The sequence below is a fragment of the Chelonia mydas genome, chromosome 2 (genome assembly GCF_015237465.2).
Source record: "Chelonia mydas isolate rCheMyd1 chromosome 2, rCheMyd1.pri.v2, whole genome shotgun sequence".
In the NCBI taxonomy this organism is placed as follows: Eukaryota; Metazoa; Chordata; order Testudines; family Cheloniidae; genus Chelonia; species Chelonia mydas.
Genome location: NC_057850.1, coordinates 130,369,986 through 130,442,074, shown reverse-complemented (window position 1 = coordinate 130,442,074; position 72,089 = coordinate 130,369,986). Strand labels below are relative to the sequence as shown.

The following is a 72,089-nucleotide window of genomic DNA, read 5'->3' as shown; positions in this document are numbered from 1 at the left end:
CACTAACACATCAGTAGATGTTAGTTATTGTTTTTTTTGTGTTGATAGTTATAAAGTTTGCTTCTTGGAATACTTTTTCGAACATTCTAATTGATTAAAATATTACTTTAGAATATATGGTTCTTGTGAAAGCCAGAGTGTTTGAATCCTGGGGACTTGTGAATGCCAGACTGACAGCTATGGGGGCTTCAAATCTTCTGTTTTATCCCCTCCACAGATCAAGCATGGGTGTGTTAACCCTGTAAATTTTACTAGATTGCCCCAGCTACCAGGGGATTAAGCTGAACTATGGTGTGGAAGAACCAACTGCAGCAGAGTAGTTCATTCTGTGTTTGCGCAAGCCCTTGCTCAGTAAGGTAATTGTACATATGCATATTTTTAAGCATGTGAGTAGTGCCAATGAAGTCAGTGAGACCACTCATGCTCCAAAAGGTATGAGAATACGTGTTTTTTCTTAAATCATTAAAAGAACCACTTATGATCTTAAATTGTATCCATTTTAGTTTGCTCCCCAAGCATTTTTTACTCTGAGGGATAACACAAGAAGTTGTTAGTCCACACCAAGGTCAAGTTTTATAAAAGCTCAATATTTACCACCTGGAATAACTGTTCTTATTCCAGCACCTAAAATTGCTTTTCTGAAATCTGCCAACAAATTCAGATACAACACAGCTAAATGAGTTCAGAGTATTTGAGAAGATATGAGTTTGGGTGTTAAACAGGGGAAAAAAGAATTTGAAGTCTCCCAAATGCTAATTTTTTTTCCTTTCAAAATGAAAAAAGAAGCCTAAACTCTAAAGATCAGATTAAATGAAAGGAGGGAAAGGTTTTTTTTCACCTTCAAAACTTCTTTTATTAACATGTAGGGTCATGAAAGGACTGATCTCTTTTGCCTGATGCTTGGCTACTTTTTACTGTCTTCCCAATGTTCTTGACTGAGGAGAGTAGGCTGGATGCTCTAAGAATTAAAGTAATTTTTATGTCTTTATGCCATTACCTTTTCCAATGGGAAAAAATGAAGCTCTGTAAAATTTCCAATTTTCTAAATATATAGTACTTTAAAGACTAATTCCCCCATAATCTCCAGTTAATGGCATTGGGAATGATCCACGTAAGCCAGTCTGAGCCGATTTGTTTACAGTAAGGGTAAGGAAGGGTTGGGTGTGAACTGAAACTACCCTACCCAGTTCTCCCAAACCTACCCTGACTATTGTGAGCTCAGTATGATATACACTGAATTGCAGTGCAACCACAATATCATCATTCTGCTATAGCTCCAACCCAGAAGAGCCTTGCTCTCCACAAACATATACCTGGAGCCTGCTAGAAGTTGGGTTCTGAGAAAGGCTTGCTAAACTAAGGGTTTACTTTACTTGAACTTTAAAGCAGCTTAAGGTAGCGCATGAATTTAAAGTGCAATAGTTGCTCCTGACCACCTCCACATGTGGACATTCTTACTTTGGAACAAGATTGTCTTGTTCCTGTTTAGCTTAACTTCTGGATAAAGCACTGTTGATTAAGAAAAAGAATGTCCACACATGAAGTTGGTTAGGAACAACGATGTATAGACAAGCCCTAAGAGTTAACTCTGACCTTCCAAAATTTGATATATAAAGCCTAAGTCTTGAATCTGTCAAACAGGGACAGAAATTTCTTACTTAACTCCAAATGCATTTGGCATTTATATGCATTTTAGAAGTGTTGCAAGAACAGCCTGTGGGGTACTTTGGCATTCCCACGTATAGTGCAGGCCAGAAAAACTGTAAAAATACCCTTGTGAAGTCATGATACGGGGAACAAGATAGGCTTTCCTACCCCTCCCAGCTATTCCCTTTATAATCAGCTGTGCTCTAATGTAATGAGCCCCACTTGTATTTAGTCCTTAGTCACTTAACCCTTCTTACCTTCCATACTCCTACATGATTATTCTTTGTTGACCTTTGTTCTTCCAGGGTAACAATAGCTAAGTTGTCCTGATGCATTCTGGGAGCCATTTATTGACGTTTATTTTTCCCCATTCAGAACTGGAAGTGAAAAGCTATAACAAAAGTGAAAAAAAAAACCACTTTAAAAGTTTGAGCTTAGTCCTCAAAATTAAAAATTTGGAGTTGGGAGTTATTTTATTCATGCCAGTTCACTCATTCTTAATGTTAGATTTTTTTCCCCCCATAAAAGGAGATTCTGCATCTTTGATGGAGACAGGATCTTAATTTCCATCCTTACTTTCCCCCTCCCCCAACACTTTCCTTAAGCTTTCAAATCAATGTCAAAATTATCTTGAAAGCTAGCCTCCAAGCCTCGTAAGTGAGACATTTCCAGCTGAAAGTTCTCACTTCATTGTTAAGTGATCCCATTGTGCCTAGATATTGAAGCAGTCTGTATGCCTTCCATAAGATCATTCATTTTCTCTGACCTTATGGTTCCTCAGGCCATCAAGATGAGGTAAGTATTTAGTGAGAGATCCTAAATTAAAGATATTTTTATCTTGGGGTTCTTTTCCCTCAGCCTTCGGTTAACCCTAGGCTTCTGGTTCATTTCTAATGGCTATATGAAATAACCTTCAACTAGTGAGAAAAAGTTGATGCAGAAGAAAAATAGTATTTTATCACTCCATTTCCCGGGCACTTGTGTTCAATCTATGTTATTCTGCTTTGAGCTGCATTAAAGTGGGACAGGCTTAAATGAATCCTTCAAACAACTCCAGCAGAGATATTTGTGACAATGCATCATGTCACCATCTTCAGTGAAACACTTTGGATGCAAATTTTTTTCTATGATGTATCTTGTAATTGCATATAATGTATCTGTAAATGAACATGATTCTTTCTGACACAATGCATTATATGAATATGCATTATGAAGCTTTTAACAGTGGATGTTTAACAAATCATTATGTTGACTCTTTTGAGCTTTCCTGTTATAACAGTGTGAACTAGGAAGTCCTTAGTGTTTTTTCCTCCTTAAATTATACCATAAATACTCTTGAATTCCATACAAAAAGGGTAAATTGAAATGCCATTTAAATGCAATGGTCCCCATGAAACACATACATCAGATATATGATGTAATTCAAGAGATAGTTTACTGTACATTAAAAATAAAAACAAGATGTCTTAGAAAATTTCATATATTATTGAAATCTATGGAAGATAACAATAGTGTATGTCTTTGCAATTAGAACCATAATACACGAGAAATGTACTGCAAATGCTCACTGTCTCTCTAAGAGTATTTCTCAGTGTGGCATGTTATTCTAAACCAATTAAGACACTGAAAAGAGTCTGAGTTGCAATATTTAGTATTTTTGTTGATGCTCCTGCTTCTAGAGCCATGCAGTTACATGAGATTTCATCATTCACTTAAAAAAAAAAAAAAAACCTCCCAGCCCTCACACCTGCAGAGAAGGCTGGCAAATGTGAACTTTGAAGGCTCAAATAACTAAAGGGAAATAAAAGACCCAAAATGTGCACAAACAGACACACACACACACACACACATATATAGATATAGTTCGCATGACTTGGTGGGCCTCATTCATGACTTTTGAACACTTCAGGGTCAATACTGGGTTTGTCATTCTTGGTTCTCGCCGAAAGAAGCTCTGGTAACATGGGGCAAGTAATGACAAGTAGGCTGTGTCTCCTCTTCCCACTCGCCTCAATTCTGAGATTACACAATTGCATGGAAGAGGAGGAGTTCTCAGAGTTAGCTTATGTCTAGCCAATTGAAGATCAAGGTCTTAAAATTAATCTGTTATTTGACAGGGAGCCAGTGCAGTGATCATGATACCAGGATGATGTGCTCATGATAATCTGTGTTACTTCTGCAGCAGCCAGAGGTTCCTGTGTTTGTGTCACAAATATCAGCATGTGTTTGAGAAATATCATCTCTGCCATGTTTTATTGACAGTCCTGATCTAGCTAAACCAGAATTTAAGCAGTGTAGTTCTAGGTTTGTGCCCCTAGTTTTTCACCATTCTCTTTTCTAAGAACAGCAACTGTGATCTGGTTTGGGGCTAAAGCCTGCAATCTGAACAGTACTGATAATGCTCCTAACCCCAAATTAAAATTCTCAGAATGGGCCCTAAATCTGGAAGTAATTACCTTGTTGGTGAATGTACTAAACCTACAAGACAAATTGTTAAAATTGGACAGGTTTCTTGAAGCTAATCTTGCATGGTATGTTTCCTCTTCTGCAATGCAGAGATATGTTCCTGGGCAGTGTCGTTCAGAAGGAAAGGTGGTAGAACTGTTAACCAAACAAGACTCAGACCAGATTGATTCTCCATTTTGAGAAGCGAGTGACTTGCTGAATCTTAAGAAAGGAACTTTTAGTGAGGGGGACAAAATGTCCTCTCCGTTACACTGAGGTAGCACCACTGAAATCTGAATTTACATTGTTACAAATGAAAACTGTATTTGCCCATACAGTTTTACAGATTATGTTTAATCAACAATTTTAGATATGCAAGATTCCCAATACTTTGCATGGATTTATGTCATGTAATTTGAGCCTTATTTGTATATTTTCCCATTGTGTAAATGATGTAATAAATAGCTATTAAACGGTGAAGTTACTGCCATGACTAGCATTTGAGGACTACTGGCTGTCAGTGTCTGGGAAAAGTCTCTTGATTTCTTTCCTGAGACAGAGAAATGAGTGACAACCCAATAGACTGATTTCATATGAGAAACTGGGACTACCAGTCCAGTTTCAGTGGTGCCAGCAGAGGTCTGTTAAAGCAGATACAGTACATTAGGCAAAAGACAATAACGTAAAATATGACAGACTAACGTTAAGTCTGACTAATTTCTGGTAGCTCTTCAGGTGAGTGTCAAAGTGTAGTTCTATATTGAAAAGCAACTATAAAAATAATCTTCTCATTATTCAGTAGTCTTTTTAGGAGTGGAGGTCCAATCAGATACCCTACTGACTAAAATGTGTTCACTGCATTTTAGACTTCTTGGCACTGTGGCTCAGAGAAAACCGATTTAAACTGTGCACCATTAACAGAATATGTTACTATATTTTGCTTGCAGAATCTTGCCTGTTATGCATGGAGAGTTTTTATTTGGGCTCAGGCATTATCAATACTATTCAGAATAGGACTGAAGTATTTAGCCCCAAAACAATCCCAGATGCTACTCTTAGAAAAGAGAATGGTGAGAAACTAGGGCCATAAACCTAGCACTAAAATGCTTAAATGCTGGTTTAGCTAGATCAAGATTGTCACTTAAAACCTGGCAGTTCAAGAAGATACATCTCAAAGAAAGAGCCTAATGTTGTTTTGAGATTCAAGATGAGCTTGGAGAGTTGTCAAAAACAAAACAAAACCAAACCACCCCCACCACTTCATAAATAGAGCAGATTTGATCTGAAAGTCAGTGAGACAACATGGAACCCAAAAAAGCCATTTTACAATTTTCAGAGTAGAAATGCACTTTAAAAGTGATTTTGTATTTTTCAGAAAGTCAGGACAAACCCTGATATCAATTCAACAATAAAATAAGCAGCAGTGTTCAAAGTTCTGTTTTGAGCTATTGTATTGGCTGCTACATTTTCCTATGCAGTCACTTAATTACGAATACCTACCTCATGTGATTTGTAAAGTGTTTGGGGATTTCTTGAGGATAAAGGGTATTAAAATCAAATCTAGTGCTTGTCTGTTAGATTTTAGAAACTATTCTTTCATAGCTTAAACGTGTTTCAGAGAAGAATCAATTATTCCATTGATGTGTATCCCAGTGATATATTTAAGGGCACAGTTTTACACGGCCATTTTCATTATGTACTTTGTCATTGTTTTTTTTTTAATATATTTTATGCAGATTACAGTCAGAGCTTTATCATCAGATTCCCCTAAAAGATCTCATGCTGTTTTGTTGTCATGCTGTGATTAAGTTTTGTTTGAAATGTGCCTTTTTGTAGTTCACAATATTTCAGGGTGGTCCCAATGATCCTACAAAGGTCAACTACAAAGTTTTTGCTTAACATTGGAAACTTGTTTGTAAAAATACTTGAAAAGGAAAAAGTGCAGTGTTTGTTGACTAAAATATAATTGGTGTTGCACATTAATTTGAGAAACCCTTCATAAGAATGAGACATCTGAGCAGCTGAAATACTGATTTCTTTGCTACAATTAATAAAGCCACTCTTTATAGTCTTGTTTTTTTAGGCTCTCATACCTCAGAAGTAATCCTTTGGGTTGGAAATTACCATGCTTGGTCACAACCAAGACAACTTTAGAAAATAAAATCACTTGAACCATTTCTGAGCTATGCATTTGCTGCTGAACAGAACATTTTTTGTGTGAGGTAGTTTGTTTCAGTGGACAAACAATTATATTTCTAGGATAAACATCGCAATGTAGCCTTTTTCAACTGGAAGATATTCTAGGTACCCAGAAGGATTTGGTTATTTCAGATTCAATCTACATTTAACATTATATTTTTTTAGCTCTGTTTAGAAGAATGTAATTCAGATAAACTAAAATTTTGAGAGAGGTGGGTGAAGTTCAGCATTTTATTGAATCATTTCATTAGAACTTGGGCTCCAATCCTGGGAAAAGAACCAAATAGGCAGATTCCTTGCCCTTTCATGAAACTCAGCCATCTTTGAACATTCGAGAGCAGCAATACTGCCATAGGGGTGTTGCCACATAGGTTTAGGTTCAGGCTTCTCTCATGGCTATGCTAAAGAATTGTAAAGCAAGGCTCACCAAGAAGCTTTGTAAAGTTAGACTAAGAGAAAAAGAATGGTTATCAAGCAGATTTTATACTCTTATAGAACAGAAAATATATCAAGGGGTTACAGCCTGTTTCTTGAAGCTGTTTAAAATTGTTTTGTGCTTTATGATTGGCTGTGCCTTGCAAAAAACATGTTTGTGCTTAACTCTGATTATAACCGAAATGACAAAAAAGGAGTGTATGGGAAATGTAGCTCATCTCACAAGTGTGTAGGAATTATTGATTATAAAGGTAACCAATGTTTAATTGATTAAAACTCTTGTTTTAAATGCATGCTAAGTTCTGGGGTTACACACAAGTTACTTTTATGCTGGAAATTTAGAGCAAATGGAACATATCAGCCATTTCTAATAAGATTGGTACCATTCCTTCACTGATAAATGACAATCATGTCAATAGCCACAAATTATAATATGGGGATAAACATCATGTCTACAAAAGTCCATTGAAACTATTATAATGCGGACCAGTGCGGGAAGGCAGGCCTAGTATCCCAGAATTAGTGATATAACATTTTATGTTTGTGCTGTTTGTTTTTAGATGCCTAGGGTTTGATTAATAGAAACCAAACTTGAGCTTGACCAGTTGATGTCTCAATCAATAAATAATCAAAAGAACCCATTAACTATCCATGTTGTCTTTTCAGGATCAAGTCTTATGCTCAAGTGCTTTCTGCATCATCACTCAGCATGAATAACTCAGGTGATCACTGGGAAATCCGTAGAAAGACTCCATTAAAAGAACATTTTAGAGGAACAAATACCATAAAACAAGTGGTAGAATGGATTGCAGTTTTAAATAAAGATGTTAAAAATGTCTTGAACAAGTTGCCTCAGGAAGTACACAGGGCTGGTTAAGTATATCCTCACTGGAAACACTCTTGTAAGAAATTAAATTGAAATACTGTAGTTAGATTTCAGAAGGTATAAATGAGAAATTGAATGAGGAGCAGGCTTGATAGAACCATGGAGGAAGGTTAAGAATGCCGAAAGGAAATAAGAAGCTTATCGATTGAATATATTCAAACCTTTGTTCATGTTATTATGGGAAAAGTTAAAGACAGCTTCGATGAAATATAATGGGCACATGAGATGTGTGTTCAACACCTAAACTTGACCACAAACAAATTTTCAAAAATTATAGCCATGATAAGAATATATAAATGAGAGGTTTTGTAATCTCAGATGGTTTGAAGCATCGTCCCAAAAAAGACAATCCATTTTGTCTTACTGCCGAGTTGGCCTTAATGTTGTGTCTAAGCTATGAGACAATAAAAAGATCAATTGGTTTTACTGTTTTCCAGTAGAGAAAGATGTCTTACCAAGACAGGGGGTTAATCTTCCCAGGCCACACAGAACAAATCTGTTACAAAACTAGTTTCTGGCTCTCAGAGTTCTGTTCTATTCCCCCATGTCTTTAAATCAAATTAAGTTTCACTTTAATTTTGGTTTTAAGGTAAGAAAATAGTAATAATCATTTTTGTCATTCAAAAACTATAGTTTCTAGGATCACAGACAAATATCCTCAAACTTTGGCCATTGGAACTGGCTATGTGGTTGCAAGCTGTATACCTGCATCACATCTATCTTCTAAAACAACTATAGGTTTCTGTATAGTCAAAAAGGACACATGACTAAGGCTGTGAGTTTGTCACAGATGTCACGGAAGTCATGGATGCTGGGACTTTCCAGGACCTCCATGACTTCTGGAGTGGCTGGTCTGGTTGGACCAGGGGCAGCCTGAGCAGCTCAGGCAGCCCCTGGGTCAGCTACATTGGCCGCTGCTGGGGGCACTCTCGGGCCACCGCCTCCCCCATCCCCCAGCAGCAGGAGGAGTTTAGGTGTGGGAGGGGGCTTAGGGCTGGGGGTTGGGGCACAGGAGGGAGTGAGGGCTCTGGGCTGCTCTTACCTTGGGGGGCTCCTCGGAAGCAGTGACATGTCTTTCCCTCAGCTTCTAGGTGGAGGTACAGCCAGATGGCTCCATGCGCTGCCTCTGCCTGCAGGCACTGCCCCTGCAGCTCCCATTGGCTGTGGTTCCTGGCCAATGGGCACTGTGGAACCAGTGCTCAGGGCAGAGGCAGCACACACAGCTGCCTGGCCATGCCTCTGCCTAGGGGCTGAGGGAGGGACATGTCACCACTTCTGGGGAGCCGCACAGAGCCAGTTAGGGAGCCTGCTAGCCCCACCAACCCCTATCCCCCAACACCAGCGAGCTTTACACATGACCAAGAATGCTTATTAGTTGCTGGAAGAGGGCGCCATGTAGCCAATCTATTCCTTTAGCACACAGTAATTTAGTGCTCCTGTATAAAGCCTAACCTACAGTGTAATGTTGGAAAGTTAGAAGAAATTATTTAGAAATGATGGTTGTGCAAAACTTGTTCAAACTTAGGCTTTGTCTACACTACACAGTTAGGTCAACATAAGCTGCCTTGTGTTAACCTAGCTATGTAAGTATCTTCACTTAAATCTGGTTCTCACCGACATAAGTGCCTCTCTCTACATCTGTTTAGTAACACCACCTCCCTGGGTGGTATAGAGTCACAGTTAACATAATTGCTTTCAGGAGCAGTCCTACAATCCCCACACTGACAGTACAATTGATACAAGTGCTCCTGGCAAGGACACGCACCGCCGACACAAGGAGCCAAGTGTGCGCATGCACTAGTGATTTAATAACTGTGGTGGCAGTATGCCACTTTAAGTTAAGTCAACATCATTTTGTAGTGTAGGCATGGCCTTAGGCTACAGAATCCGCCACTACACAAATGCAAGTGCTGTGGATGCTAAGCCAGCCAGTGCCTTCCGCTACTGAGTTCTGTATGAACGATATACATCTCTGTGTGTTAGTTAATATAAAGAGTCCTTTCTACTGACAGAATATGAAGTACTGATCATAAGGTTATAGGTTCAATACAATTACATATTGTGAATAAAATAAAGCAGCTTTAATTGCCCTCAACTGTTTTGTGTTCTCCGTGTGCAAATTGACAGCTTCTACATCAGGTCTTTGCAACTGACTTTACTATCACTGACCGATTGACAGTGCAGGAGGGAAAGAGAGAGGGGCACGAGCTACAATCTCTATATCCGAACTCCCCAGAATACTTGAATCCTGCAGTACCGTAGTTTATATTCTCCTCCTCTCCCTCCCCTCAACATAAGCAGTTTGATAGTGCCAATACTTCATCAAGTAGGGGAACCCTCCCTCCCTCCTCCCCCACAGTTGTGGAGGATCCCAGGTGCAGCAGGGCAGGAGTTCAGGTGATACAGGCATGGCATACTCTGCATATGGCACCACTACATGCAGCAGCATTCTGGAGATAGAAAAGGGGGGCAGGACTTTTGTTGCTGCTACAGATCCATCCCCGCTGAACAGAATTGCAAGGGCCACAAAAACTACTCCAACCTAGAGGATGAAGTAGCAGCCATGTTGCTGCCATTGGCAGGGTAGAGAAGGATTCTCCCCCAGTTACTCAGCTGGGTGCTGTAAAGAAGATTTAGCAAATAAAAAAAAAGATTTCCACTCAACAGCACTGTAAACCAATTCACCACCAACCATTTTGCTAAGCATCTGCATCATGGCTCCTTTTTGCATCTGTCTTTCTGCATGCTAGAATGTAAGACAGGCTTTACTGTGGCAATAAAAAATATGGGCTCCAATTATTCCAATCCCTAGTTTGTCTGAGGAGCCAGTAGTGTTACACAACTAGGATGAAATTCATCCTAGTTATGTATCTGCTAGCGGTATGGCTAAATAGAGGAACTGAGATGTATCTAATTTAACTGTAGTTGCCGGCAATTTATACCCCACATATAGCGAGTGATATGTTGCTAATGTCTTGTCTACACTTAAAATGCTGCAAGCAGCACAAATGCACCACTGCAGCTGGGCTCCTACAGCTCTTCAGTGTAAACACTACCTATGCCAATGGAAAGGGTTCTCCCATAAGAATAAGTAATCCAGCTGCTCAAGAAATAATAGCTATAGCAAGAGGAGAAGGCTCCCATTGACCTAGCACTGTCGATACTGGGGGCTAGGTCGGTTTAACTGCATCACATAGCTATGTGGATTTTTCACCCCTCTGAGTGACATAGTTATGCTGACCTAATTTCCTGTGTGGACGAGGCCTATGAAGCACAGCCATGAAGCAGCTAAACTAATATCAAACACAGTACAAGCTTTGTTGGGAGGGAGGAGTGGCAAGTTGCATCTTTAGTAGTGTCCTGATGTATTTGGCATGTCACTTTTGGAATACCAGTGCTCCAGTCAAATTTTGAAAGAACATTGTTTCAGTCCAAACTGTAGTAGATAGTAATTAGTAGTTTTGGGGAGAAGTGTATGCCTCTTGCGATGCACACACGTTTCAGAGTAGGAGTAAAAGCAGATGCTGGTAATCTCATGCAATGAGAAGCCTTTGCAAATGGAAGAGGTAAGTGTCAATGCACATTTCATTACTAGTAAGGGTATAAGTAACACTTGCATACAGTTTGCATTTAAGGTAGAATTCCAAATTATAGACATTCCAGTACAACATGTGTACATGCTACACTACCATAAACAACTTACAGTTCAGTATGCTAAAAAACAAGGAAAACTCCCACAATCTACTTCTGAATCTATGTAACAATATTGTACTTAATCTGATGCTAACACATCCTGATGTTGCAACTGGACCAGTAAGAATCTGAGAGATATTGACATGTTTTGAATTTAAGATGTTTGAGCGATGCCTGGTGTTTACACAAAGATAGATACATGAAACAGGCAGACTTCATCAATTTCAATAGTAATCTGATATGGTAAAATTGCTGTACACGAGCAGGATTATTCTCCAACGTATATCATTCTCTTTTTTTCAAAGTGCAATTAATAATTTAGCTATAAGGAACTGGCGATCTCTGTTACTTTTATGTTGCAAGTTGTTTGACTGTCAAAATGTAGTTTACATGTGTCAAGACTGATTCCCCACTCTGGCACTTTGAGTGCAGAAGGTGGGGGCCCACAAGAATTTAAAAAATTAATACTTGCCACTCCAGGCTTGTATTAAACTCCCAAGGTTACAGCTTTTCTCTGACCTTGGTAAACGCTGTCACCACCCAAATGCAAAACCCCTTTTGGAACCCAGGAAGACGCACTTGGGAATTACTTTCTGTGGGGGTACCCTCAAGCCCTTTCACCCCACCCGGGGAAGAGCTGAGAAAGAAAACAAAGACAATTAGCTGTTGCCACCAGCTAATTAAACAACATATACACGAACCTCTTAGGACACCAAAAATCCAATCCTGTTCTTAAAAAAAGGTAAATTTTATTAAAAACAAAAAAGAAAGAAAATACATCTGGAACTTAGGCTTTTGCTAGATTTTAAAAGAGCAATTCCAAAAATTAAGCACCCAAAATAGCTTTCTTGGGGGTTCAGCTTAAAGGTTACAAAACATAAGCATCTGGGGTTAGCACAGGGAAGTCCACTAGCCATAAGAAATAAACAGAAATAAATCTAATTGCATCTTTCTAAACATTCCCAATCTACTTACACATTTGGGAGTTCCAAATAAGTAGTTCTAGGTATGATCTGATGATTTATGATCATACCTGGATTAAAGCACCTCATAGCATAACTGCTCCCTGTTCCCCTCTTTCCGGGAGAAAGAACAACAGAGACAAAGGGGAAGTTTTTTCCCCATTTTAAAAAATTCTAGCCTTCCCATTGGCTCTTTTGGTCAGGTGCCCACTCCCTTTCCTTTACTTGCGGGACTTCAGTAACCCTTTACAGGTAAAGCAAGCAGCCAACAGCCATCAAGAGGGACTAACTGGCTGGCTAGGTGTCCATAAAAGGGAGCTAACTCCTACCCCCCTTCATTTATCACAACATTTTTCTTTATTTATTAAACTCACATACATTTACAATAGACCACTTGCTGGCAAGATGAGTGAGTAATATCTTTCATTGGACCAACTTCTGTGGTGAGAGAGAGAGAGAAACAAGCTTTTGAGCTTACACAGCTCTCTTTGTCAGCTCTGGGAAACTTACTCAGCGTCATAGCTAACTACAAGGTAGAACAGATTGTTTAGCATAAGTAGCTAACACAAATTGCAAGGGGCCGTTCAAGGTGATGTCGCCTATTACCATCCCTCTTGTCACAGTGGGCAAAGTGGAGGTGGTGGGGCGGGGAAGGTAGCTTCAAGGGTGGTTTTAGTGTGTTATAGATTGACGTAATAGGTCATAAATCCAGGGTCTCTATTCATTCATGATTTTTAGTGTTGAGCTAAGTTATGAATTCAAGCTCTAGGGTTATCATTTGAAGGTTTTGTGTGGGTTTCCTTTGAGGATGAGGCCTGATAGGTCAGATATAGTGTTTGTGAAAAATGCTCGCTCACAGCTGATATTTTTTTTGTCTTTTATCATTTTCCTGTGTGAGTTTATTTGAGTGTGTAGTGATTGTCTGGTTTCACACACATAGTTACTGCTAGGGCATTCAGTGCTCTGGGTGAGGTACACCACGTGTCGTGATAGGGATGTATGGGATCCATGGATCTTGAAATGTGTCTTGTGAGGGGTGTTGTTGATCATTGTAGCTGTGGAGATACATCTGCAGATTTTGCATCTGTTCCAGCAGGGTCTGGTGCTGCTTTGAGGTGGTGTGTCTTGGTCTGGGGAACGGGGCTTCATTCTAATTATGAGCTTGGAGATGTTAGGGCATTGTCTGAAGGCCAAAATAACATCCCTTTATCCATCTGCTGTCTCATACTTAGATTTTAAGCACTACAGCAATATCAATAATATTGTATAGGACTATGACTACGTATTAGTTTTTAAAGTGGGAAGCTTTGCAGGATACAGCTGGGAAAGATTTCAGAGAGAAACTCTACCATTAAGCAAAGAGCAAGAGTGGGAATAGGGAGAGTATTGTAATCTTTATTCATATAAGTGTTGATATTTACTGTTAGAACCAACTCTGTTCTGATCCTTAAACAGTCACATGTTCCCAGACAGTATTCTTATGTATACCTATTTTAAGAACCATTCAGAACAGTTCCCTAATTATGTTCCAATAGCTTTAAGTTAAAGCAGCACTCAGACATCACTATATCCATATTTAGCTACTTACCTATTGCTAGGTATTCTAGGTACCCTTAATGCTGCCTTGAGCAATTCATGTATGTTCCTGTTTGAGACAATATATTTAAAGCTGGGGGGAAATTTTCAGACAAAACAAAATTTGTCCAAAAATGTAGATTCAGGTGAACTGAAATATTTTGCAAATTTCTGTCAAATTCACCATTTTTTTCTTTTTGGCAGATCAAAGTAAATCAGAATACTTTTGATTTTTCCATTCAAAATGACTTTTTAAATTTGTTTCAATTTTCTTTACAAAGCCATTAACACAAACAAAACATCTTGCTTTGCTAGAAACAAAATCTGTCTGACCTTTCCCCCAGCTTGCCAAAAAAATTCAACATCTTTTGTTTTGGGTAAACCCCAACAAATTTATTTGACTTTTCAGATCTGCCAGCAAGCAAAACACAATCAAGTTATTCACACAGTGCCAAACATAAATAATAGAAATTGAATAGCTAAAGAGAAAGAAATTAGTAAGCAGTAATTAGCTACACAATGGCTTTGATCTTACTTTACACACTAAGAACGTAGAAATAACCCTTTTCCCCCTCCACCAAAGCACCTTTCAGAACTGTGTCACAGATATTGACTTTCCTTAGAGGAGGAAGGCCTTCTTATAGGATTTTTTCCACCCACCATGAATTTCTAAGGGCTGAACCTGTAAATCTGGCAGAGACACACAGCTACAACCCTAAAATGGCTACTTTGAAGCTATCTGTTGCAGAGTCTTCTCTCCTAGTTAGTAAGTACTAGGTGTTCTTTTACAGACAGGTAAACATAGAAATGTTATCAAGTTGAATGTAGGGCCTTGCTTTGCTCAGCCAATAACTTGTCAGAGTTTGCTGTAAATGTATAAGTTTGAGTGCTTTCCCCATTTTAGATAATATTTAATATACAATCCATGTTACTCAATGTATTTCCCATGAAAAGTTCGGTTTATGGTATGTTCTTTTAATAGCTACAGAGGCCTCCTAATTGAGAAAATAGTTTTAAGGGCGCTTTGCTTGTTATTTATTTTTGCCCTGTGAGTAACAAACATTTTGGCACACCGTTTTATGAACTGAGACATTTTTCTTTCAGATGTCTTCAAAAATATAAAATGCTCAGTGGCTGTTCTTGTTCTCTAACCTTCAGACTAAAATAATTTAAATTTACAAAAGTAAAAAAAAAAGCCTGAACTCAGCCATTGCTTATAATTGCTTTTAATGGAGCTAGGGCACTATATCATAAAGTTTGTGACATGCTTTCCATTTTAAGCCTGATGCAGACACCCTTCAAAACCAAAATGCTTTTATTAAAAATGCCTTTCACCTGGAATTATACACCTTTGGTTGCCTGCCAGAGGAAAATATTTGATGCAAGGTTGGAAGTTAAATGAGCAAGATGTTTTCTGTGATATGGCATTTGTGAAAATTGAAGTATTTTCACCTTCTGCTGAAGCCTTGAAATGTTGTTTTGTAAAGCCATATCTCAGCAATAGCTTGGCTAGTACAATGTTGGCCCTGTTCCAGCAATGAACTGCAAGTAGATAGAGACACTGTGAACATCTTCTGAGCTCATTGCAGGACTCAGGTCACAGTTTTGATACACTTATTTGTGCGGTCTAAAAATCAAATCTCCAAAAATATATTTTTTAAACAATTAAGTTTCTTTTTAAGGCAAAAAAGAACTGATAGTATGTAAAGCAGCATTTTTTATGTCAATAGTAGTTGAAAATTGTTATTTAATCAAGTTTAAATAGAGCTTTTAGAATGTGCCTGCAATCTAATTGCAGATAATAGAATGTAATTGTATGTTTGTATAGCTTATTATACTGTTGCTTCCATCACACTGAAATAGGAAAAATGAATTATTATATATTGTACCTGATGGATATGGCTATCATGCTGTACTTGATAGAGAGGAAGAACGAAAAAATTCATATAACTGATAACTTCAAATCTATGGGAATTGTACAGAAAAGGCAGAAGGATGTTTCATTGTAATAATAGCCGCCATACGATAAAAGGTAGTATACAACTAACTTCTTGAAATAGGAATCTGAAGAGTTTCCAAAGAGATGTTTCTTCATCATTCTCTTTCCAAAAATATTTTAATTTTTTTTTAAAGTACATCTAGGTTAAATGTTGAGGCTATTTCTCTGGAAAGGGAATTTCCAGATTTTGCTGCTGGCAGTGTGTAAAGTGGCACTGCTTGATTCTAAGCTGAAATATATGCCAAAATGTACTTTAATGCCCCCTGTTCTCTTATCATTATATGATACCCTGTGCATGTCTAACATATCTCCTTTGCTATGTTGCTCAGCTCCTCCCACTCCCCAGCACACCTTTCAAGAGAAATGCGTCTTAACCCATGCCTATTGCAACATGTGGAGTACCTCATCCAGTGCACTAAATCAATGGCTCTCAACTTTTCAGGATTCTGATTTGTCTTGTGTACTCCCAAATTTCACCTCACTTAAAAGCTGCTTGCTTACAAAATCAGACATAAAAATGCAAAAGTGTCACAGCACGTTATTACTGAAAAATTGCTTACTTTCTCCTTTTTACCATAAAATAAATCAACTGGAATATAAAGATTATACTTACAGTTCAGTGTATAGTATACAGAGTAGTATAAAGGAGTTGTCTGTATGAAATTTTAGCTTGTACCGACTACGCTAGTGCTTTTTATGTTGCCTGTTAGAAAACAAGGAAAATATTTAGATGAGTTGATATACCCCCTGGAAGACTTCTGTGTACCCCCAGGGGTATGTGCACCCCTGGTTGAGAATCACTGTACAAAATGCCCCAATAACAATTATGTGGTCGAAATGAGCTATCACTATGCTCTCAATGAACTCTCACAGAAAAATTATAAAAGACAAAAACACCATATCCCTGTGAGTGAGCACTTTTCACAAAGTGATCACCATATCTGACCTCTCAGTCCTCACCCTCAATGGAAACCTGCGTAACATCTTCAAAATACAAGCCTGGGAGCTTAAATTCATAACTTTGCTAGACACTAAAAATCATGGACTGAATAGAGACACTGGATTTATGACATATTACAACAATCATTAACTCCCATCCACAGCTTTTTTTCCATCCTTTCCTCCTCTCTGTCTGTTGGAGGTGTTAACTGGCCACTTAACCTTGAATGGACACTTGAAATATGTGTTAGCTACTTATGCTGAACAATCTGTTCCACCTTGTATTTAGCTGTCTCTCTCTGAGTATATTTTCCAGCACTGAAGAAGAACTGTGTGTAAGCTAAAAGCTTGCCTCTCTCTCACCGATAGAAGTTGGTCCAATAAGAGATATCACCTCACCCGCCTTGTCTCTCTAATATTCTGGGACCAACATGGCTATAACACTGCATACATGTCAGCTTTTGGCATGATTCAGATAAGAGAAGATAACCTTCTACCATGGAAATAACTTGAAATAAATTAGCACAATAAATAGATACACATGTCGTCATGCTCGGCTATTCAAAATACTCTCTGGATCTTTGTTCGCATTTAATATGGTTGTAGGGAGTGCTCATGCTGCTGGGACAGAGAAGACAGCAAACAAAAATTCATAGATAGCTCTAACTCAGCAAATTCTATGCACATTTTCCATGTATAAAGTACAAAAATATCAAAAATCAAGGAATGTAAGTTTCAGTTATTCAATTTAGGAAGAAACTTAACTGTGAGCTCTATTCACCTTCTTGTGTCAGGAAAGATTAAACTATAAAAAAAACAACAACAAATCATTAACTAATAAATGTACAGTGGTCACCATTAAAAAGTTAACATTTACCAGCAGTTGACACAAAGTAGTAAGTGAAATACCTCCAATTATTTCCTATTTTAAACATTAAAGTTGTATAATTAAAATAGTAATAATCAGCTCCTACTATCTCTACCTACCGTTTTAGTCATTCTATAATATATTGCCAACTAGTGGAACACGCTTAAACTTCTAGAACTTGAAAGCAATTTTATGTTTCTGCATGAACAGTACATTCCAAAACATAGTGCATGCTAAAACTGTCGGCACAAGTAACTCTCCCCCCCAAAAAGGGGGAGATAGACATGGTCAGCCAGGCTGCAGTAATCAATAGGTGCCAGAAGGAATTTGCTGTGTTAGAAGAAGCCAGCCAGCAGGCCTTCAAGAAAGAGTTCAGTTAATCAGTGATGTCAGAAGGTGAACTAAAGATACTGTGGGCAGAGAGGCAAACTGTCTGAAGTCAAAGGATCTGGTGGATATGAAGAATTTTCCTCATGATTGGCAAGGTTGTGGGGTAGAGGAGGGCTGGAGGAGGTCTGTCAAAGTGTGAATGGTCTTTAAGGGGAGATTCCAGGTAGGGAGCCTAGTTTGGGAGATATATATATAAGAGAGAGAGTGTAGAAAGAGATTCACGGGGGACTTACTTAGGCATCCTTCACAAAAACATTGGGGATGGTGGTTCCCCCATCCCACACTCTTGTGTTTACCACATTCACATTGGATGCGGAAAACCCAGGTTCAAATCCCCACACTGCCTGATTCAAAGTAGGGATTTGAACATGGGATTTCTATATTACAGGTGAGTGGGCTAACCACCAGGATATAGAGTGTTCTGGAGTGGGTTTCTCTGACTCTCTCTCCTGTTGAAACTGTTACACTCTATATAAATACTTAACGATACATTGGAGCAGGGACTGGAACCTAGGTATTCCCTCTCCCTGGTGAGTCCCCTAGCCACCAGGTTAAAGTCTCTCTTACACCCTCTACCCCACTCCCGATGAATACGGAGAAGAGTCATGTATTTTAGGAGAATTTTTTTCATGTTGCTTTTAGTTGATTTTGTGTCTTATTCTTCTTTATGATGGTATGTTGTATTTATGAAGAATAGGAAGGGTAATATGACAAGTGACATGAAAATAGATCGAGTTGTCTGATATATTTACTATACCCAGGAAATCCTACTTCAGCAGCTAAGTCATGAATCTTTCACCTTTTGTATAATTTCATCGTCAGTGCCTCAATTACATGATAGATTATATTTCACAATATTGTATTATATGTTATGTTGGTTTTACAATCAATGTCTTATAATATTCTCAGTGAACAGTGATATAAGATCTACAGTTTTGACTGCAATAGTCAGAAGATGGCACATAAATAATTTAATCAAAGGAATTGTAAATCATTAGCTAGTTTCATTCCTATTCAAATCCCAAACAAAAATCTGTCTCATTATACAGAACAAAATTCTTTTCATAGTTACACTAGTATAAATCCAGAGCAAGTCCAATGACAGTAGAATTTAGCCCTTAAGCAACAGCAGGCAATACTTACAATAGTTCATAACTTTCTCAAACTGTGCACATAAAAAAGTTTAACACAACAGTGGCAATTATTTAGAACTGAACAAACAAATGATTTTTGTTTTTCATAACAAAACTAAAATATCCAGCTTCCTTTGTTTTCCTGATTTTTTGTTGTTGTTTTGATAATGAAGGATTACAGTCATATAATTTTTATTATTCTAGCACCATTGTGCCATTGTTTTTTAAAGTGGAATTCTCCACTGAGTTCAATAAAGAGTTCTGCTTAAAAATCAGTGACACAATACGACCACAAACCCATTATTTTATGAATTTTCTCGTTACCATTGTAAACATTTTAAAACATTTACTTTCAAAACTAAAACCCATGTACTTGCAGCAATGAACATTTTTAGTGTTCACCTATCATAAAGTTGGTCAAATAATGTGTGTGAACATATTTGTTAAATCTACCTTATCCTACTATTTGCCCAGGGCAGTGACCTTTTTATGATTATCAAACCTTTTGGGGAGGAGTTTTTATTCCAATGAAAAGGAGGTTATTGATCTCTGAATGATCATGTTGTTGTGTGATTAGGGCTATATGTATTCAGTTACTGTTGTTTGTACCAAAAAAGTAATATCGTGCTTTGTCCACCACATGATGGCTTTCTGGATGAGAGTGTCAAGACTAAGGGCAGGTCTACACTACCGCTGCTGGTCGATCTAGGCGATGCAATTTGAGTTACATTAGTAGCATAACTCAAGTCGACGTAGCTTAGTGTGGGGTCCACACTACGCTATGTCAATGGGAGAGAGACTCCCCCTGACATTGCTTCCGCCTCTTGTTGAGATGGAGTACAGAAATCGATGGGAGAGCAGTATCCCATCAATTGAGCATGTCTTCACTAGACCCGCTAAATCGATGCTGCTGCATCGATTTCAGCAGCACCAATTTAGCTCTGTAGTGAAGACAAGCCCGAAGAAGACCAGAGATTACAACACAAACCAACAGAGAGATCACTAGTCACAGTAGTTAGTCAGCACTGGCCACAGTGAGGAAGCAATGGAAGACAGGAGCGGCAAGGAGGTTGCTCCAGAAGCAGCAGATTTCTGGCTCATAGATGCTTTCATCATGTCCTGACAACAGAACATAGAACAAATGTCTGCAGTGTAGCTAAATAACAAGGAGAGGGGAAGATCGGGAACAGGGCATTGGGATGATGTATATGTTCTTTGGCCAAATGGATGGCAAGCTTTTGAGTTTCATAGAGTTCTGTGACCTGAAGAAGAGCTCTGTGTAGCTTGTCTCTCGCACCAACAGAGGTTTGATGTTGATACTGCTTGTTTTCTGCTGTCCATATGTATCGGTTGCATGAGCTATTTTGTGCCTGATTTTTGGAAAATTCTGATTACTTGAGTGTCAGTCTATGTAACCTCACCCAGAAAGACCATTAAGTGTTTCCTTCAGTTTGCCGGTGCAAGTCTGAATCAAAATCTAGGCCAGTCAAATAATAATAAAAAACAATAATGAATGTGTGGTAGAGGCAGGATGGTGTTCGAAGTGCTTATTATAGTGATCTGCTGACTAGTGATTAGATGAGTTCTTTCTTGTCTGGTGCTGCTCACTTTTAGCCTTCATGGATTCATTTTCCTAATTCTGACCTCTCTCGATGCTCAATATGAAAATCATTTTTACTGCACATCTTATTTCTGCTATTGTACTGAATGTACTAGGTTCATAATGAAGTATGATGCTGTGGCAAAAAAGGTTAACACAATACTTGGAAGTATTAATAGGGGAATATTGATTCGAAATAGGAAAGTGATATGAGCACTATATATGGCATTGGCAAGACCATTACTAGAGTGCAATTAATAGTGTCCATACTTTAAAAAGAATATTTAAAAAGTGTTGAGAGTTCAGAGAAGAGCTACAAGAATGATTCAGGGTCTGGAAAGAATGCCTTAAAATGAGACCAAAATAGTTCATCAAGGAGAAGATTGATCTGACTTGATCTCAGTCTTATAATCCCCTACACAGGGAGGATGTATCTGATATGAACAACATCTAATCTAGTAGGAAAAGTCAGTGATTTGAAATTGACCTCAGCAAAATGTAGAAGGGAGATAAGAATAGAATCATAGAATATCAGGGTTGGAATGGACCTTAGGAGGTCATCCAGTCCTACCCCCCTACATAAGCAAAACTGCCTAAACAAAATATCTATCACCAATTTCTGCTTCCAACTGGAAGACCCCCAGGACTCCAAACTTGGACTAGCTGCTCGAGCTAAAGGGGTCAACATTATCTATGCATCCAGGTACACCCATCACACTCTACAAACTGAAATTAGACATGACATTTGAAACTATAAAATGTGTGTAAATATAGGCTGCTTATATGAGATGGATATAATTCTACTTGCCCATTTTCTTAATAAGATAATTATTTTATAAGTATATATTTCAGATAGGTAGGTTATTTTTGTATTATGCTTAGCCGTTATATGGTAAAAGGCAGGACAGTAGATTTTGTTACAGTGCTAGTACATTTTTGACAGTTTTCTAAGACTGAATATGTATTAGGTATATGCAATACAAGATAGCATGATGAAATATTTATGGCCATAAATATGGGAGGATGGAAAGGCTTTCTCTTTTTTTTCCGTTTAAACAGAAAAATAGAAAAACACATCTTTATCCCTCCCCGCGCCCCAAACAAATGTGTACACATTTGCGTGCGTGTGTGTGCGCACGCACACACACACACAATATTATCTGGTCCTAATTCCCCTCTGTAATACTTGAAGTTAATGAAGATACACAGGTATATTTAAGGGCAAAATTTAGTTTTTTCTTAAAATCAATTTAAAATCTGTTGTATAAGTGCAGGTTTATACTGTTCCCTCTCCGTGTATATACATATTTTTTTTTAGAGAGAATACACCAAAGGGCACCTTTACGAAATACAGTCCATTATTTCCAGAATTAATGAGCACCCTACTAACAAATAAGCAAAAAGAATATTGTAGCAAATAAAATAAACCTGCATGCTACCCTCACATTCCTGCATTTTGCTTTTTTTTTCCCATATGAGTGAGGTTTCTTGTAATTTGTTTAATACAGCTGCAAGTTTGAATTAGAAAAAGTGGGTACAATGCTGGCACGTGAAATGGTTTCTGTTGAAATTCTAAATACTAATTGACAGCTGCAGTGTGCAAAAAGAGATCCGGCTTGAAAGGTATGATGTCATGTTGAGTGGAAAATAACGAAATTGTGCCATGGGCAATAGTATACCTGAAGGGTGTAAAATGAATTGATTTATATGCATTGTACTAATGTGAAATATGTACTTCCACTGACAATCTCAGATGACTGAAATGTCAGTTAAAAATTAATTGCAAAACAATAATAAAAATGCAGGTGGCCATGGAACTCTTTAAAACCACAGAAGATATGTCACTGTCTTGTCTAACGAGTGTCAGACCATGTGGTCTCTGAATTTATTCCATGTTTTGTTTCTGTTTTAGTTCTTAAATTAAAACTATAATAGTGAATCATTTCCTAGTCAAGGAAAAAGCTTGTATTAGCTCAAGAATTTTCAAATGTAGTGCCACAGAAATGTGGTCATACGAGTTCTTCTTTCCTCTCTGGTACCTAGATTCTGGCATCTTTGCTGTTTTAGATGGCAAAGGGCTAATTTTTTTTTGTTTGTATCACTAAGGTAAGAATCCATCACTATAAAAGGAAAACATGGCTTTTTTTAACCCAAATGATGCCCAGCTTTTCAAATTTTGAGCCTAAAGTTGCACCCTGAAGTCTATGTTTAGGCACCTAAATCCGTATTAGGCACAACTCCTCTACTTAAGTACCCTGTGTTTCAAAATTGTGACTTGTGTTTGAAAGCAAAAAATAACTGAATACGATCCAGGCACTGAAAAATAATGTAATTCAGGCTACTCCTTCAGCAATAAAAAATGGCTGGAAATTGAAGGTGTTTTGCAACTTGCTTTCTGTTTGCAACTAAAAAAGTCCATTATCTGCACATTATGAAAAGGTGATATTGCTGGGTAAACCTGCACTAGGTGCATATGACGGTGTCCTAGTGGTAGCACCCTAACCACTTAGGTAGTTGCGTAACAGAGAAGATTACAGGCTTAATTGGAATCAGTTAATCTTGTTCTGGCGGGGAGTGTTGACTCCTGGGGACGATGGTTGTCTTAATGAGGTAATTAGTTCAATAAAGAGGGAAGAAGTATAACTGGCAGGAATCAGAAGTAAAGGGAGAGATCAGAGAGTGAGTTGGGTGTGATGGAGACAGCGGTGTGGAAGGTTCCGTCCGACTCACGCCTGTGCTATGTTCTGCAGTGCTTGGCATCTGAAGATAAAAGGAACACCCCGGGAAAAGAAATGGGCTGTGTGTGTGTTGCGAATAAGAGACCCTCCAAATGAGCCAGGCAGTGCAGCACACCGGGAAGCTGAGGGAGTGCCCTGTGGCCCCGTATTTCATAGCAATGACGTAAAAATAAACACAGTGTATAAACATTTTTGGCATTCTTGTCATTGGTAAAAAGCCTTGTTTTGACACCATCTCTTTATTAATGTCTGTGGAAAAGGTATCTGGCTAATTTCAGTGTGAAGTTTGAGAAAGTAAAGTATAAAATGGTAGAAGGAGGCATTATTGTTATGGCACCATCTACATGCTCTAAGAAATAAACCATGTTGATTTGATTCCTCTTAAGTATGTGACCTCAATCTATACAAGTGCATATGAGAGCTTTTATTCCCTTAGTTGAGGACATTTATATCTAAATGTATATAATAGCACCCGGAAATAATGATTGACACCTTAAATATGTGTAGCAACTGTCTTTCATCTTTTTACAATTTACTGTAATATACTGGTTTACATTATCCATCTAGGGGCATAGGGAACATAACTTCCTACTAAAGTGCACCCTCCCTGCTCATGCACTGTTGCTCATATATGCTCACATACCCTAACCTCCCAGTTTTGCAGTCTAAAATCTCTCTGTACTTATGCTTGCCTCCATAAAGTGATGTATCTTCCCAGGAGTTTAAAACAGAATCTATTTTTTTCATTATATGAGAGAAATATTTATCATGAGAAAGATAGGTCAAAGAGATTAGGGCTAGGTCAAAGAGATAAATTTTGGATTTATTTCTGAATGTGCTGAGGCCTGTAACCATTCTTGCGTCATCTGGGGGTGAATTCCACAATCCATGTCCAGCTCCTAAATTGAATCTCCCATGCTCCTGCTATTCCATGTCCTATTACCATAATTCTTGTGGGAGGTCATAGTTGCAGAGGGACATGCAATCTTTCAGGTAGATTTGTGTTCATGGTGACTTATGACGGGCTAGTGTATTTTATAGCAGTTACAGCCATTTCATGTGGCTTTGCTCCTAGAAGTGAGCAGGATAAAGTTAACATATTAACACTTTTTATAGAGTGAAAAGTTCTGAAAAAAATGAATTTGGAATCCTGAAAGATTGTTTCTGTGTCTGCCTGAGCTGCCATGTTTGCCACATGGGAAGTTGTAATGTTCTCTCTTGTCCCCATTCTACTACATAGGCTGGGCTCCCGGGCTCCCTGGACTACATCTCCCATGATGCATTGTGGGGTTGTCTTTTGGCTGGGCTGAGCTGTTGTAGTGCATTGTGCCCATCTCATGATCACAGTGCATCATGACAATGGGCGAATGAGGCACCTGAACTTCATCTCAGGTGGCTACAGAGATTAATGTTGACATGAGCCGAAACAAAACGTTTATTATCAGATCAACCTCATAGAAAGTTTTAAAAAAAATCTGGGGTAAAAGCAATATTTTCTTGTGTAACACACAGATCTAGCAAAGACCACAATTTCTGTCAAAAACATTTTGATAGAAAATTCCCAGCCAGCTCAATTTACAAAACGGTGTAAGCACAACATCTGGTGACCCCTGCATAACACTATTTTTACAAGATTAAAAAATAAAAGGCTGTGGCACCCAATGCAAACGGAAAGCATTGCCTCAAATAGTGTTTAAATAATGTTACTTTATTAAATAAGCAGGGTGAGACTTACAGACATTTGCTACTGTTTCAACAGTATCTTACTTTGAGCCAATAAAGCTTGTTACCCTGGGAAGGCAAAACCTCATTTATGTAAAAGCTTCACATCATGGACAGGAAGAAAAGCAGCAGAAACATTAAAGCAACACGCTTTTGTTGAAATGTTAGCCATACTTAAAACAGAATTAATCCCTGCTTTAATCTTTGCACAATCTTAACTATTTCGTCTCCACAACATACCAGTTTGTTTTCCCTGTGATATGATGCCTTGTAAACAAGCTCTATCTGTCAATTCTGTCTTTAAGAAATGTTTCAGTAAGATACTGGCATTTCATGTGTCTGTCTCTTTCAGTAATTATGTTGAATATTGAAATGTCAGTTTCCATCTGAAGGGAAGTAAACCTACTGACAGCTTGGGAAAGCTACTAATGTAATCACTTCTTATGTACCAAGGAGCATGGCATTTTTTCCAGCTGGAATTAAAAAAAACAAAGGGACAAATCCTCTGCTCAGTCTGGCCTGAATAGTAGGCCAGGGGGCCTTTATCCTGGGAAGCACTAATAGTGAAAAGGACTTGAGGTACCGGGTGGATAATCAGGTGAACACACAAGAATAATTAAAGGATTGGAAAACATGCCATTAGACCAATAGATTCAAGGAGTGCAGTTCGGTTAATTTAACAAATAGAAGTTTAAGTGCTGACTTGATCACTTTCTAGAAGTACCTACATGGGGAATAACTATTTCATAAAGGTCTCTTCAATCTAGCAGCGAATGGTATAACAAAATCCAGTGGCTAGAAGTTGTAGTTAGACAAATTCAGAATGAAAATAAGATATAAATTATTAACAGTGATGGTAATTAACCATTGGAACAACTTATCAAAGGTTGAGGTGGATTCTACATCACTGGAAACTTTTCAATCACGATTGATGTTTTTCTAACAGATATGATCTAGTGTAATCAGGAATTAGTTCAAGGAAGTCCTATGGCCTGTATCATGAAGGAGGTCAGACTAGATGGACACAGTGGTCCCTTCTGGCCTTATAATTTATTAATGTAATGCCTGACAGATCCTTTGGAAATGGGAAGGAAATCTTCCCTTTCTAGCAGCAGATCGATGGCAGAACAGTATCAAAGAAACTAACCAGCACAACGGCCAGTGGAGCGCCACGTGTGGCAGGAGGATCCATTCAGCTACAAATTCTGACCCAATCCCACCCTTCTCCCTCAGCGCAGAAATGCCAACCCACCTGTGCTGCCACGCAGCGAACTCATGTGAACCAGGGCTCTGTGCTACACAAGGCTTGTGTTCCCCCTTCATAGTGCCCATATCCAGCCTTTTCTGCTCTATGAGTCAGACTGGAGCTTCTGCATCCATGTGAGGACTGGATTGGGTTCACATGAAAAACTATGGACACCAAACAAGGCATGGTTAATTGTTGCTCGTACACGGTCACAATAGCAGCTCCATGTGTTTCCTTATTTTGTAGTCTGGTTATTAGACGATGTAGTCAGTAGATTGCAGTGTCAACCATGTTATAATCAAAATCAGTGGGAGTTTTGCCATCTACTTCACTGGGAACAAGACAGAGCATCATATATATTTACTTTTGTATGTATTTTCTTTTGTATATTCATTGACAAAAAGTATATATTGTAAATCTGCACTTCAGATGTCACTAAAGGGTTTTATTTAATTTTAAACCAAAGATAGGGAAGCAACATATAGCAATCTTTTTTCTAAAGCTGGCTAGTAATCTACAGCAAATAATTTATCTTGTGAATTTAGCTTGCTTGTCTGCCGGCAGAGTCTCTCCAAGCAGATTTAGTCTGTATTTATTCAACAGTATTCAGCAACGTCACCTCTGCCTCTTTCTCCTCTCGACCCTTTGTTTTGCCTGTGTAGACTGTAAATTCTTCTGGGCAGGAACTCTTACATACAATGTGTATGTAGTGTGCCTAGCACATGGGGCCCCAATCCTAACTGGGGGCCTTTTGGGGCCATTGCTGTAATACAAATAAAATTGTTTTGCCATTTTTTTTTTCTACTTAGAGAGTATTTAATGTTCAATGGGGTGAAAGTCAATAGGATTCACATTTTGAGGTTTAAGTAATTCATAGGCTTTTGCCTTCTGCCCTTCTTGGGGGTGAATTTCAGTCTTTAAGCTGTTCATTTATAATTGGTCATATGGTATTGGTTTTCTTCCCTGACTGCATGAGTGCAGAAGCATGCTGAACACAAATACTGGGAGCTTGCAAATTTAATATTCTGTTTCTGAGACTTCACACACATTCCTTGCAAATCTTCTTTCTTCAAACATTTGTAAAATTGCTTTTTATTGGCATTAACAGTTGCTGAAAGGGAACAAAAGCAGTGAAAACATGAATCAACTTAATTTACATGAATATCTGCAGAAAAATGGTTTGAAGAGTTCACCTAGCTCTAATAGTGAGGGGAGAAGATGTAACTTCCTTTGTATTGCTTTGAAAATGTACCCCTCAAAATTACTTGGGATTTTATGTGATTAGGTGTAGAAACAATACTACATTTCAAAAGTAGCTACATGAACAATACTGAAATATCTGTGGGCATTGACTTGGTCCATGATTCACATAACAGAGAGAAATTAACTACAGTAATGGAACAAAATCATCATCTTTGGCGTATATTTTCTTTTTTGTAATATACAGAATATGGAACTGCTAGTGAGTAGATACTTCAACAGCTGGTGTGCAGCAGGCATTCTTCAGACAGAGCCAAGAGTTGAAACATAGGAACTCTTATTCCATTTTAGTGGAAAGATCTGATGACAATCCCAAGGAAGTATTACTAGAGGGCAAAGTGTTAGGAAAGCAACCAGCAGATGAACTAATAAAATGTTGGTGGAGTGGTATCACATATTGGATGAGTCTGTGAATCAATGATCAGACAAGGTTGCAGAAAGATGGAAAGGACTTGGAGAATGCTTCTGCTTTGTCCTGTCATCAACTCCCCAAATTAAAGATTATAGTACCCGCAGTAAATCCACAGCAGCAATAAAATCTAACTGTATTATAGGAAAAAATAACACTTGCAGCTAATGTTTCAGAAATGTATCATCTTCTGTTATACTAACCGTGGTTCATTTGTCAAGATTATCCTCATTAGGTGAACATAACATATTATTTATTAAACTATTGAAAGTATGCACTACACCAAATGATGCAGATAATAAATGAAAGGAAAACGTCATACTGGGGGAAAAAAAAGCTTCATACTTTTTTAAACAGATTTGAAGATGACCTCAACTAGTGCACGTTCGTTTTTAAAATGAATTTTCTTTGCTTGATGAATCAGTAAATCTCTGATGTTTACAGATGATTTTGTGATACCGACAGATCTATAAATTGATTCATCTCTACCAGGTTGCTCCAGTATTCCAGAGTTACAGATATTTGATCAGATTCTGGTCTCTGTTAGGGAAACGTAACGCCAGAATAATTCTAGTGACTACAGCAGATGTACTTTGGGTTGACACTAATGTAAATAAGAATTGAGAATGGACTATTGCCCCTTCTTTCCAGAATGAAGGCATGCAGGCAAACCAGAATACAATATCACTTTTTAATATTCTCACTGAAATGTAAAAGCTTTTATCATTTCAGCTACAACTAACTGCTCATACTAAAACACTTAAAGCCTTACGTAATTTGTGGGTTTTAAAAGTCATAGGCCATATTGTGCCAATGATTTTTTCAAAGGTAGGAGACAATTGATATCACTAGAGACTTCTGTAAAAACAAAACAAAAACTCCACAAAAAACTGTAACCATATTTGGATTTTCATATTAGAGGACAACATTAATTTTGTTTTTTCTAATCTTTCAAAAATGTCTAAAAATGTTTAATACATGCTGTAACAATAAATGAACAGGGAATGTACATTTATTAAAAGGAAATAAACACTGCAATTATACTGGATATAGATGTTTGGATCTATCTATCTATAGTTTGATATAGATGTTATCAGGTCAAAATCATAATGTACTGCAACTTATATAAAACAAAAATATAGAACTTTATTTCAAAAATCAGTTCAGGTTGCTAAGTGAAAACAATATAGTAACCTATCACATTATTAAAAAAGCTCAAGCTGTTACAAATAAAGGAATAGTTTAGGGCATGTATGACATTCCAGGGTGCAATCAAGAGCAGTGAGGGGCTGTCATCACTTGCCCTATAACCTGGAGTGCCTCACAATGCTTTGTTGTTGTAGTTCCTAACATGGGCTTCTCACAAACAACCAAACAGAAATGAAGGTCACACCCTGATTGTCTGTGTATAGCCACAGCCCTGGTCCAGCAGCTCTGATCCCAGCAGCCTGTCAGCAACACACCAGTCACACGTTGGCTTCCGGCAGCCTTGGTTACTACTTGCAGGGAGACCCAATATAGTACGAGTCCTGGATTTCCCCCCCAAAATGTGTGTTCTGCACTGCCCAGCCCTCTCCTGGACAGTCTAGATATATCAGGTCTGTTGCTCCTCTAAGGGGACTAATATATAACTGTCTGCTTCCTTAAATGAAGTTACTCAAACAATTCACAACACTGGATTAGTTTTAATTAAAGGATAAAACAAGTTTATTTACGCACAAAGAGATAGGTTTTACATGAGTACAGGTATAAGGCAGTAAAGTCAGAAATGGTTAAAGATAAAACACTTCCTAAACTTACCTTGAACTCAGTCTAGTTTGCTAAGGTTCTTATCACATGCTGACCAAATGTCAGATCAGGTTTTGTTCCAATAGCTGTTTCTTTTGTTGTCTTAAGCTAAAAGAGAGATGGGTAGGCAAAGACGACTTGGTATGTTTTTTGCCTCTCACTCTTATAGTTCCATTACCCTTTGAAATGCATTCTCCTGAGGGTTACCCCTAGATAAATGTTCCTTTCACCTGTGAGGATGGAGCTATGGGGTCTGGTAGTGAAAGAGGTAGCATGTTGTTTCTTCTCATCTCGCTAACCTGAAAAGCAGATTTTTCTTATTTCTTGTCTTCCTCCTCTTGCTGAGGACCCTGTTTACAACTTATCTGTAAATTCAGGTAAACACACGCTCCCTTGAAGACCTGCTTGACCACAGGTGCTGACTTTCAAAAGTACTGGGAAGTTCTCAACTCCCGGCTCTACCCCAGGCCCCACCCCTGCCCAGTTCTACCCCCTCCCGCTCCTCCCAAGCATGCCATGTCCTTGCTTCTCCCCTCTCCCTCCCAGCCTCCTGTATGCTGTGAAACAGCTGTTTGCAGGGGGCAGGAGGCACGGGGAGGGAGGAGGAGGCGCTGATCCATGGGGCCTGCTGGTGGGCGGGAGGCACTGGGAGGAAGGGGAGGTTCTGATGGGGGCTGCCGGTGGGTTCTCAGCTTATGTGTTTGACCAGTTCTGCCTAACTGGGGCTACTTGAGTTTGAACATGTGCTACCAACATAATTCAGGGGGAATTTATAACTTTACATATAATGTTGCTTCATACATTTCACAATGATATTATTGACCATTGAGTTTAGTTTTTAATTGATACCTCACAAGGCATATTTGATACAAAGTTTATTACAATAGTATGTTGGGTGTGAATACTGGGGTGCATTCAGTCACAGCATCATACTGCCCACATGCTGCCTGCATAGCTAAGCACATGATTTCAAAGGAACGCATAGTACATCACATCCCAGAAAACTTTAACTCTGTCCCATGGATTAATTTGAACGTGGTTATTCAGTCTGGATTTCAATATCTAAATATTTTATTTTAAAAGATATTGTACATTTGGAAATATTAAGAGTTACTGTATTTAGCAACTGCTAGATATTTTTGGTTGACAATAGTTATGTACTTTAATACAGAAGCAATGCTGTGTACTTTTTGTGTGGTCTCCTTCCTGCTGGCCCTGCCCCAGATTGGTTACAATTCTTCCTTCTCCCTGTCCTCTCTGCAGAGCAGTGTGCCCAGGACAGTAGAAAAGAAACAGTTCCTGCACTCTCCAGAATTGTATGTATGTAAGTCTGTCTTAGGGTTTCCTATAGCACCTAGCACTATAATAAGTGCTTTCTAGCTTAATATGAAATCCTAAGTGTCATATCTCACTGTCATCCAATCAGGGAAATCTGCACACACAACAATAAACTAACAGATATTAAACAAAAATATTATTAAATAAAAAAGCACATAACATGATGTGACCCATGAAATTGAAAAACTGATATAAATTCACTCTGGCATTATAAACCAACATATAAAAAGAACACTGGCTGGCAGATTTAGTCATTCTTAACAGGCACTCATCTTCTAACTACATAACTCAGAACATTAATCTTCTGCACCAGAGCCATTTTGATTTAAAAATAAAAACCAACACCAGCTGCTTTGATTGTGATGTAGAAACATGTTTAATCTTGTTTCAGAACAGGAGACATTAAGACTGTATTTAGTTCATGTATTGTGGTCAACACTGGGATGATTTATAGTCCAGATCCAAAATCCTGGATTCAAACCTCCAAACTTTGGAAAAGTTTGGAATAAGATGTAAGTTTTAATAGCTTTTCAATTTTCTCATTTCATTAAAGCAACAAATACACTCAGTCCTATCTCCAATAGATACATGCTTTGAGTCAATCAACTGTTAACTGAAAGTCTACATATCTTTTGTAGTATTGCATGTATGAAAATTTTAGGGAAAGGTTTTGGAGAGCATCTGTTTTTTTATAAAAATCATTTGGTATTTATCACTATCATTTTAAACATGTCTTTGTTGAAATGAAATTGAGAATATAAGAGCTGACATGGCAACTAAAAAAATGCACAGCCACTGAGTTTTCTTAGCTGCTCGACTAAACAGTTAATGAAGGACTTGTTTCAGTCACACTTTCTGCTCTTGGAACACACAGAGCTATGCCAACTGTGTATACAAAGAGGAGAGGAACACAAGCCACAAAGACTAGAACTGGATCCAGATCCAAAATCCCTAATAAATCAGTGGTGGAAATGAGATTTTGCTATAGCCTATTCCAGAGACAGGGGTTACCAATGTAGTTTGGATGTGAAACTGAAGTCATAACCCAGTTTCCAGGAAGCTTGGGGGTGTCTGTATACAGACATTTGATTCAGGCAGTTTTTCAACAAAAAGCAAATGTCCTGGTAGTATTTTACTTTTCACTATGTGGGTTCCTGTCACTTGTTTTTACTCTCCTTTTAATTTGCAGATTTTTTCTTGTTAAAATAATTTTGTAAAACATTTGTATTTGAAGCAATGTGAAGCTAATAGCTTTTCCTTGTATCTTTCCATTGAAAACATCTTGATCTTCTGGTGAAGGTCCATTTTAATAGGTCAAAATTAGAGGACCACCAATATGTCTTGCCATTGCATGGAGATGGGATCCAATTTGTCTTTTCTATTTCTAGGTACAGTACTATTATCCTGTCAATGCTAATTTGGAATTAATTGCCCATCCAGTCCAGTATCCTGTCTCCTACAGCAGCCCCTTACAGATGATTCAGTTTGCACAATGCAGCAAATTGTACAATATTGTGCTATGGTGGGTATTATTGTTCAATACTAGAGATCAGTTTATAACCTGAAGCATAGACTGCTACCCTGTTTTCCTCTTGCTTTTTACTTCTGTTACATTTTATGGTGAAATAATAAGACTCCAGAGGAAGGAAAGGAACATGACATAAAATCTACAGTGAGTTCTAGCTGAGAGAAGGGTGCATAGGGTGCTGAGCATAGAGGCCAAACCATGCTAAAGCAGCAAGCTGCTATATAGGTTGTAATTGATAAGTAAGCCAATCTGTAATTAATGAAGCGTTATGTGTCCTTAATACACTAGTTATGCTAAAGTCTTTAGTCTACAGGGGAATGACACTTCTGTAAAAATCTAATGTTGTGTGTGTGCTTACTTACAGCAATTATCCTGCACTAAACTACTGTGGTTCTGAGCAAAGAGAACATATAGGTTAATTGCATCAGCCTATGTGGCTTATGAGTACAATTAATAGAGCCCTGTTATTTCCCCTTCGGGAGGAGGTGTTTCTGGATGAAATATGGTGATTGGGTCTTTCGCCAAAAAGCAAATGTAATAAGATGAAAATGTGCAGGAACGTGCCGCATTGTTGAGCTACGGGGACTGGAGGTTGTAGGGAAATGGTAGCATTCTAGGGTCCTGATTCAGACCAGGGCATACTCAGATACCTAGGTATTTTGTTCCAGAATCTGAGTCTCATTTTTTATTGGCACTATCATAGCAGTGTCTCTTATTGTGCAGGAGACTGGTTCCAGCTATTAAAAATGTATAGTGGTAGGTGAAGATGCAATAAACAGTTGTATTTTGAAATATGCCTCTAAGACTTAGAGTGGTTCATGACTATTTAGTCAGGGATGGGAAATGTAAGGATAAATAGTCAATGCATGAGGAATGACATTCTGGAATCACAAACGCTGTCTCCAAATCTGAGTAAAAATTAAGATGAGAAAAGCAGTGGCATGATCAACAGAAAAACAACAAAGAGTGATGTCCAGAGCACTTCCCAAAAGTGCTAAACAGATTAACGCCAGAAGAATATATTGACAAAGAAGTTAAAGACCCAAAATTAGACATCTTAATGTCTTACATAAAACCCCCCAAAAGTGAAAAAGGCAATAAAAACTTGGGAAATCTGCGGGTAAAGAGCTACTCAGAGGGGAAATGCTGAAAGTTTGTGATGAGACTTTTGATAAAATCATAGAACTCTTCAACAAAGATTCCAGAAGACTGGAAAATGGTATTATATTCAAAACACAACAAAAAAAGATCTAAATGATTGCAACAATTGGAAAGGTGTTGCATTCCTTTCAGTGATAAGTAAAGTCTTGTGCAGTATCATCTTAAGGGAAGCAGTCAAGGTGTACCTTACTGAATAGCAAGATGGATTTCAACCCAGAAGATCATATGTCTACCAAATTTTCACTGTAAGAGTAAACACTGAAGAGAGCATTGAATGGCAAAAGCCACTCATTATAATCTTCATAGATTTCAAGAATGCATTTGACAGCCTCCATTGTAATTCACTCAGGATAACCTTGAAGTGTTATGGTATGCCTACAAAAATAATTAACATAATGCAGGCTTTATATCAAAGTGCAGCATACACAGTTAAAATAAATGAAGGTTAGACTGAGTGGTTCAACATAGATTCCAGCGTCAAACAAGAATGCATTCTGTTTTTTGTCAGAGGAAACACAGATGGTACAATGCAGGCATTGCCTGGCTCAAACAAGAAAGTAGAAAATCTTAATTTTGTTGACATCATATTCTTAAGTGACAGCCCAACCAACATTCAAGGAAAGACCAAAAAAAAAAAAAATCCCCAACCGCATCCAGCGTTTAAAAAAAAATGGGGTCAATAAGCATTTATGGAAAAACAAATCTAATGAGAATCCCAGCAACTCCCAACTCAAACATTACTTTAGAAGGCAAAGAAATAGAGAAAGTCAGTCAATTCACATACTTTGACAGTAACATGCAAGCCAATGGGGAAGCCCAGGAGTAAATAATATCACAAATTGGCAAAGCAGCAGCTGCATTTATCACCTTCAATAAGACTTGGTCATAGATAATCTACAATTTAAAGATCAAACTGCAAATCTTCAACTCAAATGTTATTTCTATCTTAACATATGGATGTGAACGTTGGAAATCCATGAAAAGTATAAAGAGATGTTTAAATGTCTTTGAAAACAAATGCCTCAGGAAAATACTAGGTATTAAATGGAAGGAATTTATAAAATAATAAGATTTGTCAGAGAATTCAGCAACCTCTTATCTCTAAAGATATCCAGAAAAGGAGATTGAACTATTTGGGACATGCACTAATAATGAAGCCAGAGCATCTGCCATGGCACGTGTGCCATTGGGCAGCTAGAGAAAAATGCAAAGGGGAAAAACAAAATAATTCCTCCATCAAACATTACTTAGAGAGGGTAAACTTGTGGGACTTAACCACATAACTGACATGCACAGAGTGGCCCAGGCTGGAGAGGATGGTGAGCCTTGTTCATCCCTAAGCAACGTTTGATGGCACAAAAACAATTCAAATTTGATGTAATATAGCCAGCAGGAAGAAGTTATATTCATGGTTCTCCTAAAAGGCCAACCCCTCTAATAGTAAGATTATTACACCCTGAGACAAATAAGGTATCTTAAGAAATGAATTCAGGGTACACTTCAAGGTGTACACTTCAACTTATGGACCTTATTTGCTCTTGAAAGCCATCTTGCCTTTTTGTGTCACTCTGACTGCTCGAAGAGGCTGGAAATTGATTAGTGCTTTCCAGCTGAGAATCTCCCCAGCATAAGGGAGTTGTCAGAAATCATAGAGCCCTGGCTGAGAAGAGAGAGAAGACATACCCGTGATGTTCTTTGGCTAGTCACAGCTGGCAAAGGCCCTATGTGGGCTGTTGCTAGCTGGCACAGGCTAGAGTGGGGCCAACTAAAACAGTTTAGAGTAGTCTAAACTCAAACCATTGCCATAAACCCAGCCTGTGAACCTGGAAATAACCACGGGCACTGTACCCTGCAGCAGAATATCAGGCCTTATCTCTCTACCTAAGAGATGGTATAAACACTATACTTACCATATAACTGCAGTTTATTTGATGTGTCTAACTATTACTAAAATCAGATGGGGTGTTCACCATAATAGCATCACATCAAGAATCAGGATTCACTGAAAAAATGTCAGTCAGTGGTATCATTACAGATGGCCTAGTATTGAAATTCCCAGTCCATTTTGGTACATACCAAATGCCTGTGGATTGTCAGGTAACCTGAACCTCCTAGAAACTGAAAATGTAGAACATCTCTCCAGTGATCTGTATCTGCAATGCACAGGAGGGTGACCTCATTCTTGCCCCTGTGGATATTACATTAAAAACTAGACCTGGCATCTAGACCTGGTATCTCAATTTATCTCCTGGTAAGTCTGCCTACGGTATGTATAAGCATTAACTATACAAAGCTGATTTTAGCTTGTTGCCTGAGATTCAAAGAACTCCCTCTGTTCCGACAACCTCAGTACTCATTAACCATCATGCCCCTATTTTATCCCTGACAGGACCTGTACCTGGTGTAAACGTTCCAGATAGCAGCTTGATGAACTGATAGTGTTTCACTGTTACATCTTTTAGCAGCTGCTTCAGTTTCTTTGGCAATGTAATCCAAATATTTCCTCTTGTCTCTTCACACACTGCTTTTTATTGCTCCGATGTCTGTTTTATACAGATTGTTTTGCTGCTTCTTTTTCCATTTTTCAGTTTTCTTGTTTTTGAAGAGGAGTTGTTTGCTTTGACTTGTTTCCTTGTTTCACACATTTCCATGAATCCTCACTTATCCAGGCTTTAGGTTCACTTGTCTGGAAACCAGCTACAGTTATGTGATATTGTCAAGCAGAAAAGACCATGATATATCAATATAACTTTTTATACTGCATCTAAGTCTTAGAGCATCAGAAGTCTGTTCTTGTAACGTCTTGCTTATTAGCCTTTTACTGTCCATTTTCTTAAAGCATTTTTATAGATTCCAAGTCCAGAAGGGCCAACTGTGATCATCTAGCCTGACCAGCTGTATAACGCAGGCCATATAACTTCCCCAAATTAATTCGTAGAACATATATTTTAGAAAAAAAAAACAATTTTGATAAATACACCTTAGTCTGAATTGATATGTGGCATTGATGCCAAAGAGATTTCCAAAGAATGTGCATAACACCTGTAGCCTTGCTGATTGTGTTTCATGTCAGCAAGGTAGCATCTCTTCTTGGGGACTACGAGATGACTAATCCAACTTCTTGTCCATTAGTTACAATGGGTAGGGGTAAAGATCCATCAGCCACTTTCATCAGTTTGGTCGTCTTCCAGTTGACTTAAAGACCAAGCTAGCTTACTTCTTCCTTAAATATATTCAGACCATTGATGAGATTAGTTTGTGAGGATGCAGATATAGCTGTGTCATCCACATATTCCATGTCTGTTATGCAGAAGTCATGCAGTACCACCCCTGGTACATGGCTTGTCATGGCTTCCATCATTTGGTCAATAATGGTGTTGAACAGATCAGGGGCAGCCATGCACCTGTGACAGATGCCACGGTTGTACACAACCCATTGGACATCCTAGTACCTAACAAGACATAGCTCTCACTTTGGCGATGCATTTCTATGTAAACGTTCAGGAGCTTGCCAGGCACACCAGAAGCTTGCAGGCAGAACCAAAAGGAACAGTGATCAACAGAGTCTAAGGCAGCTTTTAAATCAGTAAAGGCTATATACACCTCATCTTTCCTGCACCCAAACTCTTGGCTTTTTCAATAATTTGTCTAATGCTAAAAATCTGGTTCAACGTCAAGAGAAAAATCCAGCTTGCTGTAGGCAGCGTAGATTCCTGGTCTTAATAAGCTCAAGGAGCACCCGCATGAAGAGTTTACTTGGAACAGAATTGGAGTGGAAACATTCCAATGGAAGCAGTGGCTTCTGTCCCTTTATATGGCTATTAAACCTTGGCCAGCATAGAGATGCAACTGTGCCAGCTGGACACTTTCAGCAGGAAACAGTAATGACTTTTTGAAGGCACATGGTGATTTCATCATATTATGAATGAGAAGGTCATGCTTTGGACCAGCTAGCCTCTGGTGTCTTCCCAAGTGACTCAGTGCAGGCTCTGGTGACTTGGCCATCTGCTCTGTATGTTGGGGTCTATACCAGCATGCCAACTTTATCAGTTTGATCCAACAAAAGCTGGATGGAGAACACCATGCAGATGGCCCTGCACATGCTGGAGAGATGATGTGGCTTCTAACATTGCACACTTCACCCTTAATATAGAGTAGGCTGCAACACTGGCAGGAGATTGGCATTTCCTTTCTGGAAACAGATGATCTGAAGTATGCATGAATGAATCAATTGTTGATTTAAAACCCAAACCCTAACCCTTGGTAATTTATTCCAATAGTTAATTACCATCACTATTAAAAATGCATGCCTTATTTCCAGTCTGAATTTGTCTAGCTTCAATTTACAGCCTTTGGATCATGTCATGTCTTTCTCTGCTCGACCGAAGAGCCCATTATCAAATATTCCCCATGTGGATACTTACAGACGGCAATCAAATTACCCCTTAAACTTTTCTTTTTAAAGCTGAATAGTTTGAAAACCTTGAGTCTATCACTATAAGGCACGTTTTTTTAATCATTTATTCATTTTCATGACTCTTCTCTAAACTCTCTCCAATTTATCAACATCCTCCTTGAATTGTGGGCACCAGAACTGGACACAGTATTCCAGCAGTGGTTGCGCCCATGCGAAATATAGAAGTAAAATAACCTCATTTTTTCTACTCAAGAGTCTCATGATCGCATCAATTCTTCTGCGCACAGTGTTGCACTGGGAGGTCATGTTGAGCTGATATCCACCATCACCCCAAATCTTCTCCAGAGTTCCAGATTTGCATGATAGAGTCCCCTATCCTGTAACTATCGCCTACATTCTTTGTTCCTAGATGTATCCAGTTACATTTAGCTGTATTAAAACAGATATTGTTTGTTTGTTTGCCCAGATTACCAAGCAATCCAGATCACTCTGTATCAACTGCCTATCCTCTTCATTATTTACCATTCCCCCAATTTTTATTTCACCTGCAAACTTTATCAGTGATTATTTAAGTTTTTTTCCAGGTCACTGGTAAAAATATTAAATCGTGCACAGCCAGGAACCGATTCCTGTAGGACGCACTAGAAATGCATTTGATGATGCTTCCCCATTTACAATTACATTTTGAGACCTATCAGCTAGGCATCTTTTAATCCATTCGTGTGCCATGTTAATTTTGTATAATTCTATTTTTTTAATCAAAATGTCATGTGGTACTAAGGCAAGTGCCTTACAGAAGTCTAAGCATATTTCATCAACACTATTACCTTTATCAACCAAACTTGTAAGCTCATAAAAAAAGATATCAAATTAGTCTGACAGGATCTATTTTCCATAAACCAATTTTGATTGTCATTAATTATATTACCCTCACTTAATTCTTTATTAATTGAGTTCCTTGTCAGCCTGCTCCATTATTTTGCCCCTAATAGATGTCATAGTGATAGACTTATAATACCCAAGCCATCCCATTTACCCTTTTTGTATATTGCCCATTAGTTTTCTTTAAGACTCCTAGGACTTCTCTAGTGTTCCAAGACTTATTGAAAATCAGCATTAACAGTCCAGTGAGTTCCTTAGCTAACTCTTTTAAAACTCTTGGTACAAGTTCTCTGAACTGCTGATTTAAAAATGTCTATCTGTAGTAGCTGCTGTTTAACATCCTCCTGAGATACTTGTAGAATTGAAAGAGTATTATATGATGATGTGATGACTACATCATCTGTTTTTTCCAAAGACAAAACAGATATATCTATTGAACACTTCTGCCTTTTCTACCTTCTTATTGATAATGCTACCATTTCCATCTAGTAATGGACCAATACCATGGTTAGGATTCTTTTTGTTGCTTAAAAAAACTTCTCCTCATTGTACTTAACTTTCCTTACCATAGATTTCTCCTTGTGCCCCTTTGCTCCCCTTATCAATTTTCTGCAGTTCCTAGTTTCTGATTTGCATGAATTACTATCCACTTCCCCTTTTTTCCATTTGTTTTTGTGTGTGTCATTTTTTAACCAATATTCCAATACCAATAGTCCTGTTCCTTTATTGTGGCTTTTGGGGCACCAAGTAAAATGTTCTTAAATAATCACTTTTTTCTGATTAAATTCATCTGAGCTGATTTCTCTCATAATTGTTTTCAGCTTTTTGAAATTGGCCCTTTAAAAGCAGCAAGTATATTTATTACTGGTTTGGACTTTATTCTGTTTGCACATTACAGATGTCCTCACATCAAGAACACTTATACCTAAGTTACCGCTATTTTTTTAGTTCTGTATTCAATTCCTCTTTATCTGTCAAGACAAAGTCTAATATAGAATTCCTCATGTTGGATGCAACACTTTTTAAGTTAGGACATTGTTTATAATACTTAGACATTTCAAGGATGATTCAGTACTCGCAGCATTAGATCTCCAATGTATGTCACTCAGATTGAAGACCTCCAGGATCTCACAATTTTTTCCCTTACACATTATAGGTAGGAGCGAAAGGAACGTGTTCTCTATGGTGAATTGGTAGTCTGTAGCATACCCCATCTAATACCCCATCTTGTGCTTTATCTGTTAGGACATTGATCCATAAGCATTCAAGATCCTCTTCTTTGGAATGATTAGTGACTCAGAAACTGCTAATGCCATTTTTATATAGAGTGCCACTCCCTGACCCCTTTTTCTCACTTGATCCTTCCTAAAGAGGTTATACCATTGACTTTTAACATTCCTGTCATGTGAATCATCCCACCAGGTATCGGTAATGCCAACTAGATTGAATTTAAGCTCATAAATAAGCAATTCCAATTCCTCGTTTGTCACCTTGACTCCTAACATTGGTGTATAGACAATTGAGTAATTTCTTCTCTTTCTGTCCTTTGTTCCTTGATTAATTTTGTTCTCAACATCTGAATTTTGTGCTAAATGAGTGCTCATATCTTTCTTTTTACCCTCCCCTTTTTGTCAGTTTAATGCCCTTTAGACTACTCAAAACAACCTGTCCTTGAGGAGATTGATCCCCTGTCTCCTGAGATAGAGGCCATCCAAAATATACAGCTCCTTCTGCCCATAGAAAATGGACCAATGCTCCACAAAACCAAAACCCTACTTCACTTACCTAACTAGCAATTCACTTCCAGTATCTTCTGCCTTCTGTCTTCCTTTGCTTGTGGCTCAGGGAGGATCTCAGGAAACATTGTTTGAATATTCTTCTTGTTCAGCATACTTCCACTTTCCTTGAAGTAATCTATTATCTGTGACATATCCCTCAATGCAGTGAATGCAGTGTCATTAGTGCTGATATGAATCATTACTTGGGACCTACCAAATTCATGGTCCATTTTGGTCAAATTCACAGTCATAGGATTTTAAATATCGTAAATTTCATTATTTCAGCTATTTAAATCTGAAATTTCATGGTGTTGTAACTGTAGGGGTCCTGACCCAAAAGGAGTTGGTGGTGGGGTCACAAGATGGTTGTAGGGGCTGTGTGGTACTGCTACCCTTACTTCTGCACTGCTGGTGGTAGTGGTGCTGACTTCAGAGATGGGCAGCTGGAGAGTGGTGGCTGCTGGCCGGGAGCCCAGCTCTGAAGGCAGCTGCTGCTGGCAGCAGCGCAGAAGGAAGGATGGCATGGTGTGGTATTGCCACCCTTACTTCTGTGCTGCTGCCTGCAGAGCTGGGCCCTCAGTCAGAAGCTGCCATTGTCTGGCCACCCAGCTCTGAAGGCAGCAGAGCAGAAGTAAGGGTGGCATGGAATGGTATTGCTACCCTTACTTGTATGCTGCTTCTTGCTGAGTGCTGCCTTCAGACCTGGACACCGGGCCAACATCTGCTGCTCTCTGGTCACCCAACTCAGAAGGCAGTGCAGAAGTGAGGGGGGCAATACCACGACCCCTCTGCAGCTCCCTTTTGGGTCAGGACTTCCAATTTGAGAAACACTGGTCTCGCCAATGAAATCTGTATAGTATAGGGTAAAAGCATACAAAAGACGAAATTTCATGGGGGGAGACCAGATTTCAGTCCATGATGCGTTTTTCGTGGCCATGAATTTGGTAGGGCCCTAATCATCACCAATGCATCCTTGCTTGTCAGCTTCAGAAAAATATCCAATCTTGTCTCATGTCTTGGCTCTGGGAAGGCAAAATACTGTCCTGTTGTCTGCCTGTCCCTTGAATAATGTTCTTTCAATTCTTCCAACTATTGAATCCCCAACAAGAATAGCCTGTCTTCCTTGGACAGTTGGAGAACACTTTATGGGTCAGATTGATTTTCTTACATGTTAGGCCAAGCTGCCATCTACAGGTATGTCCCATACATTTCTCCATTCCCTTGAACCAGATGGATCTTGAGTGTTAACTTGCACAGTTTCAATGTTGAGGAGGTGATATTGATTGGAAACTTCTAGTTGTGTGGAATTCCTCCTTGTCCTTTTCTCTGTAGTGGCCATAGCCTACCCATCCCTGTTTGTCTGCAGACTTGCAGAATTCTGCCATGATCTCCTGACTCTGATGGTTACAGAATGCCAAGCCTCCTCTCTGATTTCCTTTGTCTCCAACTCCATGGTGGCCAGCTCCTTTCTTCATTGAACCTGGGGTACTGATCAACGTTCCTTCTAAGCCGTGCCTGCATGGCCACTCAGCAGTCAGTCAAGTGCTGGGCAATTCAGGTGCCTCTCCCTTCACTGCTGCGCTGTTCCTGCTCTCTACCTTGGAGCCCCTGGCCAGCTGCTCCCGGGAGCTTCCTGCTTGGTGTGCAGAGTGTATGTGGGTGGTTGTGTGTGTGTGGGGGGGGGGGGGGTGGTGGCTAATGTCAGGGTGTTCCCATCCTTACACCCCTTCCCGCCCATGTACCCCATCTCCACAGAGCAGAGGCAGGAACATGAGAGGATTCGGGAGTGGGACGTGGAACTGAGCTGCTGCTGTGTCTGAACAAGGAGCCTTCAGACTGGTGAGTGCTGATCTACTTAAAGGGGCAGCACCTGTCTCTCATACACTCCCCCAGCACACACACACACACTCTCTCTCTCTCACTCACTCTGTCTCTCTCTCTCACACTCACCTCCCAACACAAACTTGTATTATTCTTATTGTTACTTCTTGGTACTTCCTGCAATGCACATATATTCTCTGTAATTTTATTCTTTCAAAGTGCTCTTATTTCAGTTTTTTGACTGGTCTATGCATTTCATAATTTCATTTTTTTCTTATGCTGAAATTTAATTCTTTGAGTAGTGATGCCTAAAATGCCTAACCTATCCTTGCTGGGGCAATTATCCTCCTGGTAACTTTTAAAAAGTATTTATCTCGGGTTATTTTTGTTTCTACTAGTGGTGCACAGCCACATATTACCTCAATATTGGTACACACAACAAAATTCATGCACAGGAAATTCATTCTGGCTTCAGGCTGGAAAGAGACCATGGCATCATCTGTTGCAAATCACCACCATTGTTCCATTGCTGGCCACCTTGAAATTACATGTAGAGCTGACCCAGAAAGGAAAGCCTCTCACACTCCCTCTCTCAGTTCCCTCCATAACTTTCCTGTTAGCTGCCTCTGTTCACAGCTCTCAACTTCACCTCGCAACTGATTTTTTATACCAAATCTCTGTGCTCAGCTCAGCTCTGCCCCTCAGAACCAGGGAGTGATTAACCACTCAGACTTCAAAAGGTAGGGTAGATCAAAGCTCCAAGGGCCAAATCTTTGTGCACTTTTCCAAGGCACCAATAAACAGACCTGCCTCAGGTGCTTACTCAGGGGACCATGGCCCAGCCATGCAGCCCATACACGGAGACCAAACAAACAGTCAAACAACCCACAGATAGACCAAACACGTCACTCATCAAGTCCAGCTATCTTCAAGCACAAAGTCTGCAACTACACCCTCCGAAGCTCTCCTGTTAGCTGCCTCTGTTCATGGCTCTCTCCCCCATCTTTTGGGGTGGAGGGGTTATTTTTCTTGAGTCTGATCTCCAGTCTTGCCACTTATAAATTATGGTCACTTCCAACATCAGTGACTCTGTGTACTGTGACTTTCTGAACAGTTGACCTACATTTCCTTCCAATACTTAGTCAATCTGGTTCCTGGTGATTCCATCTGGAGAATTCCCAATTATTTTATGAATAAGTTTGTGTGGGAATACCAGGCACAGTTCCATCAGTCTTTTACTATTCTGATTGTGGGAACAAAGGCCATATTTGCCCATTCATTTCTCCACTCTGTTAGTCATCCCCAATCTTGGCATTGAAGTCCCCCACTATTGCACAGATGCCATGCTTGGGAATTTTGCCAGCGTTTATAGGCAACTGTAGAACTGATCTTTTATCTCCACATTGTAGTTGTCTGTTGGTACTTAACATTGTATAATTGTTATTTTCATGTATTGTGTTTGAAACCTGGCTGAGACCAAGCAACTCTTAACTGGCTCCCAGTCTCAGCAATTTGTGTGTTCTTTGGAAGCCATAATTAATTTTATTGCCTCCGAGTGGTAACCATCTTGCCTCCCTGACTCTCATTATTACATCATTTTGTAATCTCCTAGCCATAAACATTCACTTACTTCAAAGATTTAGAGATTGTGTCTTTGATTAGCTGCGCAGCTTGTTGTTGCAAACATCGTTCTAAAGGTCCAGAAACCTACTTTCATAGTTTGAATCTTTAATAAAGAATGTGGAATGATGGAAGAAATAAAAGGAGTCCTGTGCGGGAGATATGTCTGGGGCTCTTTCAAGTTCTTAAACGTCTAGGGCCCGATTCACTAAATGTGGTGCATGGAAGTATATGTTACATCTTCACCAGTTAGGCCCTCTGTGCTTTGGTGAGCTTCACTTAAGGGAAAGAAGGTATTTCCACTACTGCTCTCCCTTTGAGTTTTCTGCTAGGGGAGGTGCCTGAAGTCCCATAGGAGCTCTTATTGGGGAGAATGCTAAGGGCATGTGCTGAGCCCCTTCCTAGTTCACACTGGCCACTTATGTGATTTGACCTGCCATTGTTGGGGAACTTGATGCCAATTTCCTGCACCACCACTTGCCCTCTTCCCAGCAGAAGTGCTGCCTTTGAGAACCAGTTTAGATACTTAGAAAAATTTAGCCCCGAGTATCCAATTGCTTTAATCTTTGAAGAAGGTAATGGAATTTTTAAGAGCAACAGAATGAATTAATGAGCACCTCACCTCTGCACGTCTTGTGACAGAAAATATTTACTGCGAGGGCACCATGTTATGCACAGTTGCTTTCCCAGAAGTGACTAAAACTCCTGTCATTTGGGAAGAGATTGTCTATTATATTGCTCATGATTGATCATTCAAAACTTCAAACAAATATACTTCTTTGGTAATTTTCACAAAAACATTTTAAATAAGCTTCTATGCTATTGTCTCTGAAGTTTATGCGCAAAACTAGTGCTTTCTGTGGAAAGTAAATGAGACTGACAGTGTTTAGAAAAAAATGTACAAGCTGTTCAAGGATGTGTCAAAATGCAGATTGACACAAATTGAGTCAATATTACAGAAATCATTCATGCAAAACGAGCTGTAATGTTGTGACAAACAATGAGGAGTGAATGTGGAGGAGTGACTGTTTTATTGATAGAGAGGCAGCTCCACACTAACGTTAGCGCATACCCTGCTAAATGTAAGGCAGAAGCTCAGACATAATTTTAAAATGCAATTTTTTATAGCATAAAATAAAAAGACTCTGAGACTCAGATTTGATGGTTTGAAGTGTGAGTCAGTTATCACTGAGCTGGTCAAGCTATTATAATTATAATAGAAATGGAATTGAACATTCCCAAAGTTTCTGGGGTTTCAGTTCAGTCCATCATATAGAAAGGAGGCAAAAATGTGGATCAGAATATGAATCCAAATCTCCTCAAACCTTGGGTCTGCTCAGATCCGAGATTCTTTTGCAGCTGTCTTTGTTTTCTTTGTGTACCTAATTTTTGTGTCATCTCCAAACAATGCTGATGCTCAACATCTCTCTCTCTCTCTCTCTCTCACACACACACACACACACACACACACACACACACACACACACACACACACACACACACACACACACACACACAGAGGGGAGCATAGCAAGGGCATAAAGCAAGGGGGAAATGATATTCACGTTGTATTAAATTATGTTGATTTGAGGGCTGATTAGGAACGGTACAGTAACCTAGCATGTTCCTTCAAATGTCACCAGCTGAATGGTTAGCCAATTTACTTCAAGATCCCACTGGATACATGTTAGTTAGATCATTTAGGTAGGCTTTAGTTACTAGTGTTTGCATAGTGTTATTTAGTTCAGTTATAGTTATAGGATGTTAGATGTTTAGGGGAGGGGCATTCTCCCTCTAAATGTTCTATTTGCTCAACTTTTATTATGTTCCTTCGATAGCTGAGCCAGGCACTTCTGAGCAGTGGGTGATCAGATGGATATAAGAATGACCATACTGTGTCAGATTAATGGTCCATTTAGCCCAGAATCCTGTCTTCCAACGGAGCCCAATGCCAGTTGCTTCAGAGGGAATGAACAGAACAGGCACTCAAGTGATTCTTCCCCCTGGTGTCCACTCTCAGTTTCTGGCTAAGAGAACCTAAGGACACTCAGAGCATGGGTTTGAATCCCTGACCCTCTTGGCTAACAGCCATTGGTGGACCTATCCTCCATGAATTTAGCTAGTTCTTTTTTTAATCCTATTTTAGTTTTGGCCTTCGCATCATCCTTTGGCAATGTGTTCCACAGGTTGACAATACATTGTGTGAAGAAATACTTCCTTTTGTTTGTTTTAAACCTTCTGCCTATTAATTTCATTGGGTGACCCTTGGTTCTCGTGTTATGTGAAAGAGTAAAGAACACTTCCTTATGCATTTATTCCACACCAGTCAAGATTTTATAGACCTCTATCATATCCTTTCTTAATAGTCTCTTTCCCAAGATGAAAAATCCCAATCTTTTTAATCTCTCTTCATACAGAAGCTGTTCCATACCCCAATCATTTTTGTTGCCCTTCTCTGTATCTGTTCCAATTCTAATATATCTTTTTTGAAATGGTGTGACTTGAACTGTATGTAGTATTCAAGGTGTGGGCATACCATGGCTTTATATAGAGACATTATAATATTTACTGTCTTATTATCTATCCTTTTCCTAATGGTTCGTATCATATCTTGAGTAATTCTTTATCATCTGCAAATTTTGCCATCTCACTGCTTACCCCTTTTTCCAGATCATTTATGAACATTTTGTACAGCACTGGTCCCAGTTCCAAACCCTGGGGGACACCACTATTTACACCTCTCTCTTTCTGAAAACTGACCATTTTTTCCCTACCTTTTGTTTTCTGTCTTTTAACCAGTTACTGATCCACAAGAGGAACTTCCCTCTGTGTGTATCTGTGTTTCATGGTAGGAGAGAACCACTTTCAGTACAAGGTCTTACCTTTTGGGTTGTCTATAACATTCAGGGTGTTTACAAAATGCCTGTCTGTAGTGGCAGCATACCTAAGAAGGCAGGGATGTATGTGCACCCGTATCTAGGTGACCACTTAATAAAAGTGTCACCCACGGAAGACATCTTATTACATGTGAATCAAATATGTAACACTTTTTCACTGTAGGATTACAAATACATTGGAAAAAGTAATTTGTAAGGCCTTGATATTTTCCACCTGAGGTTTAATAACTTCTCTTCCTGGTAGTTACCTAGGCATTGATGGTCCAGTTAGCCTGCATCCTGTGAAAGGTTATACATTCAGAATGATAGCATTTTATATACAAAGTGCAGGGCTCTGGTGAATCATGTCTGGAGTGGTTTGTTTGAATTTCCTTGTCTGCCTTGTCTCTGTTCTGTCAAGATGTCTTTCAACCAATCAGCAAATCATCATAATATATTAGACCTTATATCAGCGGCTCACAGCTTTTTATTAAGGTGGTAGGTATTATCCCCATTTTGAATACAAGGAACCTTAGGCACAGAGAGAATAAGCAAGTGGCCAAGAGTTATACAATGAGTCAGTGGCAAGTCCAGAACTAGAATACAGGACGTCTGATTCCCAGTCCCCTATTCTAGCTATTACACAATTCTGCTTATGCTATCTAGCTCTTGGATTGCAAGTACATTCACTACAAATATTATTTCAAGTGCAAAAAGAGAACAAAAATACTATAGCACTAATGCATCATTAATATTGAGATCTCAAGCACTCAGGAAACTATAAACATTAGAATTTCTCCTGCAAAACCAGCTCAACCACATTCCATATCATCTCTGTCTTATGGTATTCATTAATAACAAACAATAATTCAGTGCATTATATTTTAAATTTAACAAGGAAACAGGAATAGAATGTATAAGATGCTATGCAGTGTGGCTAAGATAATGGAGTGGGAGGAATCTTAACATGAGGAACTTCCTGAGAGCTTGATTTATAATAAAGCAAAGGTGTGTCCTTCCTCTTCCCCATCTCAATTTAATCTCCTTTTGCTCCTTCCTTTCCAAGAAAAAAGAATGAATTGAAAGTTGAAAAATCTGGAGTTTACGCCTCACTGGCTTTTTAGTGGACTTTAACATTCCATGTGTCAGGGTAGTTTAGGTTATCATGCCTGCTTCTTGGTGGTTTCAAAAGCCTAGCTAACAGCCTGATGATATCCATAGCAGAAAGTTACACCAGGCTGCTGAAGAGAGAATCAGCTCCTCACATGTGGTCCCTTTGCCAAAATGGATATCAGGCTAAAGATGCCTGTGTCTCTAGTCCTATTACAAGATTCCCCAGTCTGAATTTTGTTTGAAATTGTAAAGTCAATTTCAAGAGATGCTGCCCTCTTTCAGTGATGCCCAATACATCAATAACATACATACTAGCATTCTATCCTTACATATACTACAGAACACTTCAGGAACAGAACTCATGAGCACAGCTAAAGAAAGTCTCACTACTACTCTTTCCCAAGGCAAAACTTGGATTTAAGTCAGGTGTAGACAACGGCATGTCTGACTACTGCTTCTTGGGTTCGTGACCCTTCTTATTCATATGAATTAGTATATTAGCATACTCACCACATCCTTCTTTTAACAACCAAAGAACAAAACAAAAACCTATTCAATCATGAAGAGATGAAACATGATTCCACTGCTGCTCAGTAGCTTTCAATTAGTCTCTTTGGTTTTTGATGATTCTGCCACAGCATGTTCTCATCTCCATTGAGACAGTCTCTTCGACTGGGTGTTTTGAGACCACATCAGTTTCTTACGGTCGGGATGGTGTGATTCCCAGATAATCAACCTGGGTATCTGATGATCTTGTGTCTGATAGATCCACATCCCTTGTAGTCTCAACAGGCTGTATCATATCAGTATGTGTTGGTGTTGTTACTGGAATGTCCCTAATTTGATGTGTAGATGGTCTCACTGCATTACCTGTGGAGGTAGCTCATCTGGGACGTTTTTTATTGGTACTAGTAAGAGATGCTTACAGTTCCGTCTCAACAAAAATTCTAATTTTGTTTTGATCTCATATGATTTTGGAGCACCCAGATGAATTACCTAAGTCTTACTTCCTCAAGAACCATTATTCCAAATTTTAACAGATTCTCCAGTGTGTGGTTCCCTCAGATGCACTGGAGTTTTGCACAGTGGGACTTTGTCTTTACATCTTTCCCTTTCCTTCTGCACCCATTTGTGCCTGAGCTACACCCTGTCTGATCTCCAGCTGATGATGTTTAGTTCATATCTGATGCCCTAGCAGAAATTTCACAGGTGACTGCCCACCTTCTAATGGTGATTCTCTATAATTCAGCAATGCAGTAACAGGATCCTCCATCACATATATTCTTGTTGTTTTTTAAAGTGTCAACAGTTTTACACCACAATCTGCAAGCCCATTACCGTCCGGATACCCAGGACTAGAAGAAATATATTTAAATCCATATTCATCTGCAAAAGTCTTGAAGTCTCTACTAGCAAAGTGAAATCCATTCTTGGTCCTCACTACTTCTGGAATCCCAAATCTACCAAAAATTAGCTTTGAGTTTCCTGATGACCTGGTTCATGTGGCCTCCATCAATATTTCTACCTCTGAGTAGTTTGATATAGAGAGTCCATTGTAAGCTATCAGGACACTTGCCTGTTTCTCCAGCGGGGGCTTGCAAATATATGCAAATAATCTCTATCTTTTATGGTAAAAATATCTTCTCCCAGTGTGTCCTGAACTTCAGCTATCACATCCATATTTATTCGTGATTCTTTGGGTATGGTTGGCCCATAGATTTAGCATGTGGTACAGGAATTTAACATATCAACATTTGTTCATGCCTGGCAAATAGATTGTTTTCTGTGCCCTTCTTTAGAAATTCTCTATACCCACGTGCCCTTCATGAATGGCCTTTAGCATGTTTGTTTGAGTTCTGCTGGATCATGAGGTGCTTATGCTTGTGAAGGACACCATCAACCATAGACACTGAAAGAAAGATACTGTTTAGGCATGAATTATTTTTTCCATCCCAAATATAAAGCATCAATCATGGACTACAGCATCTCATCCTTCACTGTAGCTCTTTTCAACTGTGCCCACATGCAAGGTGAAATGAGTCCTGAATATTTTACCATGATGATGTGAATACCTATGTCAGATTATTTTTCTGATCGTATATTTCACTACTAAAGTTTTGATACCTTGCAACAAGTTGTGTTCTATATTAAACAGCTTGCATGTCAGTCCCAATTGTTGACTTGATTTCAGGTCCAATATAGATGTTCTCTCTCCTATAACAATAACAAAGCTTAGTCTTTTCTTATGTGTCAGTCTGAGCTGGCATCTGCTCACCACAGAAAGAGAGAGTCCATTGTAAGCTATCAGGACACTTGCCTGTTTCTCCAGCAGGGGCTTGTATTTTAAACTTTGCCACACTCATGCTGATAATTATATTGGAGTCAGAACATATATCTATGTTATGTGACTTGTGAGCCATGAGTGTGCAGAGTAATGAACCAGTCCTTGACGACTGGCAGCAGTTGCTCTATGTCATCAATATATACCGCCCCCTCATTGAAGCTATTGCCATATTTCTGGATTGCATCCACGGTTCTGTTGTCTGGTTCTGTTGTCTGCATTGGTTAGCAAAATGGTTGTACTTGTGACACACTCTGTACTTTTGTCCAAATGCTGGGCATTGTCTGCAAGCAAGTTTGGTTCCACACTTCCCACAGTTATCTGGGCTTGGCTTTCTATACTTGTTTCACCTTCCTTATATAGACTGTTGCCCATGTATTGCTTTCTTTTGTGTATTTCCTTCTTGTCTTGCTGTGCAGTTACTTCCTGTGCAGTGTCCCCGTCATCCTCTTTGCTTAAAGCCTGCATTTGCAGTTTTGCCTGTTCTGCCGATTTTCAGATGTTTATGGCCTTTCCCGAAGTTAAGTCAGTCCCTCAGTAGATGCTCCTGTACCTTTTCATCATTACAGCCTACCACCAGTCTTTCTCTAATCAAGAAATATCTTATGGGCACAAAGTTGCGAGAGTGGGTCCTGTGCTTCAAATCTGTGATGTAATCCTCAACACCTTTGTGGTCCTTTCCCACTCTTGTGTGGAAAAGAAATCTTTCATAAGTTTCATTCTTTCTAGGGATGCATGAGTCTCAAACTGTGCTAAGACTTTATCAAAATCTTCACTGTTGTTGGGGAGAGCTGGGAGCTCTTAAAATATCTTGAGCTTCCCCACCAGCTACAGACAGCAGTAAAGGCTACTTTGTAGTCTCTCCTCAAGGTGCCTTCATCTGTTGTCACCATGTACACCAAAAAAACCACTGTTTAAACCTCTTCCAGGATTCCTCTACATTCCCCACTAACTTCAGTTCCAGTGGTGGCTTTATGCTATCCTTTTTTTTTAAACTGTATGTGTTTCTGGAGCAGGGAGGGAAACTCTTCTGGTCTTCTCTCTGGTGTAATGACTGCTTGAAACTGTCCCACTCTTCGTTACATGCTGCCTTTAAATGTTCTCCAGACAACGCTCTCCCATCTGGCAACTCCTGGTACCGTGTGTTGTTTTGCCACTCATGAGGTATACACAGTTTTATACAAAAGATTTTATTCAACAGTTATAACTTTACTGTTAGTGGTAGCTGTGTTGCTGATCCTGCACTGTGTGCTGGTCCTGGCTTCCTCTTCGTCTCTGCAAAATGTCTGACTACTGCTTCCTGGGTTTGTGACCCTTCCTGTGTATATGCATTTGAATACTCAGCACATTATTTTTTGCTAAGCCCTAGACTCCAGACAGCTGACAATCCCCATGAGAAGAAGACACCCTTGTGCACCTCTGCTGACACAGTCTACAGAGCTCAGTGCTGAAATAAGGCATACCTGATCCTTCAGGGTACACATGCACATCTCATCATAGCGCAGTGACAGCTCTGTGAATCTGCTCCAACTCATCCCTCCTCCATTTGGTACAGCCATACCTAGTGTACCTAGTACAGTTGGAGTGCACACAGATAAATGCTGGAATTGAAATCTGTGGAACACAACAAACAGCGACACATTCCTGGTTCTTATTATAGCAGCCCCCTTATTGAATCATTCCCATGTGAGCTCCAGGGGACAATGGGGTAGGAAAGGGGAACAAGGATTAGTGTGGGCGGCTATGAGGGAGGATGAGTACAGGGGGATTGGGGCAGTGTGCAGGTTGCATTGTGAAGGTGGTATGTATCTTAACTTTGTATTTCCTGACTTTGAGGTTTAAGATTAGCCCTTCTTCACATTCTGGAAGGACATGAGGCTGCACAGAGCAACCTTAACTCCACATTAATGAAGTTTGGGGGCAATTAATATTGGTGATGTAAGAGCAAAACCCAAACTTTACCTGAGCTGCTGATCTGAACTTTCCATAACATTTATAATAATAATTAAATTCAACAATCAATACTTTCAGATTAATTATAACTGAATTTCTTTAAACATAGCCTATGCAAGATTTTAATTAACTTTGACTATATGGAAAGTCTATAGTGTCTGCATTATTCCATTAAGATAATTCAGAGCAAAGAAAAATGATATTTTTAATTAGACCCCTTTAAAAATAATTGTAGCTCCTAAACTCATTAAGATTTGCTTGTAAATTCTCAAAGGGGTGTACTTTTGGGGAGAATACACTATTTTTCAGACATGACAATGAGGTTAAATCCTTGCTGTAAGTGGAGAACGCAACTCGACCTCATCTACAGAGTCATGACCAACACCTCTATAATGTAATGTTCAGTTAAACACAGTAAGTAGGAGTTAAAGCTCTGTGTTTGTTTAGGATCGTAGAAATTGCCAGATTGGAAAAGATCTGAGTCTATCTAGTTTAGTATCCCATCTCCCAACAGTAGCCAGTACCAGATATCTCAGACCATAGTCGGCACGATTAATGTGAGATAATCTGCGCCCCCCTTCTCTCCCCAATTTAGTTTTTATCCTGATCTCTGGTATCTAGAGATTGATTTAAACCCTGAAGCAGGTGGTTTGATGATCCTTCCACAGCATTTTTGTTATCACTATCGTTAGCTATCATCATTCTGGATATCCCTATCAATGTTCAATCCCTTTTTCAATCTTGTTTAGTTCTTGGTGTTCACTCCATTGTCTGGCAGTGAATTCCACAGGCTAATTGTGCATTGCATGAAAAGATATTTCCTTTTACTGGTTTTGAATTTCCCACCTTTAATTTTACTGTGTGTCCCTTTGTCAGACAGGAGAATGGCTTTTTCTAATGGATTGTGGATTTGTGTTTTGCTAAAAAGTTTCATCGTTAGGGGTAAATTCTGAGAAAATAAATGATTGAGAACTCGGAGTGCTGGGAAATTTGTGACATTGATTCAGCACAGAACAGCCCCTAATGGGGAAATTAGACCAATGGAAATTAGTGGGTGCTGAGATCTATGAAAATCTGCCCTGTCTCTTACACACTGCACTCATCGTCCCAACGCTCCCACTCAACCCCTAGTTCATCCTCTGCCCCCTTCACACCCTGCACCCACACTAATGCCCCTCACATTCACCCCTACACACCCTTTACTTGCACTCATGCCCTCACACTCTGCAATCCCACGCACACCACAGTCACCCTTATCCCGCTCCCCTCCATGTACTCATCCCCCGTCATGCTAACCCCCTGGACTCCACTCCACCACTTAGCCTTACACTTGACCCCAAACGCTCCACACTTATTCCCCACTCACACCTCCTCCTCACATACCCTACAGACATCCCTAACCCCATTCATACCCTGCACCCACCCCAGCACACTGACCCCTGGCACTCACACCCCAGACACCTGCAAACTGACTCCATGCACTCAGTCCCTACAGGACTGGTGGGCAACCTGCGGCCTGTGCAGCTTCTTCCCCATCTGAACCATTCACCACCTCCACACCCTAACACACATTGTACCCACCCTTTATCTCCCCTCACATTTGCCCCTCCATCTCCCCTCTCACATACCCCAAACACCCACTCCTTCACATGCCTGCACACTGCCGCAATCCCCCTGTACTCATCCTCCCTCATAGCCGCCCACACTAATCCTTGTTCCCCTTTCCTACCCCACTGTACTTCCACCCTGCACTCATCCCAACATATTTACCCCCTGCCTCTTCAGATCACGCACCCTGCACTCTCCAACTCCTTTCTATAAACCCTGCACTCCTTCACTGCCCCTGCACACACCCTGCCCTCAACACCTACCCTTCCACACAGACCCCCACACATCCTGTACTTCCCACAGACACACTGTACTCACCCTCATCCCCTTCGTTTTCATCCACTAGACCCCATTTCCCTCTGAGAACTGGAAATAGAACCCAGGAATCCTGGGTTCTATCAGCTCCCTATGTTTAGCCCACTAGCCCTCATTTCCTTTTCAAAGCTGAGTATAGAACAAAGCAATCCAGACTCCCACAGCCCCATCTCAAATGAGTAGACCCCACATCCCGGTCAGAGCCAGGAATATAATCCAGGAGTCCTGACTCCCAGCCCCCACTGCTCTAAACTTTATATCTCATACCCTTCCAGTTTCTCCCAGCATCCGTGCATATTTACTTGCTGTTCTCCCACCTTGATTTTCAAACATAAAATAAGCAAAGAAAGAGACATAAGCAACTTTGACCAGCAAAAGCAATTCTTTTGCTATTAGTAATCCTTTAATATTTCATGCCAAGTGTCTTAAACCCTCTTAGACTGGGATTAGAAAATTAGAGCCAGATTTTCAAGAGCTCAGCTCCCATTTAGGCATCTAAATGAAGTGGTCTCAGCACCCTTGAAATCCTGGCCATTTCACTGATATTCCTAAATAGGAGTTAGACCCTTTGAAAATCTGGTCCCCTTAGTGTGTGTCACTAGCATTCTCTTTTTCTCTGGCTTACTGATTACAGTTTACTTATAAGGTCTATGTTCACATCTTTTTATAGGGTTCTTTCCCAGCATAGTGTCCTCTGGCATTTGGCACTTTTAACCCAAGAGAAACAGCCATCTGCAGCTCCTAAAGTGCTCATTTTGGTACTACCTACCTACTGGCTTCTTGTATCCTGCAACTCTTTGAATTCTAGCCAGTAAAAAAATAAATAAATAAATAAAACAAATCACTAAGGTTTCTCTTTTCTGCTTGCCAGATGCTAGGACTGGATGACAGGGGATGGATCACTCAGATAATTGCCCTGTTCTGGTCATTCTCTCTAAAGTACGCTACTGCGCTAGATGGACCATTGTTCCAACCCAGTATGGCCATTCTTATGCTCTTTCTTATTAGGAGTTTTCAGAGTATTTTTAAACCATTATCCAGCTTTCTCCATGACTTACCAGAAACTCTAGACCTCTGATCTCACCAGTAAGTCCTTCTATATTCACAAAAGAAGAATAGAGAGAAGAGTGTTTGTGTACCACCAGGGAAAAAGAGAGAAAAAATAAACATATCTTTACTGAGCCAAGGGCTTCTTCATGCCTGGCCCTAACTTGGTGCTGAGAGGGAAGATAGCATGCAAGGAAGCTTCCCTCTTTTGTACTTCCCACACATGGCCCTCTCACAGTTGAACTCACTGTTCTAAGGGGAGTGCAGGGAGGGACAACATATGTGTGTGTGTGAGGGGGAGGTAAGGCAGGGATTGATGGGGAGGGAGGATGGTTCATATTCTCCCTGGAGAGAATCCCTCCTCAAGCTCTTCATTTGGCTAAAGTAGCTCCAGTTCTCCTCTTATTCAGGCCAGTGATTAAATGCCACAATTTAGTTCTAAATATTATCGCTTGGGGGGATGTATTTATAAGCAGGTTTGTCAGGATAAAAAGGCACAACACTTCTTATCTGCAGTAGCATTCTGCTCAAAATGAGTCTCCTCAACCTTCTGGAAACATGTTTGCACAGGACATGCTCAGTTTTAATGCAGCTGTTAGCACAATCACTCCCCTACTTGCAACTTGATACCACTCCTTGCAATACTGAGTTCAGCCAAAGGTGGCAATAATCTCGCTACATGCTTCTCTACAGAAAAGAGTTTCCATCCTCTTCTCTGGCTCCTGAGAAGGACGAGCCTTCTCTCATCCTCCCTTCCCCCAGAAATGTCTCCTTTTATAATTTGGCACAGAAATCTGACCTTTCCAATTGAAATTAGCTTGTGAAAGATGCCAAATTACAGAACAGTGTTTTCCAGTGTTAGTAACATCTTTTTTAAAAAATCAGAGAAATAAGGTAGAAGAAACACTGTAGGGCATTTTTAGATTTATTCCACGATGTGATGCTTCTTTTAGAGACATTTTTGTGTGTGTATCAAAACAACTGCAGATCGTAAATTGAGTGCCTGTTTTGTTAAACTAATTGTACAAACAGCTTGACAATTTATTTCTAATATGAAAAATAGATTTAACTTTAGGTAGGCTATACTTTTTAATTAAAAATGAATTATGTACTAATTTGGTTAATTATACCAGACTGAGAAAATTCTGATTGCTGTGTTAAAATATTTTTAAATGTATGAGAGAAACTAGCGGTATAAATAAATTTATGCTAACAAAACTGAAAAGAACATTACTGCACTGATGTCATTTAACTTTCCTGAGATATTGTAATCATCATTGTAGACAACGCCTGTGCCAGTAGATAGTGATGTATTTTTATCTTCATGTTAAGGTGTTGTCTTGTATGTTACTTTGTTGATCTGACCTGGGAGGTTAGCAAGAAGTTCAGTACTGCCTGTGTATACTGGAGTTGGTACTTGAAATGTTCCAATAAATCTCTGTGCTTCTATAAATTAGTATTAGGGGCAGTGGATTCAAGATGGCAAAAGTACTTTTGCCAGAGAAGAAATTTACTGGTCATGCAAATGAGGCTGGGATGGGTGAATACTTGAGAGATGTGGAGCTGATGCTGTCTTTGAATGAGTGGTCTGATAAGAGAATAGTACAAAGTGTCTAGCGGTGTTTTTGGATGGTTATGCCAAAGCATTTTACCAGCAGCTTTCCAGTGTGGTTTGTGAGTCTTATAGATAGTTACACAAACACTTATATGCCCACTATGAGGGAGGATTGGCCCTTTTGCAATAGTGTACTGCAATGTTCCCTCAATTTTTTTCCATCTATGGGAGAAATGAATTTGTTATATGCACCATATCAAGGTAATGTGTGGATGTGCAACACCAGTAGAAACAAAAATATATATTTTTAAAAGTTAACATAGGGATAATTACTCCAGCCAGGACAAGTTAGGCATTTTAGAAATCACTACTCAAAGAATTACATTTAAGCATAAGAAAGAAATAAAAATATAATGCATAGACCAGTCAAAAAACTAAAATAACAGCACTTCGACAGAATAAAATTACAGAAATATATGTGCATTGCAGAAAGTATCAAGAAGTAACAATAATAATAATACAAGTATGTGTTGGGAGGTGAGTGTGAGTGTGGGTGTGTGTGAGAGAGAGACAGACAGACAGACAGAGATGTGCAGGCCCTTTAAGTAGATGGGCACTCAGCAGTTTGAAGCCTGCTTGTTCAGACACAGCAGCAACCTCCAGAAAACTCTGGCCCATGTCCCACTCCTGAGCCTTGTCATGTTCCACCCCTCCCCCACACACTCTGCACAGCCAGCAGGAGGCTTTTGGGAGTAACTGGCCAGGGGCTCCAAGACACAGGGCAGAAGCAGCATGGCAGCGTGGGGAGGGACACCTGACAGACTGCTGGGCGGATGCACGACCGCACAGCTTAGAGGGAACCTTGGTGTACTGGAAGGAATGGCAAGCCAGGAGGGGAAGATGAACTCCTCCATAGTGTTTGTTGCATTGAAGAGACTGTTCAATAGTGCTTTTCCGTTCTCACCCTGTCCAGAAGATGTCTTGAGTGAATTACAACCTAATGTGCTGAATCTGGAACTATGAATACAAAGAGGATATATGTCAAGTGGAAAGACATTAGAAAATCCTATGTGAAAAGTTAGATGATAAATGGTTTAACAGGGGAACTCCATAACCTTCTGGTGAAGGAAGATAACATACTGGATAAATCTGTGCACCAGATTATATGCAGAGTTCAGAATGTGAAAGAAGAAATTGGTTTTTAGTGCGCTGGATGAGGTGCATAGAACCCCCACTTATGGCCTTCGAACAATCCCCCACCTCGCCAAGGTCATCGTCACACGCAAGCTCCCCACACAGACCAAGGCACAGCAATTCAAAGCAGCAGAGACCCTGACATTACATCAGATGCAAAACCTGCAGACATATCTCCACTGCTATGATAATTACTTCATCTTACAACACATTTTTCAGGATCCTTGGGTCCTATGTATGCTGTTCACAACATGTGGTGTACCTTATCCAGTGAACTAAATGCCCCAGTGGCATAAATATAAAGGGAAGGGTAAACACCTTTAAAATCCCTCCTGGCCAGAGGAAAAATCCTTTCACCTGTAAAGGGTTAAGAAGCTATGATAACCTTGCTGGCACCTGACCAAAATGACCAATGAGGAGACAAGATACTTTAAAAAGCTGGTTTCAGAGTAACAGCCGTGTTAGTCTGTATTCGCAAAAAGAAAAGGAGTACTTGTGGCACCTTAGAGACTAACCAATTTATTTGAGCATAAGGTTTCGTGATCAAGTGAGCTGTAGCTCACGAAAGCTTATGCTCAAATAAATTGGTTAGTCTCTAAGGTGCCACAAGTACTCCTTTTCTTTTTTTTAAAAGCTGGAGGGAGGGAGAGACAAAGAGTCTGTCTAGGTGATGCTTTTGCCGGGGACAGAACAGGAATGGCGTCTTAGAACTTAGTAAGTAATGTAGCTAGATATGCGTTAGATTATGATTTCTTTAAATGGCTGAGAAAATAAGCTGTGCTGAATAGAATGGATATTCCTCTCTGTGTGTCTTTTTGTAACTTAAGATTTTGCCTAGAGGGATTCTCTATGTTTTGAATCTAATTAACCTGTAAGGTATTTACCATCCTGATTTTACAGAGGTGATACTTTTTTACTTTTTACTTCTATTAAAATCCTTCTTTTCAGAAACTGAATGCTTTTTCATTGTTCTTAAGATCCAAGGGTTTGGGTCTGTGGTCACCTATGCAAATTGGTGAGGATTTTTACCAAACCTTCCCCAGGAAGTGGGGTGCAAGGGTTGGGAGGATTTGGGGGGGAAAGACGTTTCCAAACAACGCTTTCCTAATAAATAAACCCAGATGAACGTTTGGTGGTGGCAGTGGAAGTCCCAGGGCAAAGGGTAAAATAGTTTGTACCTTGGGGAAGTTTTAACCTAAGGTGGTAAAAGTAATCTTAGGAGGTTTTCATGCAGGTCCCCACATCTATACCCTAGAGTTCAGAGTGATAAAAACTATGTGGGTGAAACCAGACAATCACTATGCTCTTGAATGAACTCGCACAGAAAAACATGATAAAAGAAAACAACATATCACCTCTAGGCAATCACTTTTCACAAAACAATCACTCCATATCTGACCACTCAGTCCTGATCCTCAAAGGGAACTAGCACAACACTTTCAAAAGACAAGCCTGGAATCTTAAATTCGTAACTTTTCCAGACACTAAAAATCATGGTATTCATTAAGACACTGGATTTATGGCTTATTATGACAATCTGTAACCCACTATTCCTCTTTTTCTATCCTATGACTGCAGTGGTCTTAATGGGTCACTTCATCTTGAATGGTCCCTCAAAGTATGTGCTAGATATTTCCACTAAAGGATCTGTTCCACCTTTTATTTAGCTGTGACACTCTCAGTACCTTTCCCTGCCCTGAATAAAAGCTCTGTGTAGCTTAAGAGCTTGTCTCTTGCACCAACAGAAGTTGGTCCAATAAAAGATATTACCTCACCCCAGCAGGGCCAGAAGCTCCCTAGAAGTGGGGGGAAATAACGTCTGTTCTCACTTTCAGGTGATGGAAACAAGAAGCAGGCAGCATTATCTACTGCAAATTGTAACCAACCTTGTTTGTCTGAGTGATTGGCTGACCAAGAAGTAGGACTGAGTGGACTTGTAGGCTCTAAAGTTTTACATTGTTTTATTTTTGAATGCAGGTTGTTGTTTTTTTTTACATAATTCTACATTTGTAAGTTCAACTTTCATGATAAAGAGATTGCACAACAGTACTTGTATGAGGTGAATTGAAAAATACATTTTTTGTTTTTTACAGTGCAAATATTTGTAATAAAAATATAAAGTGAACATTGTACACTTTGAATTCTGTGTTGTAACTGAAATTAATATATTTGAAAAGGTAGTAAACATCCAAAAATAGTTAAAATAAATGGTATTCTATTGTTGTTTAATAGCACAATTAATCACAATTAATTTTTTAAATCTCTTGACAGGCCTAGTAAATTGTTAAAAAGCCACTAACTCTCATTTTCAATAGGGACTTAGACACTCCATAGCCCAAGTCTCATTGAAAGTCAATGGGACTTAGATTCCTAAATGCCTAGTTGACTTTTGAAAATGGGAGTTTAACTCCCAAATTACTTAAGTGGTTTTGAAAATTTTACACAAGATGCATGAAATTCTGTAAAATGTATCTTCTGAACTAATTTTGTGCAGGTTGAAGAATTTAGAAAAAAAATCTATTTATTTTGATTCTTTCTATTTCCTAAATGAAAAGGGAATACTAGCATACTTGACATAGGATCTAGTTATGGGTGCTCTGCACATGCCTCTAATGCAAACAATACAGCCTTCATCTCATGTGCTGTTAAGAACATAAGAACAGCCATACAAGGTCAGAAGAATGGTCCATTTAGCCCAGTATACTGTCTTCTGACTGTAGCTAGTGCCCGATGCTTCAGAGGGGGTGAACAGAACCAAGTAATTTATCAAGTGATCCATCCCTAGTCATCCAGTCCCAGCTTCTCGCAGTCAGAGGTTTCGGGACACCCAGAGCATGGAGTTGCATCCCTGACCATCTTGGTTAATGGCCACTGATGGGTCTATCTTCCATGAACTTACCTAATTCCTTTTTTAACCTAGTTATACTTTTGCCCTTCACTGGGTTCATGGGGACATTACTGAGTACAGTTCATGTGGGTGCTACTTTCTCTTGTTCAACCTTGTAAGCTTCTAAGAACCATACATTATGCTTGTTGATTATTTGTCAGTGTTTGTAGTCAACAACTTGCATTTTCATGTGCTCTCATGTACTCACTTCATAACTCTGTCAAAATTCATCCCACATACTAGTGTATTTGCAGTACATAAATTTTTTTTCTGCATCATTTAACAAGCTATGCATCTTTACTGTTTGTGACAGAGATGACAATTTCCTGCAATATCCCTGAAAGACCTTGTTGTGTTCAGTTTATGTATTATTGAGATCTGGAATTGTATGTAACCTTTGTAAGGGGGAGATGTGATGAATGTAAGACCAGGGAGTTCAAAAGTTTATATTGAAAATATGCAGAACAAGTATGGATTTTTGGGCCAATATGTGACAAGTAGATTTCCTGAGGAATCCCTAGGGAGAGATTAATGCAAATTTCCAAGACCAGTTATGCAAAAAACCTAGCCTTTTGAAACTACACCCTGAAAAGAGGATCATTGTCTGCTGATTACCTGTTAGAAGGTGGAGATCAAAGGCCCAAGTTGTATAAAGAAATAGTTGATTTGCCAAGTCTACGTTCTGGTTCTGGACCTATGATGGATGAATTTGTAACCACAGTAAAAATCCAGTTGTGGCTTTTGAAGTACTGAAACCTACCAAAGCCCTAGGTTAGAGTTGTAGGAGATATCTGGTAAGCTTCTTTGCATATAAACAGGATCTTTTTTTGTTTTAATATGGTTTCCCTGTCATGCTTTTACCTTAAAATTAAATATGCTTGCTTAGAAGGATCTGTGTGGTAACTTATGACTATGGGCAATATACTAGTCATAGCCCCTGAAGAGAGAGCAAAACACAGGTGCTGACCTTTTGAGGCAATCTGGCTTGTGGGGGCATCACACTGTAAGGCAGGGAGCTGTGCGGCCTTAAAATCCCCAGTCAGGAGGGAGTGAAACATGGGTCTGCATCCAAGACATGCCATCTGGGAACCAGAAACCTTTAAGTGGGAGCCATTGAGGGACTACAGAGGGGGAAATACAGGTGCAGTTACCCTGAAACTATGACATATATGGTGGCAGAGGAGGATGATCCTCATTAGGTCCACCATCTCTTGGTGCACCAGAGTTATTTAGACCCTAGTGTCCCTTCATCCACTTCCAATGGGAAACAATGTTTAGTTGATTTTTCTTTGGGGTCTGACTAGGTCAGGTTTACAGGTGGGACTATTGAGACTGGTTCTGGTTCCACTGATGGTGGGATCACTTCCTTGTGGTAACCCGTAGTGGGTCCAAATGACCCTGGTATACCTAAGCTTTGGGCATTGTCTTGCCTAATGACCAGTATTGGGGTAATAAAAACAGGTAAGTTCCCCTGGTTCCTTTTTTGGGGATCCTGTTAAGATTTGCCTCCCGTGCAGGTCTGGTTAAGCCTCTTCTTCCTTCTGGGACAGTCATGTTTGTGGGGGTCAGCTCTATGCTCATCTCCCTTCCTTTTCATCTCAAACTTGTGCAGATGATCATCATATTGGTCAGCCTGTTTCCCAGCGATGGTCACATCCCTAAGAGCTTTGTCTGTTAATCACAATTTCAGGTCGGAAAAGTGTGGGGGGGGGTGCAGGGAGGACTTTATAGAATTGTTCTAAACCCATTAATTAAACTCTTGGACCATGGTAAACCGCTAACTAGTTCTCTATTGTTTTATGTAATCGCTAATTTGAGCTGAAACCTCATCATCGGTCATGTGCCCTTTTTACTGAACTCCCTGAAACCTTGACCTATGTGTTTCAGGGGTCAGTTTAACATTTTGCAACAAACCTTGTTTTCATAGCCTCTAAGCAGATATCATTATAATCCTCTCTGCCCATAAGGGTGAAGATGTCCAAAGCCTTAATCATGGAAAGTAGTGGAGCCAGACACTGGATCATGTTCTCATGCCCCAGCTTGTTCAATTCACACCCTATTTCAAGGGCATTGAAAACATAACCATTTCATCCCCTTCCATAAACAGAGGAAATAATTTCGTGTCTATGCCACCCACTGGGATAGGTACATGGAGTTTGGATTCACCTACCAGATTAGAGTTTTGCTGCACAGTCTTTCCATCTCAAGCTGATCTTGATGCTTCTTGTCCTTCTCTCTCTCCTAATATAGCATTGCTTCTCCTTCTCCTGTTGTCTCTTGTGCTGACACTGGTATTCCTCATGCTAGTACTGGAGCTCCCAGTCTTCAAGCACTGTGTTTTCAGACTTAGTCTGTCCCTCTCCAGCTGTATCCTTTCTTGGTCTACCTGCAGGTCTGTCCCTGATAGATAATGACCTCAAGGTGCAGCTTCAAAAGGCTGAATTTTTGCATAACTGGAGTTGGGGAATTTGAATTAACCTCTCCCTAGGGATTCCCCAGGAAATCCACTTAACCATGTATTGTCCAAAAAGTCCATAATTGTCTGGCACATTCTCAGTATAGTCTTTTGAACTCTTACATCAGTTTTATATTGGTCACATCTACCTCCCTCCCCCAAGAGATTACATGCAATCATGGACCACAATAAAGTATAAACTTACAAGAAGGTCTTTCAAGGATATTGTAGAAAATTGCCATATTTGTCACAGTGTTATGTTAAAAGAGTATATTATGGATATACGATTGGCAGAAAGTTGTGCATTGTACTTCCATATGGGTGCCTTCAATACTAATAGTAAAGAAACTACTTACAGGACAGAAGGTGAGCTATTTCAGCATGTGCCCCATGTTTCTGTTCATTTGAATTGTTCCTGTTAGTAAATTTGCTCTGTGTGTGTGTGTGTTGTCTTTTGGCCTTGCAATTAGCTGCAGTTGTCTGATACGCCTTTTGTCTTTGCAGAATCGAAACAATGTCGAGATGAGGAGATTGACAACAATACTGGAAAGACAAACAAGAGGTGGGAGTGAAAAAAAATGCCCCTTTTCTATAAGAGGGCACTTCTTTCTCCCATTTTCAATGATGGAAGTCTGAGATTAGGTTATTGTCTATTACAGCTTTATGAGGGTTGGTCGATGTCAAGTCATGAAAGCTCAAAAGCAGATCTCTGGTACATTGGAGAGTAGTTCCAGGCTAATCTATACAATTTGAACCTTCAGTGTCATTAATAAATGGATAGGTAACCAAGGACGCACATCAGTCTGTCTTAAAAGGTACAATACATTGAGAAACTGAATTGTTTTCATTAATATCTGAGACCAGTTTGGAAATTTAAGCTATGATAAAGTAACTCTTCTTTTTATCTGACTAAAAGGACATCCCAAGGCTTCTATAATTATTACTGGATTTCAGTAAAGCTACAGTTACTCAAACTCAATTCCTGATGGAGTGCTTATTTGTGCTGTGCTTTGGGCAAGTAATGTGGAGGGCTCAGTGATGCTTGCACTGTTTCCTTAGAGATATGTGTTAATGAAGCTGAAACTCACAGGAGGGCAAATAGTACGTAACTTGGTTTATCCATTGTACTAATCAATGGATAAACCAATTAAACAAAACAAATGTGGAAATGTAGAAACCAGGCATGGGAGAATCAAGCTGACTGTCCCTTATCAAGGAGGCCTCAGAAAAGAGGTTCTGATTTAACTGTGATTTAAATTGTGAACTACAATTGCCATAGAACAGAGAAGAGGTCAATTTTACTCTCTCAAATTCTCTTCCATGCTATGCTACCATTTGTACTCCCTCCTTCCAATTGCACAGAGGGCTCCTCTTATTCCTAAAGTCCGTGGTCTATTGGCCAAAAGATTCCCGTGTACTTTAATGGAAGTCATATGACTATACCTCCATCAATGTTCTGAAAATTGCTTCTTGGAGCACACATTTTATCTGGTTGCTGTGAAGTGATATTTATAAAACTTCTGTCCTTTTCCACTCCTTTGTACCCTTCCTTTCTCTTGCTATAACTGAATTGATTGTCTAGGAGAAGGGCCGCAAAATCAGTATGACAGTATAGTCTCACCCATTGCTATTATAAAAAGAGAGCAATTACCCTTAGTTGTCTCAGGTTTAATGTCTAACCATTTTTTTAAGCTTTTATTTAGGTATCACATCTTTGTACTGCTGAACATGGTCTGGCCTTTTTTCACATTTTAAATATAAGTTATTATACAGAATGTACAACTCAGGAAGATAATCTGTCATGTAGCTTTGTGTGGACTACAAATTAGTACCGTGTAGTTGGTTGGTAGCCAATGTGGTGCATAAAATAAACTGTGTGTAAAAAATACAGCTCAAGAATGGGGTGTGAGAAGAAAAAAAGAATTAGGCGATGATAGGGTTAGATTGCAATATCTGCTGTAAAAGCAGAAACAGTTCACAGGAGTAAGAAAGCAAGTAATGGAACAAAAGGAGATAGAGATTGAATTAAATGGATAGTGAATTGTAGCAGGAAAGAGAAATTAAATTTTGAGGCTATGGAAATCAAACGGTGAAAGATAAGAGGAACAATGGAAGATCAAGGATATTTCTTCTTGGGTAATCAGAAGAATGTGCCTAAAACAATGACTTTTTCATGACCTTGATAAGGAGAGTACTAAGAATACCCTCTATCATCATTCAGACATTGGGCGGAAGAAGGGCTGCCACAGTGAAAGACAGGTTCAGATCCTCAGAGTGAGTGAAGCACACTGAATATGAATGGTGCAGCTTGGATTAGAGTAATCAGTTACCTAGTTTTGTGCACATCCCAGGTGGTTGTGCTACATTTGAGTTCATCAATCAACATATATCAAACTTCACTCCACTGTTTAGTGTCGTCTCTGGGCATTGCAGCTACTGTGCTCCGCAGTCCAGCATGCAGTCAATTTGTAGAGAGGAAACTCATTTTTTCCCTTCCCAGGGAGAGTACCTGTAAGAGAAAGGAATCTTGATTTGTGAAAGACCACAGTAGCTATCACTGTTGTGATTTCTTATCTTGTAGTTTTCCATTTTCTAGACAATTTCATGACAAGGAAGGGATGAGTGCACAGGCATAGCATGAGTAACATGTATGGCAAGCTGTAAGCAAGCCACCTTAGTGACCCTATAATGTAGAATCTCTGAATAAATAAATATCAAATGTGGATGAAGACCACTAATGGTTTCGGCTACCTTTGAAAATGAGGTATGGCAATTTCACTCCGGCGCTTCTCTGTTGCTCAGAAATTCCTGCTCTGTGCTGCCAAGTGCATGGTCTATCTCTAATTGAGGAGCTCCATAAGGTGTTAGATCAGAGTATGGTCATAGTGTGGTGGACAGCAGGGAGATGTTAAGGTGGCTGGACCACTTGATAAAGCCAGCTGCTATTTTGGAAAGGGGAAGGAGAACAGGCCATACTTCCTTCCCCCATACATCTCTTACTGCTTCTAGGTGGGGAGAGAAACACTACCACCAGCTCATTAAAACTAGGCAGCCTGGGGCAGGAATTAAAAGGCAGAGAGCTAGGGGAGCATGACAAATTTGTGAATTACATTATCTATGAACTACATGTCTATGCAATGTACTCAAATCCATTTAATGAATTCAGCATCAAAACAACCCTAATCTTAATCAGTTATTTTGGAATTTATTCAAATAATTTCATTTATATCTCTTTATACGTGAATGTACACTTTTGATTGACAATTCTTAAATGCATCACAATGAAAAGAAAAGAAAGTGCAAGAAGTAGTAATTTCTCTGTTTGAGTCTGTGATAGATTTCATTTACGGAGCATTATTCAGCTGCTGTATTAACTATGCTGTACGCTCTTAAATTTAAAAATCCAGGATAGTTAAGTTCTTCGAATTTGTCTGTTCAAAATCAATTAATTATCTGCACTTGCAGCACCTAATTTTGAATGATTGTCAAGAGAATTAAGTAGCTATTTGAAGCAATATTTTGTGTCTATGTCTCGATACATGATTAATTTACTATAATAGTCTAAAAAAGGAAAGAGGTTGATTTCCTATTAAGCTAATAAGTCTTATTACCATTAACAAGGAAGACAGAAAAGTACAATAGTCACTGATTTTACTGCAAATTAACTAGACATGCCTCTAGACAATGACATTTAATAATCTTTTTTTCTTGAGTGATGGCTTGACCTATGAAACACATTGGGGTCTTTAAAGTCTCTGTTTTACTCTGGTAACTGAAATGATTCCTTTTAGTTCTGCTTCTTCTGCAGTTAAGCAGATTCTAAAGCTGATGGTGTAATAAGGGGCTTCAGGATCAGACACATGAAGAGAATTTTGGAATAACGTTCCTTCAATTCACGGTTTAGAGAAAAAATAACTATTATCCTTCAGAATATGTTGTTTTCCCATGCCAATGCTTGAAATAATTCATAGATCTAAATTTAAATGCATTTGGCTTGAACCATAATTCTGGTTCCAAACACCTCTGCATCTTTATAAAGTATGTAATCTCAATACAAATAGGGTTACCCAGGGAACCCTGAAAATATTGTGGTAACACTATTTATCCACCTTAAGGCAATTGCTAACTTTAAAAGTAACCAATGGACAATAATAGATAGTCTTGACTTTAATAGGTACACCACCATTGAAGCCAACAGAGTTATATGGAAAATAAATTTGGCCTAATAGGGTGAACCTGAGAAATGCAAGAAAACTGTCAATTAAAACTATTTTTTTCAGTAACTCACCTCACTATACCTAGATTTTGCAGCGATCTCAGTGCAATACATTATTCTATGGTTTCCTTAATTGGTTACTTGGGTTGACCGTTTTACATCAGTTAGCAAGTATTAAGTTGTCTGTGTGATGTTAACTTATATTTATTCAGACTCAATTCAAGGTGATGCCAACGCAAAACTTTCAGTTGATGGCTCTGTGCACATGGACACAGTTTTTTTTTTTTAAAAAGATTTACAAAGTAACAATCAGTGAGATGACAAACATTTTTTCCTGACAGTCTCTCATACTCTTTGGTGTGTAGTATTTAATGGGTTAAAACTAGAAGAATATAGGTAATGTATTGTAGTATAAATTTTAAAAGCCCTATTAAAATAAAATTGAAGTTCTAATATTAAGCTCACAAAATCAAAAATGTTCAGTTTACCAATTGTGCCATGTATTGTCATCTCTGGTGGAAATGAGATTTACTAATATATCTGTTACTGTACCTTCTTTTAGACTTTTTCTATGGCAGACAGTAGTGGAAGAAAAAAATACAGATATTAAAGTTTGGGTGAATGCTTCCCGAAAATTCTACAAATACTTCAAAAATTTAAATCAATTTATTTGACTGTTTGTTCTTCTTGTGTTGTTTTCCTGCAAGTATTCATTGTTAAACTTTGACATAGTGACTAAATGCCACTGGCCGGGATATTCATGGAATCTGGATTTTTAGTTAATATTGATAAATGTAATTCTCACTTTTCATGAGCAGTCACATGAAAAATTCTGATTCTGAGAAAGTGACAAGTTTATCCTGTGATGGACAGAGACCAAACCATATGATGTAGATAGCTAACTAGAGTTTTAATTTCAAATATACATGATGAGTGATCACAAGGTTGCTGTACACCAAGAACTGTTTATTGGCATTAATTGATGTATAGTTTCCAAGAATAATTTGGAACAATTATGAGACAATTATGGTCTGTTCATGGGCAATTCATGAACAGGAAAAGAAGCAAAATTCTTTTAATAAATTATTTATTAAGACTTATTCATTGAGATATAGTAATACAGGATGACTGATGGGAAAAGATGTTCAGTGTAACCAGGATGATTCATGTGAAGTTATTCTGCATTACTATATACATTACTTTGAAGAGTCCACTTCTACCATGAAGCTTCTTAGCCTTATCTTCCCATTAACATTATCTCCCCATGCTCTTGCTTTTAAATTTGTGCCACTGTGACATACCAGAGTGCAGTTCCAGATCGTTGAGGGCTTATGTCACCCTGCGTGGCAACCTTGGGTGCCTTACAATACCTTTCTGATAGTAGCTCCCACCCCGGGTCACTCACAAACAGCCTTCCAGCATGCAAGTCACACACTTTGGGTGTCTGTGTAACTGCAGCCTGCCACCACTCGCTGGCTCTCGTCATCCTTGGTTGTACTTTAGGGTGACCCCAACACGAACCCAGTCCTGGATTTTGTGTATATCTTGTACTGCCAAACCCTATACTGGACAGTCCAAATATATTAAGTCTGCTATTTCTTTAAGGAAATAATATACACTAGTTTGTTATCTTAACTAGAGTTAACTTAAACATGCTGGGATTAGATTAAACAAAAAAAATATTAACTATCAAGAGATAGATTTTAAGTGAGTACATGCAATGAGGCATAACAGTCAGAAATGGTTACAAGATAAAATACTTTCTAATGCCTAGTTTAACAAATTATACTAGATTCAAAGCAAAGTGTCTCAACAAACACTTCCAACAGCATTACTCACCAAACTTTCAAGTCAGGACACTCCCCCAGGGTCCAATAGCTGTTTCCTTTTTTCTTCTGAGATGCATGGAGAGAAAGAGGGGTATTTTGAAAGTTTCAGTCCCTCTTTGAAAAGCATTTCCTGCTGAGAACCAAGAGATGGGGGGGGGGGTTCTTCTGCTGTTTCTTTGCCCCTCCCACACTTTCTTGCCAGAGAATGGCCACTTGATATGTGATGGCCTATCAGCTTTGTTGACACTTGGCTAGGGCATCAGCTGCTTCCCCTTTTATTTAAGAAACTGGCTTAGCCATTCCTGAGACTTCTCTGGGAAACACACTTCAGTCATGATTTCAGTATATGTTCATAACTTTGCACCTAATATTGCTACATGCATTTTACCATGATACTACTGATGAGCAAAATAAGTTTTCAAATGATACCTCAGAAGGCAGACTCTGTGCAAAGATTACTACAATAGTGCGTAGGGTGTGAACACAGTGGTTCTCCCATGAGACTTTGGATTCTCCGTGGTCAGCTGGGCCAGTCACCTCCTGTAGCTCCTCCAGTTGCTGGAGTTCAAGCGGGCCCAGGGAGGCTCTGATTCCCGGCGTAGTCAGGGGCTCTGGCTAGCCCTCCGCAGGAGCTTCCCAGGCAGGAGCTTCCCCTGCAGCCTCCAGCCCAGAATGAGCTGGGCTTCCTCCCTTTATACTGTTTGGGCATTTGGAGCATGCCCAGTCCCACCGGGGAGGCAATAATATGGGCTTAACCCTGTCTGGACTAGTGCGGGATAATCAGACCCCATCACACGCTTCTTAAAACAGGATACTATTATAGCAATAATCCTCCACTGCTGGTAGCCCATACTAAGGTTCTCTGCTCTCTATTTATCTCATGAACATTTCATATTGTTTCATTGTCTGGCTCTATTGCTTGAATATAATTCTTTCCCAATTTCCATAAACAAATAAGATTTTTTATTAGGCCATTTGAAAGATGCCTAATACTTTAGCTTCTAATGTACAAGATCTCTCATTCAGTGGAGCCATTAGTCAACAATGAAGCAATTATTTAATTTGCAGGGATAAATGAGATTGCATAATATTTACATAACTAATGCATATAAAAGGAAATCATTTCATGACAGAAATATTATGGGTTTGATAGTGATAAAGAACACAAACATACTTTGTTTTTGTAAAACACCAAGTACATAATTAAAGTACTTACAAGCCTGAAGGTGAGATTGTTGCTTGAGACCTAACTTATTTACCACTGATGAAATCAATACTTTAATTGAATAACATTTGATAACGTTGCGTTAATGTATTACCTTTTCTCTCTATGCCTTATCCTTTAGTGGTTAATTATATAGTGGCAACTTGAAATGTATCCTCCAAATACGAAGAACTGTGTTTGAATAAGAAGACTGTTAGAGCTGTGCACCTGCTATTTTATACTCACAGGTTGCCTTTGAACATGCATATTAAGTGGAAGAGCAGTTAACTCCCTTTATTGGGAAGTTCAGATGCCATTGGCCCATGTTAGAGCAGGTTTTTATACAGATAAGCAACTGGGAGGTCAAAATTGGGGACACAAATTTGGAGGTAGCCGTCAAAAATGTGGTCCTTAAATGTCCAAGTAATTTTCATAAAGTAACTGATCAAAACGTTGGAGGCATTCATGATGTATTGCAATTCCAGCCTAGCAGCTACTCTTTATTTAATAACTATACTTTGCACTCACTTTCCATCCAAGGACCTGTAAGCACTTTTTAAACAATAATGAAATAAGCCTTAATGAAATTTCCTCTGTAAGTTAAAAATGAGGCACAGATGGCTTCTCCAATGCCTATGGCATAGGTGGAAATCAAACACATATCTTACCTCTTAGTCCTGCGCATTAACAATGAGAAGAGCATTGCCCAGGGGAAAGAAATGTTGTATTTTTGAATGATTTAACAGGGAATACCTCTATGCTATATGATGACAAGGCTACACAGGTATAATTTATATAAACATATCCAAAGGGCATCCAAATGATTAATATTAGATTTTAAAAAACTTGGCATCATTCAACACTTTGCAAGCGTCACAAACTTACGTTTTCAAACAGTTAGTGACAACCCATGGTTAAGACTTTTAAATTTGAGAATATTAAATTAGGCATTTTAATCCATATTTAAGATCTTTTATCTTCACAGGTGTCAAGCAGCTGTGGCTGCGATAGAACAAA

General features: G+C 39.2%; 1 long non-coding RNA gene across 2 annotated transcripts; it reads left to right on the top strand.

The window, feature by feature from the left end:
- Nucleotides 1-14,569: 14,569 nt before the first annotated feature.
- On the top strand, nucleotides 14,570-64,906 carry LOC122464299. Of its 2 annotated transcripts, XR_006288239.1 has the most exons (4): nucleotides 14,570-14,608; nucleotides 31,198-31,250; nucleotides 32,661-32,794; nucleotides 64,328-64,906. It is a non-coding gene; the product is annotated as an uncharacterized LOC122464299 (long non-coding RNA). The 2 variants fall into 2 exon arrangements; XR_006288240.1 differs by lacking the exons at nucleotides 14,570-14,608; nucleotides 31,198-31,250 and adding an exon at nucleotides 31,715-31,784.
- Nucleotides 64,907-72,089: the final 7,183 nt, after the last annotated feature.